General features: G+C 40.8%; 1 long non-coding RNA gene and 1 pseudogene across 1 annotated transcript; both read right to left on the reverse strand.

The window, feature by feature from the left end:
• Positions 1–24,130: 24,130 nt before the first annotated feature.
• On the reverse strand, positions 24,131–27,240 carry LOC141414996 (uncharacterized). The gene is made up of 3 exons (XR_012440015.1): positions 27,110–27,240; positions 26,949–27,004; positions 24,131–24,843 (listed from the first exon to the last, which is right to left on the reverse strand). It is a non-coding gene; the product is annotated as an uncharacterized lncRNA (long non-coding RNA).
• An 8,737-nt stretch (positions 27,241–35,977) lies between these two features.
• On the reverse strand, positions 35,978–36,323 carry LOC141414997 (small ribosomal subunit protein eS24-like; annotated as a pseudogene).
• Positions 36,324–72,089: the final 35,766 nt, after the last annotated feature.

Raw genomic sequence — 72,089 nt, forward strand, 5'->3', positions numbered from 1 at the left:
AATGACTTATTTTGGCTTATGGTTTCAGAGGTTTAAGCCTATGTTCTGCTAGCTCCAATGCTTTGAGACTAAAGAGAGGCTGGACATTATGGCAGCAGGAGCCTGTGGAGGAGGAGACAGTTCACCTCATGGCAGCCAGGAAGTAAGGAGGAGGAAGGACTGTTTACTAGATTAACCTGCAAAGGCAGACCCCAGTGACAAATTTCCTCCAACTAGGCCCTACCTCCAAACATGTCTACCACGTTTTAGAATAGAACCGCCAGCTGGGGACCAAGCCTGTGGGGGACATGTCCGATTCCAGCCATAACTATGGGTTCTAGAATTGTTCTTGCTCATTGTGTCTGTTATCTATTGCTGCTGTTTTGCAAGACAAATCATAACCATGAATCTGTTATAGGTGTAAGGCAACAGCACTCACTCAGCTCAGGTAGGCTGGAGGTAGGTGGAGCTATTTTTCTCAGCTGTGCTCAGCTGGGGTTCTCTTTACTCTGTAAGTCATGCGTCACCTGGGCAGCAACACTGAAGGGCCTGAGCTACTGGGCAGCTACTCAGGTCTCATATGGAGCAGTAATGTAGGGATGTACTAGCCAGAAAACCCAAGTTCAGCTTCATACTGGTGGTGGCTTTTCTGGATAGTGAGCATAAATGTGTGAGGTCTCTTGAAGTCAGACTCAGGGCTGGTAAAGTGTCACCTCTGTCACAAGGTCATAGTCAAAACAAGTTGGGAAAGAACACTGTAGGAGGAAAGAGGATAGATAATGCTTTGGAGAAAATGGCTGGTCTCAATTGTTTCTTGGCCCACAAGGAAGTCTGGGAGGCTGAAGGACTGAGAGAGAGGTGAGTAACCAAGGGCCAAACATCTCCTGGGTCTGTTACTTCATCTGGCCCATGTCTGGGCTTCATTTTCCACATGAGCATGTGGATGGGTGGTGAATATTTCATGGTCTATATTTCTAGGGGTAACCACTTAAACCCTTTGTAAGCATTACTATCTTATTTGATACCTCCCATTTTCATGTATGGCTGCAGCTGCATTTCACAGAACAAGAACAAATTCCTCTTCACAGTGGTGTATTAGGGAAGGTTATTAATCTATGCTGTGGTACAAACACCAAGTGTTAATGTGAGAATAGAAGTTTATTATTGCTCATATGAAGATCAAAGCAGCTGATCTCCCAGCCATGCCTCCATGGTTCTGACACAGAAGAACAGAAGAATGGAAAATGCACAAGATGAAGTAATACAAAAATAAAGGTGAGACAGACCAAGTCCTCAAATTCTTATATTCTATTATAAAAAGTTGCATTTTGAGGTCTGTGTTACTGAGAGACATGGAGTTCGGTGATAATCCATATGTAAAGTGGATACTTAAGAGAAGACAGAGACCTTGCCTGTAGCTTTTCTGTCTATAGCAATGCTCTTCCCGTGGCCAGCCTGGTGGAGCCGGACGGGGGAGAAGCAAGCCAGTTGATGACCCTCACTAGAAATCAGTCTCCATTTCTACTGCCTTCCTGCCCCCAGCCCTGTGAGGGCCTCTCAGCCCCAGGACCCATGCCAGTTTCACGGGTGTAAGGATACAATTGAGATGGAATACACGGAAACACTGGGATTCCAATGTCACCCATTCTTTCAAATTCTCTGTTTCTAGTCTTTACCATCAGCCAAGGCTCCATTGTTGGTTTGTGAGTGATCAAAGGAATGGACACTGAACACTAACACTGTCCCTCACCTGTGCCTTCCTTCCACCTGGTTGTCATTCTGGAAACATCACAAGAGGGGACAGTAGGTTGTTTATCTATCCCACTGATGGAGCGAGCCACCACATTTCTGTGCTGTACGTCCTGGAGCCAGCATGTATTATCATGCATGTGTGTGTTTGTTCTTGAAATCACACTCTGAGGCAGGCTCCTACTGGCCACTTCACAGGTGCAATAGGTAAGGTATAGAATTGTCCCAATCCTGGGATGCAAATGCTCATCCTCCGGGGCTGTGTCTTTAGTGTTAGAACACTGATTGAACAGCCACTTTCTTGTCACAATGACAACCAACAATGAAGTCCTAAACACTACACAAACAGAAACAGCAGCTTTTGGACCTGTTCTGTCCTCCAGATGGTGCGTCCTTGTGCAGGGTGTCCGTGACAGCCCATCGGCTGTGGGTCACCTAAGCAAGTGGGTAGCTCCCTGCATGTACAAATGAAGGTGGATGGAGCAACTGCTGACCTCAGTCTGAACTGACCCTATGTCTTCCCTTCTGTCCAGAGACAACTAATTTGCCAGAAGAGTCTCCTCTTAAGACTGCCCTCCCCACTTGATTATGGGAAACAGTGACTGGGTCTGAAATTAGTGCAGGCCAAGTGACTCATACCCGCAGTATTCATGACAGTGAGAATTGATGGGTGCAAGGCAAGAGCAAGATTCATGGATCTCCTTACTCATATGATTTACTGAAAGCCAGCTTTTATTACCTAAGAGCCAGCCGTGGACATGGGCACACTGCAGATAAATGCCTGGGGTGCAGCTCTGTGGGAGGCTGCCAGGAACAAGGAAGAAGGAAGGCGGGCAATAGAGAAATGATTTTACAGATGAGACGCTTGTCAAAAATGCAGGGGCTACATGCTCCAGGAACAGCTGGTGATGATGAGCTAAAAAAAAAGGCACCATTTGCAGGCAACGGACAGCTGGAGGCTCTGCCACGCTGAGTACTGAGTGGGCAAGACTGATTTATGAAGGGGCCACTAATGGCAAAGAAATAAAGATTGATTTGCTCTAGAGCACGTTTGGGGAGAAAAGAGGGAGGGAGGCTGTGGATCCTGACAAAAGCCTCCTTTGTGGCTTCACACACAGGACGAGATGGAAATAAGGAAACAGAAGGATGGGCTTATGTAAACCTCCATGGCGTGGCAGGGAATAGGGCCAGGAGCAATGATGCCCATACAGCAGACAGCCCCAGGCTAATCTGCTCTTCCGGCCTGGTTTCCTCATCAGTTCTCGCTTTCTGAGTTCCTTCTCTGTGCAGCTCTGTAACAGGTATACAGCGGCAGAGAGAAATCTCCATTTGGGCCATGTTCCTAGGGGATGGAAAGATGCCCAATGTGTGGGGAGAAGTAAGACAAGCAAAACTAAGATGCTCCTTCAGGGCATCCTGGGCCTTCTGCTCTCCCCATGCCACATGCTCGTATCCCTGAGAGCCAGTTCAGTCAGCTCCTCCCATGTGCAAATGTCTGAAAATCCTGCAAGGTCCCATCTCACCTCATACATGTCCATCATGTGTACAGCTTCTCAAAGAACACGATTGTTAACTCACAGAAGTCTCTTCGTGGTTTGTTTATAGCCTGCCATCCACATACACCCTGGAAACTCATTTAGGGCAAAGACTTTAAACCAATAGCTCCTTGCACATAGTAGGTGCTTAAGGAGTATTTTCTATTCATTCACTCACTGAAAAATAGTCACTGAAATGCTACCACCTGCTGCGTGCTAAAATGAAAATATATTTGATGATACGAATGGAAATGAAATAGAGCAAGGAAGATGAATGGAGTCCTGGGTGAGCTTTTTTTGTGAGGGACATTTTAGCTGAGATTGTGTAACAAGAAGAGCCAAATGTTGAAATATCAGAAGGAATGCTTCAGGCAGTGAGACACCCTCAAATATGAGAAAAGCAGAAAACACAGAGTGCAACTTGAGCCAAGTTCTTCCTCTTGTTCATTTGCTCGTTCATTCCTTCATGACTCATGCCCCCTGCTCGCTCTCTTGTTCAATAATACTAAGCCCTATATCGAGTGCTCAGAACTCAGACACATGCAAAATTAACCCTGTCCAAGTTGCTGGCAACTTCATGCTATGACTCACTGGGGTCAGAAAGAGCAGAGATGCTACAGGCAGAGAGGAAATGACAAGATGACTTTGAGACAAGGTTGAGAAGGCGTGGCAGACCCTGACTGAGTAGAAAAAGACAAACCAGACAATAATCCCTTCACATCCCTGAGCACATTCTGAGATCCCAACAGGCAAAGCTCTTTTCATAGCATGTTAATGCATTTGCCTTTTTGAGATATTGAGGTTTACACTGGTGGTTTCAAAGCAATAGTGACCACAGCTGTTGGTACTTCAGTATGAATCAAGGCATTTTCAAAAACTGTATTTGCCATTAAACAGCAACAGTACAAAGAAAACACCAAGTTCATTTAAGAATGTACTTGAAGAGCCTATAACATTCATTCTATTACATCTCAACCTTGATTTCCTGTGTTGTAAATATTCACCATGATGAAATAGGCAGTGCTCTGACTACACACCAAGAGATACAATGGTTTCCTCTAGGAAATCTCTCTAGGGACTGAGCTGCCAGATGAACTGGCTGTTTTGGCATGGAATGAAAGAAACTTCACGTGAAAGAACCTTTAATGGCAATCTCAGATCCATAGGCTTGAGTGGCAGGCTTTTCCCTACAAAGGAACAGAATCTACCTGCCACTTTGAGAAAACCAACTGGCAAATTTTGTTGCCAATCACAAATTTTAAGGTCTCAAGAGAAAATTAGAATTTTGGAAAACTCAAATCTCCCACTGTGATTCAAACAGCTTCCCAATAAATAAAGACTTCAGATTAATTGCTTGTTATACTAGCAAATGCATATTTACAATGTGCAATAAAATGGGCTAACTTTTGTAAGAGCTGTGTAACTCAGAAGAGCCAAGAATTTTTCACAAATGAATGTATGGTGTTCCAAGGCAGGGAAAAGACACACTCAGCATACAAGAATGACCAATGGATTTTAATCCACCATAATATAAATATTTGTATAGAATAAAATTTCCATAATTACCTGAAAAGATTGTTAAATTACTCTTCCCTTTTCTAACTACCTATCCACATGAAGCCACCCTTATTTATACACATTAAGGGACACAGTACTGGAGCAGATTGCAAAAGCAGATACAAGAGTCCCCCTCCCTTCTGTGAAGAATGACATTGAAGAAAACTGCAATACATAAGACAATGTCACTCTTGCTTACTTTGTCTTGAGAACTGTATTATTTTTTGTAACAAAATATCAATCATTATCATGTAATAGATGTATTCCTGTAATTATAAATGAATTAGTAAATGCATTTTGAATCTTTCAATTTTAATTACTAAGATGGTAAATATTGAGAAATGTAGTCCACATAAACAAAATGTAAAGAACTTCTAAGACTAAGTTATTTGAGATCCACCATTACAGGGCATATTGAGAGAAAAAAATTGCAAATGGAGAATGTGCAAAGCTTATGAATTTCCTAGTTGTTTAGGTTGTAGATGATGCTGCTGCTGAAAGTTGCTCCTACTGATATTAACATCCATTTAACATAATATTTGTATAAAGGTACTAAAAATCCTCATGAATTACAGCTAATGCAAAAAATGTTTCACCAGCTTAGAGGTCATTCTTTATTTTACCAGAAAACATATCTAGCATTTGTTGATGGCTTTACTAAGTGCCATACCTTGTCCTAAGTCACTTATATATAGTGATTTATACACATAATTCTCAATTCAACCCCATGTGGTATGTATCATCCTCCTTTTTGTAGATGAGGAAATAAAGCGAAAAAAGTAGAATCATTTTCCCAACTGCTAGTACCAGGCAAAGCAGAGCAGTGAGCTGTAGAGCCTGAACTCCACATAACACAGCCAGCAATCTACAAAATACAGTACCCACAAAGACGACACGCTATGCTGTCTATCTTTCCAAAAAGTATAATCTGTGCAGGCAGGTTACAGGCAAAGCAGCAGCCTGCTGATGCTGAAAGGATGCCTGACTTTGACCATGAACCTTCTCCTCTGCTATCAGCCTGCTGTTGGTTGTGTCTAAGCTGCAGCTCACGCACACTGGAAAGGAGAGAACTTTCCTCTTTTCCATTAAAGCATTAAATCCATCTATGTGTTACATATGGTTTATTAACTATTTCACTGTAAATGAACATAATTCTCTTCTCTAGGTAACATCAAAATTTTCCTTAGTCTCATTATGCTCATTCTGACTAACGAGCAGCTCAAGGATTTAACAGCGCAGCGCCGTGGCGCCTACAGAAGGCAGCACAGGAGCCTGCCAGGTCCCCAGCTCTGGCATCTGCCTCCTACAGTTACTCTTGTGTTTGAACTGTGGGCAATTACCCACGCTCCCTCTGCCCCTCGGACCAGGCACCTCCCATATGGCTTTGATTTGGAGGCACTCAATTTATCAACAGTTTGTTATGTTAAAAATCTATTTGATGTCAAAGAAGCCATATGACCCTTTTTCTGGACTAAGAAATCGATTTTCCCATTTTAAACAAAGGTGGGGCCTAAAGAGAGTTGAACCAGTACTACATTCATAAAGCTACAAGAAAAACTGTGTGTGGCATAACACATTGTCCCGTTGGTGGCCTCAGAGATGCTGAGGCCCATCTACTAAGGGCACTCCTCCACGGTGCACCTTGGTCCTCAGTGGGCCTCCGGTTCCCTGGGGGCCTGGCTGGAGAGGCAGCCGTCTGAGCTCCACCTTCTCAGAGTGTGACTCTGCGATGTCCTGGTTGAGGAGCAGGAACCTGGATTTTCCCCAGTGTGCCTGGTGATTATACTGCAAGTCGTTACCATGATTTAAGAACTCAGTTTTAGTCTTTTGGCATTCTCTCCTAAGAATAATGTTCACTTAATGCTTCAACAGGCTCTGTCCTCTAACTCCATACCTTTCATGTGTATTTTTGTACATCGCTCTGTATTCTGAGATACCCCACCTCTAAAATTTTATGCCAAATGCATCCTGACACTTCTCTAACACAGAACTCCAACTGGAGTTGTTCTCTCCTACCTTCACCCTTGGTTTCTGAAGATCCTGATTCTCCTGAGGGCTCTTGTCTGAGATTTGTGGCTTTCTCCTCCCCCAAGGTGTGGTAGCCACGTGGTTGGGGAATGACGAGCCCCAGCTGAGCCATGAGTGGTGAAATGTGGATGAGCTGATAATTGTCATCCTTCCCTGCCAGCTGGTGATTTCAGGACCATGACTACCCAGGGATGGGTGGCAATCTTCAAGTCATCAGGACTAAGACTAATTTCTGTCCTGGCAAGCCCACTGTAACAGCATGTGCCACCAGAAGTCACTGATGTCCCTTCCTCCAATGGACCTTCTGTCTGGGGTCTGGCACCAGAGCTGTGTGGTCACTCAGCAAGAGAGAAAGCTACACATGCTGAAGGGTGAACTAGAGGATGGTGGCAACAACCAGAGCCAGCTGCTGGCACTTATGGTTCTTCTCAACTTCCAGTTTTCTGTGGCAGTCAGTTTGCCTACTGTGTGCTGTTAAACTAGATTTCCAGCTAAAGTTAAATTTTCTGCAGCACTGGAAGCATCTGATGGAAACATAGTAGGTCTTCACACAAACAGTAGGTTACTATTTATGTGGGTTCCTTATTCTACAGACTAGAGACAATATAGAAAACACAAGCACCTACTATGTGCTGCATTCCATGACCAGCACATCCTCTATGTTACATAAAAATCCTCTTAAAGCTAGTGTTTGTTCTTATTCCTCTTAAGCTTTCCACACTTGTTATGGGCAAAATACTTGTGTCACCTAAATTCATGCCCGGAAAACCTTTAACTGTAACATAATAGTTTTAGAAGAAAGGCCTTTGGAAGGTGGTTAGGTCGGCAGGGGAGCACCCCCTGATGGGACTGTTGAAATCTATAAAAAAAAAAACAGTAGACAGCTTGCTTTCGCTCTGTCTTTGGCCACATGAGGGCCAACAAGAAGACGGCCCTCTAAAATTTACGAAGGTTGCTGTCACTGAATGCCTGGCTGTGCTGGCACCCTGACTTTGAACTTCCAGCCTCCAGTCTTTAGGACATAAATGTTGTTCATTAAGCTGCCCAGCTTACAGTGTTCTGTTGCAGACTGAATAGACGAGCTGGCCCCCTTTATCACTTGCAGTACAAGTTATTGTTAATCCCCACATCACAGAGCAGTGTCATCGACCTTGAAAGAGTATGCTTTCCTTTCTCTTCTTCTTTGTTATTCTTCCCTTCGTCATTCTACCATATCCAAGACAAGTGCGTGTGTCTTCCAGTTTCCATGGCACCATAGCATTTCAAGGATCCTCTTCCACAGGGCTAACGGGCTAAACTTTGCCTATCTACCAAGGATCAACACGTAGCTCTGTTTTGGATTCATTTGCTTACTGGTGACCTTATGCAGACACAAGCAAACTTCTTAGGACTTTATTTTCTTCCTCTGGATATTTTTATTCGTACATTTGATCCATTTCTATTAGGTATTCAGGACTCCACTGCAGATTTGAAGACATTCCTTTGGAACACTAGGTACAGTTTATTCAGTAAATGTAACTATAACAGGAAGTATTCTTTCCCAGTCAGTCAACTTAGTTTTAACTTTCATTGGACAAAGTCATTATGTTTTTAATGTGCTCATAACCATACATTGTTCCAAAAAATTACTATATTTGAAGTCTAGTGAAAGCAGTTCCTTTTAACACCAAAATGGTAAAAAAAAAATCTGCTCCATTTTCTTTTATTTGTTTTGTAATTTTATCATTCAATTTAAACACTTACTCTATTTGGAGTTTATTTTAATAAAAGATGCGAAGAAAGAGTACAACTTCATTTTCTCCATATGGTGAGCCAATTTCTTTCCCACCAGCTTACTAAATAACAGATTACTTTGCCAGTAATTTTTGATGTCACATACATCATCCTCAAATTTTTGGTATATTGTATTCTCTTGGTCTTTTTTATCACAAAATCACATGACTGACTATTTGTCCCTTTGCTCATTTGTATTGAACTGGGACTTTGTAGTTGTGTGATTCCTGAGAAAATCAGAGCATCAGCACCAAGTACCATGGCCCTTTCCTCTCCCAAGACCCTTGCCAAGTTAAGGGGACAGTGAAAGTAGGCTGAGACAGAACGTTGAGATTGGGGATATCTGGAGGACCACTGGCTCCCTCTCACCCATAATGTGAATGGAGACAAAACTAGTGTTATCTGGAAGAGAATCTGCTTCCTGCCCGCCAGGTAAGTTGGGTCCCCTTGGAATGTGGACCATACACAAAGCAAGCAAGCCATCAACATCACTGTCTAACTATTCAACCCTCTCTTTGCAGTAATCTGGTGTGGTAGAAAATAAGTGCTCTTCGTCCAGTGGCCCACTGGACCTTAGCAGATCAGTGGAGGTTGGGGCTGCTCAAACCTTTTGAGGAGCAGCAGGAAAGAGAGAGAAGTGCTACTGCCAGGGACTGTCTGCTCAACCTGTCCTTGTAGACTGCTGTGCTGTCCCTGTGAACTACATTCCTCTGTCAGGAACTCAGCATAAACTCTACACCTCACAAGCCATCTCTGATCATGTAACCTACCCTCACTGCGCTAGTGCAGCTAGGCTGTGCCCAAGACAGTGGGATTTCTTAATGTTTAGGAAAACAATTCCTCTACCTTCAGTTTAATTTTCAAGCTGCTTTCGTTCTTCCATTTACATTTTAGAACCAGACTACTAAATTCTTTATATCCTGTTGAGATGTTGAAAGAAATTACATTGTATTTAGATATTAATTTGGGAAGAATTTGTATTTTTATAATGTCATATAATTTTATACTTGAAAATAGTATTTCTCTGCTCCCTTTTTATCCTTTAATGTATTTGAATTTTTCTAATAAGGTCTTATAATTTGTTAAGTCTTGTATATTTTAGATATTTTTGCTACTCTTGCACAGAAATGGATGCTTGTTTTGGTCAATTATTTCAGTAAATAGGCAAGCTTTTACATTTCATATGCTGATCTTATATCAGACAAAACTACTGAACTCAGACAGGTTTTAAATACATTTCTATGAATTATATGTTTTCTAGATTTCATACACCAGGTTCCAAAGGAACTCCAGGGAGTAGATCTCTCAGAGTCATTACCTTCCCTCCGTCTGAGGCTACACTCAAAAGGATGGTGAGACAGAGATTGGGTAGAAAAGCTCTATCCCTGTATAGGTCCTGATGAGACCCTGCCTTCTTCTCTCTCACTCCACAATAAGTCTTGGCTTCAGGGTCGACAGATAGATCTACATTACTAAGAATAAAGTGGTCTGCTATTCTAGACTTTGGTACAGCCAAGGAGGAGCAAGAACCTGGAGTTCCTTGCTCAGAACTAGGGGAGCAGAACAAATGGTCACATTGTGTGTTTAGAAGAGGCAAATGATCCTAACAGCCTCAAAGAACAAAACAACCTATTGTTGAACTATAAATACACACAAAAAATAGACCTTCCCACAACAAACAGGGGTGTGGGGAATAAAGATGTACCCCTTCTTTGGAAAAAGCATGGATATGACAACCAGGGTTAGTACACTTAAATATCCCCCAAATGACCTGGAGAATTTTATCCCCAAAGGGTGGAGAAAAGGAAAGAACAGGACAGAACTGACTCACCTGAAGACAAACACCAGATGGAAACACGGGTAGCTCAATTAGATGGCAAGACAGAAGACCATTGGCCGAGGATAGCTCTCACACCACCATGCATGTCCTAAAGCAACTGGAAATTAGATTCTAATTCTGAAGAGTTTAAGTTTTCAATACTTTGCTGAATGCAACCATATAAACAAAATTAAAATAAGTTCTAGAAAAACAAATCTAAAACCCAAATTAAACCGTTATGCAAATAAATTTACATTCTATTACAGTTAATTTTGTAGACTAAGGACTGTCATTTACCACTACAGTCACTCTTCAAAGTGGCCCTCCGCAGATTCAACTATAATCCTCACTGTTTTACAGAGAGAAAACCAAAGTTTAGAAGGATTGGGTGATTTCCCTAAGATTTCACAGGTGAACATGGTAAAGGCAAGATTTGAACCCCGACTGTCTGACTCTAGAATTCACCCCATTTTAGCCAATGCTGCACACTATCCCCTCAGCCAGGCCTTCAGGTCAGCTCTTCTCTGCGAAATTTGCCCCCTAAGCACTTCTGGGTGTGCTGTACTTCTCTTCCACATACCCACATTGTTCTCAGGGGTTCATAATCCCTTTAGAAACAATTCCAACACGCACATACATTGCTCCTCTGGTTGTTTTGTTCACACTCCCTGCTGTGGTCTTGCTGTCTCGTACTGAGAGACGTGTAGTGGTAAGCATGGCATCATTTACATTAATCAATAACCCAGTAACTTAAATTTTCTGTTGTTTAATGACATGTTAGGTTCCAGTTGCTATGACTATTAGCAGTAGTGGTATCCAAGTTCCAGTAGTGACAAAGAGCAAACTTGGAATTGGTCAGGTCGATGCTGCTGTTTTCTCACTGGTTCAGTTGATTGATGAACTTTTTTACTTGTATTTTAATTGGTTCCATGAGCCTTACACAAATACCCGAAGTATGCATTTCAGTGACTTCTTCAAATAAAAATGTCCCCTAAAAGAGCTGGAGATTTTTATCATCCACATACACTTGTGAATAGATAGGATTCAGGATGTGTTAAGCCCAATTGATTCATCAAGACCATGGGCTGGAGTACTGAATGGAGATCATGATTGTCAGCTTGGGGGAACACCAGAGGCACCTGAGTGTTTCTTCGAAGGTGCAGCACCTCTACAGGTGAGTCACCTGTGCACCTGTGTTCAGGAATCACTATCCCCAGCTGAGCCTATCCATCTTAGGGCAGGGTCAGGCTCTGTTTCCAAGACAGGAGCAATGGAAAGGCCATTGTGAAGACCTGGCCATGGTTCTTTGTTCAGAATCCCAAAATTCAACTAGGACTTTTCATGATTCATTTGGCAGCAACACCTGCACTCAACTGACCTGAGACTTTGCATGGTCCTTAATTATCCCACTCTGGGTGAACATTCGTGTGTTTTCTGTAAAAATAAAAGTTGAAGGTTTAAAAGGTGTCTAAATAAAAGAAAATATGAATGCAGAGAGCCAGAACTGTCTGGGATAAGAGGATGTCGCAAGATTGTAGACGAGGAGCACTCATGACCATATGTGAGTGAAGCAGAGTGGCTCTCTAGGCTGCTGATGGCCATCTGCCTGAGAAAGTCACAGCAATCTTGAAATGACCAGCTAAAGCATCATGTCCAGGGGACTGCCATTTTCAAAGGAAATCTCAATAGATGCTAGGGTTTTTTAAAATTAGGGGCTTTATTTTATTTTGCTTACTAAAAACCAAGGGAATTCCAAATCCAGATTGTGTTTTAAATAGAGATTTTAGCCATGAAAGGTGTGACCAGGTGTGTACAGGAGGATTCAAACAAATATGGTTTGTGACCAAATGAAGAAAAAATTCATTTCTAACACATTAACAGATATGGAAGAAATGGAGAACAGAAAGAAATAGTCAGCTAACATTCTTGGTTTAGACATTCCCCCCCTCATAATGCATTTTCTTCAATAGCTACTTGAGTAAAATGTGTACATTTATGATCTGAAAACTAATTAAAACAGGTAAAATGACACAGACTTAGATGATCACCTGTTAAAAGTGCTGAGAGCTTCCAAGGCAGCTCCATTTTTAAAACAGCCTCTTAGAAATTCAAATGCAAATCCATTTTGTATAATGCACTTAAAATGCTCTCCTTTCCCCAGTGAAGGATGAGAATAGAAATAAACCCCAAGGGTGACATTGGAAAAGATACTGATACAAGTTTTATGACTTGAAAACCTAAATGAAAAGCAATTTGTTGAAGTTTCCTGGATATGCCATTTTACACACACACACACACACACACACACACACACACACACACACACACACATCATACATATACAGTGTATATATATTAATCTGCCTATCCTTTTGAATCTTCTACTGAACAGTAAGTAGAACTCAGAGAACCAGTCAATAGAGTACCAGGCAGAATTTAAATTCTTTTTTTGCTTGTATTTTTCAAATCAATAATAAAGCTCAATTTTGAGATACTTTCAAGAATTGACCAAGATTGTGACAAGTAAAATTAAAACAGTTTGTATGTAGAAGTGAAATGTTTCCCGTGGGAGATAGAAAATACATTAAAGAGCCTTCTGGTGTGCATGTTACAGCACCGCCCTGATGGGCAGATGGGAGCACTACCCTCCCCCACACAGTTCACCCTCCCACTTGCACCCCTGCTTTCCACCATCTTGCCCATGTGCAGAGGAGCACACCCCTCTGGGTTTGGCTACATGACCTCACCAGAACAACCCAGGACATCCCGAGGCAACCACACACCCCAACAAAATATAGATTATGGCAGAAGACATGCTGATGCCATAAATGAGCAAGCACCAAAATCCTATCATTTTCCATTTAAATTTAAATTTTACCTTTTGTAGCTTTCACCTTCCCTTCTTTTTATCCCTGCCCTCCTTTATCTTACCAACTAAAACCCTTTTTCTTACCCCAGCTGCAGAGCAAACCATGCAGGGAGCTTTAAAAACAGGCATGGGGCCAGCAGGCTGTGATTTCTAATGGACACTGGTAGGTCTGTTACAGACTGGGTGACAGGAGGAGACACGTGCCTCCATAAGGAAATCCCTGCCGGCAGGAAGAGGATGCCACTGGAGAGAAATCGCCACTTGGTTTACAGTTGCTAATGTTTCAACCTGTTCAAGAAAGTTAAAATAACCAAACTTTTAGAGGCCTGGACATAGATATACAGCTCACTTGGTTGAATTATGTTATTTCCTTACTGTTTTTTCCTACTTACTATCATCGCATTCCATAAAAATTAGAGATACTTCAAGGAATTCATGACTTTTAGAATAATTGATTGCTAAGATTAACAATCACACTTCTTACTGAAATGGAAAAAAATTTATAATACCAAGAAGGGAGAACACTTCTTCTCCAGCATGAAACAAGGAGAGCTCTAAACATAGGAAGTTTGGGGGGTTTTATTCTGTTTGAAAAACAAATGTATTATGTGCTAAGAGTTTTCATTTATTGAACTTACTGCTAGGCCAAAAATGAGGATAAGACTGTCATCCTGAATGATAATGTGTTCATATAGAAAAATAAACATTGGACTACATCAACTGTATTAGTTCTGATACACACATATATAGGTACATAAATATGTATACATATGCATATGTACATATGCACATAAACACAACATAGTATAATATGTTCTGTGTTATTGATGTTATGTTTCATTGGGTCTCTCAACCTGTTTTCCTGTCCATTCATGGGTATATCATTTGTGTAAGTCCCTCTATAGCTGTGCACCAGTGGCTCATACCTGTAATCTTAGCTACTCAGGAGGTAGAAATTTGGAGAATCATGGTTTGAGGCCAGCTAGGGCAAAAAGTCTATGAGACTCAAACTGAACTAATAACTGGACATGGTGATACTCACCTGTCATCCCTCTTACTGCAGGAAACAGTGGTCCACACAGGGCTGGGCAAAAAGTGAAACCGAACTCAAAAATAAATAACCAGAGCAGTAATGGCTGGAGGAGTGGCTCAAGCAGCAGAGCGCCTGCCTAGCAAACATGAGGCCCTGAGTTCAAATCCCAGTGCTGAAAAAAAAAGATGAAGAAAGGTCCCTCTATGGATCTGGAATTGATTTGTTCTGACTCCAGGAGAACACTAGAGAAAAGTGAAACAAACTAGCATTTATCTAATATCTAGAGAGTGCTAGACACATATTTAAATAAATATCTGGCTTAGTATTCACTACAGTGCCATACGAAAGCTTTATTATTTTCCCCTGTATGAAGACAACAAGCCTCAAAAGACATAGGTGTTTCCTTCAAAGGAGGATCCAGGACCAAACTGAAGGATGTCACTGGAAGGAAGATCTGCCTAGCTAGAGAGACTGGTCCCTGGAGTGACAATACACAGAGAGGTGTTCTGTAATCGAGGTTCTTGTAATCGAAGACAGCCAGGCAGGAAGACATCCCTCCTCCTCAGGAAGAGCCAGTCTTGTGTTTACTCCAGACCAATCCAGAGCTTGCTACTGAAAGTTTCAAGTTCTTTATTTTCCCAAATTAAGATAATAATCCCTCAAATTCTTATCAAAGAATATGGGTTTGTGTGGTTGGTTGTTTTGGGGGGGAGTTGGCAGTACTGAGGTTTGAACTCAGGGCCTCATGCTTGCTTGGCAGGAGTTCTACCACTTAAGCCATGCCTCCAGACCTCAAAGAATATAGTTTTAATACCCAAAACTCAAAAGGCTATAAAAGCAGAATAAAAGATATTTAAAACATGTGAATTTCAAAAACATACAATAGTGGTTATTTTAAGCCATAATCAGTTTATAGACCCCATTTTAATACCTTCCTATCTAAAGCCTGTGATTCTTTGCACAAGAACATTTTTCTCAATAAGCAAAATGCACATTCCTCCCATCAGCCCTCTCTGTGTCCACTTGTACATTTCCCTCCCTGGGAACTTCTCCCTACTCTTTTCATAATCCAGGGCTTCTCATTGCTTCTACAGGGATAATTCTTCCATCAAACCATATCACCTACCAAGCTCTTACCTACAAATAACTGCAAGCAAACTGAAAAGAGCTTACCACACAAGAAAAGGCATCCCATAAAATGTAGAAGTTGGAGGATGGGGAATTAGTGTTAATGCAATCCAGTAACTGGTTTTAGACTCTCTAAGTTGCTTCTCCCAGCATCTGGCAGGATTGTCTGTAGACAGCTGAAGGAGTCCTCATACTGAAGTTCACGTGATGCAACACTGTAAGAAGTGGAGATGGGTCACTTCTGAGAGTTCTGAAGCCATGAAGAACCTGCACAGAAGCAGCCAGAAGAACAGGTGATTGATATCAGTGGTTAAAAATGTATTTCCTGCTTACTCCTCTTACTAATGAGGGAACCAATCAGACTCACTCATGGAAATGAGAAACTCAGCTCATTTTCCCCAGGAAAGTATGGATGTTGGGGAAATAAGTAAATTCTAAAAATAAATCAAGGCTGTGTTTGGAAAGAAGAGGGAAGAAATTGCTGCACCAGAAGCCAATAATAGCCCCCAGGGCTGATGTCTGGTTCCCCAGCATACACATGTCTGCAGCTTTGCATCCATCCCTTCTGAAACGCTCAGCCTAGAAAAAAATACACTCAACTCTTTCCAGAAGAAAACAACCTAGAGGCTAACTTGACTTCTACAACCAGGTCCAAGTCTAAGGTATTTCAGTGATGGGATTTCTTGTCTGTTGGGTGAAAATGCCTGGCACCCCTGGTTAGTAGTAAGTTATGTCTCACCAAGACGTTCCACACACATCCTACTTAGGAAAAGGAAGTCTGGGAATGGACCCACTGCTGCTACCATGGCCCTGGATGGGTCTTTCCTTGCCATGAAAGAAGATGGTACTGCCTGTTTATTCTGCGTAGAGAGCTGGCAATCAGCTTCTTCTCTACTGCTGTGGCCATGTCTTTGATGGCAATGGAAAGGGGTCCCCTGGGACACTTTCCCCAATGCTGTAGTTATGGGGCCTAAAAGCTGCCTTAGAGTTGAACTATCATAGGCTTCTGGTGCTTCTGGTTTCCATGGCAGCAGATCTCCCATGAAGACTCAGTGGCCTTTAAGTCCATTGTAGTTTCTATCAATGCTGTACCCGATACACTGGCTTAGATGGCATTTGAGGGGTGTTGAATCTACGAGCAACAATGATCTGTGTGAAGCCCTTCCCTCGAGGCCTGAGTGGAATTCTTGCTAACCTTGTCTTGGCCTCATCCTCTGCCATTTTGGAAACCAACCTCAAAGGGGAGATGTGCTCCTTGCTCTCAGATTGTATTTCAGATGCACCTTGACAATGAGTCTGAACTTCAGAGTTGTCTTGTTTTTTGCTTTGTTGGTTTTGTTTTTGTTTTTTCACTTTTGTTTTTGATAAGGAACCTTGAAGTGGTAAGGACTGGAGACTGTAGTAAGAGGTAGAGATGGTAAAAGGTAGAGATGCAACAGACAGCCACTGTGTTAAGTCCCTAACACTCAAGCTTCAGTGGTCAGTACAGAACACGGCATGGTCAGCTGTTACTGCTTTGTCAGAAGGAAGACTTCCAACAGCCTGGCTTAGAAGATTTGATCCCTCCCTTCTCCTACCTCCTTCCCTTGGCATCTGCCCCCATTCTTGGACCTGTTACCTGCAGGAACTCATTGCCAGGAATCAAACAAAGAAAAAGAATATGGATACTGATTTCAACAAAGAGCCATCAAGTTCAGTGCAATAGGAAACATGCTTTGGAAACACTAAATACAGAGGAGTCAGGGCTATAGAGACTTCTTTAGAGATGGTATTAGGTTACAACACAGGACTCTATGTATTCTTGAGAAGTTACTAATGTACTCATGCCATTCATTAACAAAAAGATCTCCTTTTACAATGACTAAACTAGCTAAGTGTTTAAAATTGGGAGAATGGCTATTTTCTATCACAAGTATCTATTCTTAGCATGTACAGAGATTCAAATTAAGAGAGGGTAATCACTAGAAGTTTGTAGGATTTATCATTATTATTATTATTTAAACTCTGTCCCATTTCTCCTTTTTTGTTTCCAGAAGTTAGAATCTCAGTTTATTCATGTTTTTCTAAAACTGGCCTTATGATACATTTCCTATTTGGGTTGTTACAAAGTGATTATAGGATCAACTTACAGGTCTGATTTTAAAAATCCTGTGGATCTGATGATTTAGTCCTATGTGAACATTTTAGCTTTCAGTTAGCAAACCAGATGTATTTCATTTTAAATGCTATGAATGTCTTTCTTATCTTCCATCATCATTTTCACAAGTCTTCCAGCACAATACAGATATGATACACCTAGATTATTTAGAATCCCTGAATATCTCCAGAATGTGGGAGCCTGAGATGACTCTTAGAAAAATTCATGAATTTCTCCTGGAAATTTATCTCACAGATTCAATTCTGAGATGTTTGACTCATTTGGTTTGTTTTTTGCTTAAGACCCATTAGGGCTCTGAATGAATGTATTTATCTTAGTTTGTCTAAAAAAGCACACTGGGGTCAGCAGTTTGGACTTGATGACAGATTGATCATTGAAACTAGCTTTTATAAGTGACATTTCGGTTAAAAGTCATTTTAACAAAGAAAAACAGCTTCTAGAAAGTGTATACTCTATAAAATCCTAGAAGGTCCTGGCTAGATGTTGCTGAGCCCCACCTCGCCTGACATTCTCCAGCCTGGGTGGGAGCAAAGTGTCTTTTTGTAGTCAGAGGTCAGGCTTTCTCACAAATTCTCTTCCCTGGGTGCAAGGAAAGCAAATGGAAGGTTCCAATTTGAAGTACAGACAATTCCTGTGAAGATTGTCTCTCTTGAGCCATCTTCTTGTGTGAGCTGGGAAAACATGGTCCACAAGTGTCACAAGGATAAACACACCAAAGCTGGGCCACCAACTGATAAAGGTCTATGAGCTCAAGTCTGACAAGACCATCACACTGCAGAGAACGTCAGTTTTCAGAGCAAAGGCCATTTAGGAACACAGCCTCACTGTAGACTACCCTTAAGTATTTGAAGTATTCTCAAGAATTCTTTCCAAAAATATATCTTCAATTTTAATAACTTTGGGATTGCCTCTAATGTAATGAGTGCAAGTTTACTGAACTAGAATGAATGTCATTTTATAAAACACCTCATTGATACAGCTTCCTAGGCAAGCTTAGATACAGAATGGAAACCAAACCCAGCCTATCTGTTAAGATCAGAATATACTGACAGGGAGGCAGAGGCAGGAGGAAAATAAATTGGAAGACAGCCTGGGCTACATAGTAAAGACTTGTCTCCAAAAAGTAAAATTGGGCTATATGTACAATTTTTCAGGCAGAGATGAAGAAAGAGACTCAAATTTGGAGAAGAAAAGGAGAGAAAATAGAATGGAAATCGAATTTTAAAAGCACGAAAGGAGAGGAGATGGTAAGGATGAAACGCAAAGTAAGCTAGCTAGCTCCCAGTGGAGTTAATCACCTGACCAAGTCCATTTGAGCCCTCCCACAGAACTCTATTCCTCAACCTTCAGAAACTTTACGACCAGAATAACTAGAGCAGCCACAGGAAGAAAACTGTTTTCTGGGCTGAAACATCAGTGACCAGAAATATGAGCACTGGGAGACCAAGCCAAGCAAAGGCTGTACCTGGATCACAGGTCAGAAGTTCATCCCCTGTCCCCACTCTGCCCTAGGAAGAGGTCCTCTGGGCATGTAAGGGCAACGTTAGGCACCACTCGACCGGGAGGACCACCAATGAATAGAGTCCAAAAGAGCCTCCCTCTAAAACCGAGGCATGGCTTTTCTCTAGTGCATTTGTTTTTGGTGTTTAACAAGCTGACAGGAGCGATTACTCAAAGACCAACGGCCGTCTTACCGGTCACTCCAACACAAACAAATCGTCACCAGGCTGTCAGGACCCCACAGTGTCCATTCCACTAAAAACGCTTAGTGCATTCCCAGAATCTGCAATGGTGCAGAATGAGATCCTCTTTCCATTCCCACCCCCCAAACAATTATTGGCTGTGCTTTTATTAAAAGGTAGGAGGAAAGATTTGTCTCAAAGGTGAGGCGTGGGAAACACGGCAGCAAACAAAACAAGAGTGAGCACAGAATGCCAGGTCACCAGGCCATTTTCTGCTCTCTTTCCTTAACCGATAACCGGTATCACCGAACCACTGATGTTCCCAGCAAAACTGTCTGCAGAGATGCCTGCGTCCTCAGGCGTTCTGCACTTAGGAAAAGTCAATCCAATTGCAGTCCAGGTTTGGAAGAATTCTGGAACACATCACTGGATCAAACCGCAGCCCATCCCTGGAGGACCACAATTTTTAGAGTGTTGGCTGAAATACAAGGCCAGTTCAAGTTTCAGTTATTTATGGGAGTCCTTCCTTTAGAATCTGGAGTGGGATTGTTAGCAGCATTTGACACTAAGACAAAAGGGAAATCAGGCTGCTCTGCTTTTTCTGTTCACGAAAGTCTCTGAAGGGACATGTGTACCTTGTCATTTCTGACCGGGATGTGAGAGTCCCCCTTGTTCAGCTTTCTTAGGCTCCTGCCTTCCTGTGTCTCTGCCCCTTTGAGACTCCCAAGACCTTCCATGTGGGATGCAGCATTCTGCCTCGCAGCTGTCACCAAATGCTCAGGGGTCACGCAGTTTAGGACAGATTAGGGAAAGTCATTTTTGACTGGTATAGTCTCAAAGGCAGTTGTCACTAACACAGTAAATTAGGTGTATCCGAACCTGCATGGTACCCAGTGAGCCACCAATTCGATCTCTGTCCTCTGATTAATGAGTTGAAGTCACAATTAAAAGGACCTCACACGATGGGGACGCTGTACCCTTCAAGGCAATTTTGTCTTTGCTCAGAGGTAATGAGGAGTAAACATGAGGCTGAGATAAACCCAGCCCAACAAGAATCAAATGCCCTCCTCCATATCACCACAGTTTTTCATTCTGCAATTCTAAGAACCCAGCCCACCAAAGGAGCCAAATAACCTGCTGTGTACAAAGGGTGATTAATAATTGGGCACTTTTGACTCTGCAGAATGTCTTTGCATTTCTCCAGGTATCTGGAGAAGATAAGAATTAAATGACAGCTTAAAAGGTATTGCAAAGACACATCCACAAGCATGCCCCATCCTGTCTACCTTGGATGTCCTTCAGATTGGCAGGTGTCACACTGATGAAGGCAACAGATGATGTGGTTTACACGGCAAAAAATGTCCTGCAGCCACCTGGGTCTATTAAATTATTTCATTGAATTAGTGCCTGTGGCTCAAGTGAAAGAGAGAAAAATATAAATGCAAAATGTTAACCAAGGCTAGCAACCAGTAGGGGTGCTTTGTCTTTAATTTGTCATTCAATTAGAGATTAGCAGATTAAATTTTATCTCTCATAGTTAAGGTCAGACACCTCCCCCTTGTGGTCCGATGTGACTGGTTCAATCCTGCTGTAACCTATGTGTAGGTGTCTCTTGCTTTTCTAGCAGGTCTCTGGACAACAGAGAGGTTAGTGATGTTGGTGTCACTGTCCCCAGTCACCTTGTTCACAGCAAACATGATCTTGATAATGACAAAAATTAAGAATGGGAAGACAGTTATACTGTTAGACATATAGCTAATTTCTCTGGGAAAGATAAGTATTCCCACACATAATACCTTACCTAAACAGTTCTATATGTTATTATATATATGTATATCTGTATTTATCTATATATGTTATATGAATAACAAAACACTATGTTCTTGAACAATATATTTAATAGAAAGATAAAGTGATTTCAGTCAAGAATATATAAAGAGTGTCTACAGATCAATAATGAAAGGATTCACAAGCTAATAGGAAAATGAGCAAACAAACAAATAGGCAATACAGAGAGAAAAAATGTTATGGCCAATCAATTCATGGAAGGAGCTTAGCATCATTAGAAGTCAAGTATAAGTGAATTTTAAAAATCATTACAAAGGCATATTACTTCTCACCTAAAGTGACACTGGTCTCATACAACTTCCGTAAGAGTGGGAGCACTAATGGTCAGCCACCATAAAAATTTTAAATGATTTCATGTAGTAAGTTCATTTCTAGGGAACCATTTACGGAACATTGCTAAAAAGTTAAAGTTCTTCACTGCCACATTTATTAGAATGGCACGTAGTAATTACAGATGCCCACTGATGGGACAGTGATAAAAGCCAGTCACGGCTTAACTATAACATGGGATGGGTGCTGTCACTCAGCCACTGAACTTACGTGCTAACCCTGACCTGGAAATGCACACAGTATTAGGGGAAAAGCAAATTTTAGAGAAAGAAAGAATGTTTAATATGGTCTTGTTAGTGTTTTGGAACACCATGATTATAAGCATGTATATCAAATGCATAAAATAGAATAAAATATTTGTGATTTGAGATGCAAAGAAGGACAGAGAACATTCATAATTCACTCAATATATATATGCACAGATTCAATTTTGGTAGACTTTGTTAGATATTTCTTGTATAATAAAAACAAAACTAAGAAAGAGAAGAAGAAAAAAGTTGTTTTGTTAATGGGAATAGAATTACCAGTCATGTTCAGACATAGACCCTTCTACAAGTTCTGGAGCCATTTAGTGTTTTCTTCATCCCCCCTCCTTCTCTTTCTCTCTCTCTCTCTCTCCTCCCCCTTCCTCCCTCCCTCTCTGTTTCTTTTTATCCTTCCTCTTCCTCTCCTCCCTCTCTCCCCTCCTCCTCCTCCTCCTTCTTCATCTTCTTGTGCCTTCTCTCTCCTGTCCCTGTCTTTCACTGTATGAATGGTCACAGCACATCCATCCATTGCTGGGCATTATTAAAGGATAATGAAACATCATGCCTGCTTGTATGTTGCTTATAAATAACACTGAGAGGGATTTTTTAAATTTACAATTCACACATTCTATAAAATAGCCAAAGTTGCTTCAGGAACACAACCTACTTGGGAAGACCCCAAGCAGGATCTACTTGGATGATGACTGGATGCATTTCCAGAAAAAACGTTATCAGTTTCCTGGAGCTGTCAACAAATTAGCACAACTTTGTGGCTTAGAGGAAAAGAAATTTATTCTCCTACAGTTCTGGAAGCCAGAAGTCAGAAACCAAGGTGTTAGCAGGACAGAACCCCCTCTGAAGGTGGTGGAAGACACTCTAGCCTTGCCTCTTTCAGCTTCTGGAGGCTGGCTGCATCCTTCTAGCGGCAGCCCTCCATCCTCGGCCCCCACCTTCACATGTCCATCCCCTCCTGGTGTGTCTCTCACTTATAGGGAAGCTGTCACTTATAAGCAGACTTCTGTTGGTTTCAGAGCTCACCTGGATTAGCATAGAGGATCTCATCTTGAGATTCGTAGCCCATTTATGTTGGCAAAGACCTTTTTCTCAATTAAGTCCCACTCACATGTTCTGACGGCAAGGACAGGGATGTATCTCTTGGGGACATCATTCACCTCACTGCAGATGGTACTTCAATCATGAGTGACGTAAGTGTAAAGGAACACCTTGTGAAGCATGTGCACACATGACAAGCTGGAAACAGTGTTCCAAGTGGATGCAGAGGCTTCTAGGTGGCTGCTCCGTGGAGTAGAAGAGAGGAAGGGGGAGACCAGGCAGGAGGTTGTTGTAGTCCAGAGGTAAGAAGGCAGTCATACAGTGGGGGCTGTAGTAAAGATGATGATAAAAGGGAAAAGACAGTGGTAAGCATTGAGACATCATTTGGCAATCTACCTTTGTAAAGCTTAAAGATGGAGAAGAAGAAAGAAGATGAAGCAGAAAATGACCCTCCAGTTCCTGGTTTGAGCTGCTGACTTGCCAAATTCAAAAGTTCACTTTGAGCTCAGAGTGGTGGCAAACACCTCAATCCAACTACTTGGTAGGCTGAAGCAGGAGGATGCCAAGTTCAAGGCCAACCTGGACAACTTTAGGAGGTCCTGGGTTCAATCCTTAATACTGAAAAATAAACGTTCACTTTGAACATAAAAGTGTGAAGACTATCCTTAGCAAACTAGGGGGAAAATGAAATTACAACAAACACACAAGAAGATAAGTATCAAAAATGCTTAAAGATGCATTTAAAAATCTTGAAATGATTAATGAATAAAACTTATTAACAGATAACTCATAAAAGCAAAACACAAAAGACTGTGTTAATCAGACTTTCCATCGCTGTGACAAATACCTGAGAGAAACAATTTAAAAAGAGGATCAATCTCTTTGGGCTCACAGTTTCAGAGGTAACAGTCCATGGCAGGCTGGTCCCATCCCTTCTGGTTCTACAGTCAAGCAAAACAACATGGCAGAGAGGGCAGACTGGAACAGAGCTGCTCATCTCACAGCCACTGGGAAGCAGAGATAAAAGGCTAGAAAGTGGACAGGGATGGTATATCATTCCAGGGCAGGGGACACCTCCAGGGACCCACTTCTCTCAGCAAGTCCAATCTCCTGGTATCCCAACACCTTTCCGCAATGTTATAGTATTACAAATCCATCAAGAGACTAAACCTTCAATTGCATCAATGCCTTCAGGATCCAGTCACTTCCCAAAGGCCCAGACAAATTCCCAACAGCAACCAAGTCTTTAACACATGAGCTTTTGAACCATAACAGACGGAAAACACTGAATGTCAGCCATACAAATATCAATTGAAATAATATTTAATATTCTCTTACCCATCAGCAAAGATGTTTGGCACACACGTAATGATGATTGGAGTGATACAGAAAAAGCAAAAGCCTTCACAAGCTGCACTAACTGTAGCATTTAGCATATTTTTCTGAAGGTAATTTGCCCAATGCTTCTACCTTCCCAATCTTCTCTCCAGCAAATAGTCAAAAATGTAGCCAAGAATTTCTGAACTGTGATATTTCCTTGACATGATAAAAAATAAGTGAATTATAAAGTGGCAATCATTAACATTTTAAATCACATGGGAGCATTTTATAAGTTTTAGCAAAGCAAAGTAGAATATAAAGTTTTGTATGGAAAAAAATGCACAGATTTGAGAAGTGCTTTGCAAAGGATGGAATGGACACATCCATCCTATGATGGTGAAAATGGTTGCTCCAGTGCACTTCTGTGAACATCACTGTTTTTCTTCAATGAGACATTACGGACAAAAGTACGGGAAGGAGTGGGTTCTTCAACCTCTTTTAACAACCTGTGTGGGAATGATTTTTACTTTTTTATTTTTACCTTTTGGACTGGAGATAGACTTTTCACCATTGTGATGATTCTGGGATTTTTTGTTTGTTTTTTTTCTCAGATTTCTTTGACATTAAAATGCTTCTTAGCACTATATCTCCAATACGTGATAGCACCAGGGAGTCCAGCCTTCTGTCACCACCTCTTTCTTCAGCATTTAGTATAGACTATGAATCCTCCCCAGAACCTAATGGGAAAATAAATAATTTGATTTCATAATTGAATAAAAAATAACAACCTGAAAACTAAAGAAGGGTCCCCAGTTTATATCCCATCGTCCACAATGTACTCCACAAAATTTTATCTGGATATGAAGAGCAGCCTCTGTTGTGGAAAACTGCCTGTGAACAAAACAGGGGAGGGTCTGCCAACTGTCTGGGTGGCTGGGAAGGATTTGTCAGGGGAGAAGAAATAATTATCTCTTCCCAACACAGCCCTTCATGATTTTGGTAGAACAAAATTCTGCGATGAGATTACTATATGAGTGTACGTCAAGCTAAGTAGCACACACTACAGCTAGAATTACAGTTTCTTCCACCTGTGCCCTAGCTTGCCATGGAATTTACCTCTCATCTTCCTATTTGCTTACTGGCTTGGCATCTAAGTACTTTCTCATTGATTCCTCTCCAAATCTCTCTATACAGTATAAAGCTCTTACTTTATAGCAAGTAATTACTTTAAAGCAAGTAATTTGGATGTTCTTTGACTTTTTCTCCTCCCACTCCCATCTGGATGGGTCTCCAGTTAACCAGGCTTGGCCCTGGGCTCCCCTTCACCACTATACTAGAGATACCCTTTCTATCGCGTGGTCCTTTAATTCTAGGGACTCGTGTAATTCTTTTTCCCCAGTCTAACTGTTTATCTTAGAGATCTTATGTCACAGTAAATTGTTAACACTGTGCATACTTAAAATAGTCTTTACTCTGTGGCTACTTGATGGATGTTTACTCTGGGTGTTGAATATAAACCAGGGATCCATTTTTCTGAGAACTGTGAAAGCATCAGTCCATTTCCTTGTGTTTGCTATTACTGCTGCATAAAGTCTACTGATGTTCTAAAACCAAAGTCATCTTAGCAACTACTTTTCTCCTCTCAAGGAACTTTTAAGATCACTAAAATTCTCAGTTCCTAAAGTGTCCTGATAAAATGACTCTGCGTGGCTCTTTTTTCCTTTCAATTTCAAAACTCATGGCCCTCATTTCTGAGAAGTGTTCTTTGGGTATTTCTCTGAAGATCTATCCTTTTCCTTAATAGGCTGTCTGTAAAGCCTGTTATTTGGATGGTATATCTTATTAACTTTTCCATTATCTATCTCTCTATCTTTTTGTTCAAATCCTGGGAAATTTTCTCAAATATTGTTTTCTATTCCTTCTACTAAATTGCTAAGTTTTTGGTTCTAAAGAGCTCCCGTCAATTTTTCCTTGATGTCTCTGTGTATGGGAAAAGAGTGAGCAGTTAGTATGGGAGCATTTGTGTCATCTCTTTCTTCCATGAATCTCTTTTGTTGCTGATACAGAATACCTCAGACCCTTGTTCCAGGAGTTTTTAACTGCTAATTCCTGTGTCGAATGAGACCATTTGGGAACTGGCATATGATGTACACTGCTTCCTCAGATGTCTGCCTACTGATTTACACATGCAGAAAAATGCTAACTCCAAAGTGTGATTGAGTGCCAGGAATCAACCTGGTTCATCTCGCATTGTTGGACTTCAAGCATAGATTGGAAGAGCCACTTGTCACACATTGATCTAATTTCTTTGATGATACTCATGCTAAATACCTTGGCTAGATGAACCTTATTCAAACTCTTTAAGCACAGGGAAAGATCAAATATAGGCCATGTGGGATGTGGACTGACTTCTAGCGCTAGAAAACATGGCTGCCTATTACTGACCCCTACTAGCAAAAGTTGGGAAGAAGAAACTTTTAGCCATAAAAAGAAAAAAAAAAAATGTCTTCCAAAACCCCATAGTCGCTTAGCACTAGAGCAGCCAGCATTCATGGTCAGACCAGGAATAGGATGCCAGATAGTGACCTCTCCACTGACTTCTAACTCTCTGATTTCATACTGTGGTTCTGAGCACCTGAGTTCACCTGGTTGACCCCAGAAAATAAATCCAGCCAAACCCCCGAGCTATCTCGCTTCATTATCCAGATTATGTGGCCTTTCCTCTTCTATGTTCTTCATTTGGATCGTTGTCGGGAGTCCTTATAATGCACCTGACAGTAATAATAACAAAAGAGAGCAATTTGAGCACTTAAAACATAGCAGCAGAACTTAACTGACTTACCCTAGTCACATATATCCCATATTTCCTTGTTTCCACTCCCAAATCCTCCACTCTGTCTACAATTGAAAGAAAAAGAAATGGAAGGTTAATGAGAAACAATGCACTCAAAGTCCTGAAGAATTCCAAAGAAAACAAGAAGATTTTTCAAGATTACAATTTACCTATTTCCACTCTTGAGACTATTTCGCTGGATCTGCCTCTCATTTCATGTGGCTTTTGCTGGAGTAAAAAGCAGAGAATTGGCATTGCAGATTAGTCATGATGATAGCTCCCCGTAGACAAGAAAGTCTCCTTTATTGGAAGAAATAAAAGGAAAACGACCCAAAATCACAGCCCCAGAATTATAACCTTATTCAAAAGCTATAAAGCAGCACCAGTTATCTGTGAAATTCACGCATACTTAAAATTTCAATAATGACCGTGTTGTGAATACTAACTTCGAAAAAATGATCAGACTTCTGTATAAGGGGTACTTTTTTTTATATAAAGAGAAAAATGAATGACACTGTCTTGCAGTAGATTAAGAGTTTATTCCTATCTGGATTTTTCAGAATATTTGTGATTTAAAATAGTTTATCCTACTGCCAGGATATATGGCAATTTTTAGATTAAAATTTGTATATGTGTGACTTCTGTACCTTTAAAAACTGAAGATTTTTTATTGGTGTACACAGGCAACACTAGGAAGAAAGAAGGAAGCACTGTCAGCACCTTGGTTCTTATGTGAGAGACAGAAGGAAGATGAATTGTTCATTTTGGACCCTTGCCAGAAACAGGAGATGGCAATGGACTCAGACTTTTCTGCAGACCAGCCATGTCTTCTCCCCCAGTGACCACCCTCACAGAAAACGGAATGATGCCCCATAATGAAAGGTATTGGTTTGGGGTGGTGAAATTGATATGATTGCCCTAACCTCACAATGGGCATAAAAACAATCAAAAATACACTTGGGGACACATCTGTGATGGCATTCCTCACGCTGCTCCTTGCTTCTAGGGTGACATCCAGATTCAGAGTCAGCATGGGGTGAGGAGGAGCAGGGAGTGAGGTCATAACTGACAAGGCTCTGAAAAGCCAAAACACCCAGATCCTGAAGTTCCATTTTTACACAATAAAATAATTTGATAATAAAAGTGTACATCATAGAGCTAAAATTTGGTTTGAAAGGTGATTGCCTTTATTCCTGCATTAAAACCTTGATAAGGGAAGGGCTAATCCATAGAAACCTAGAACCTAAAAGGCCTGCACATCCCTGGTGCTTGATGAGAACTAGCAGAGATCCTCAGGGTGCTCCCCAGAGAGACCCATTCCCTGCTCAGGGCTGGCCTCCTTAGAGGAGGCCATTATCCTCATTATCTGGAAACTAAAGCAGATGCATAATGGAAATAGTAAGTGTCTGAATGTAGACAAGAATCTACAAGTTAAAAACGAATGAATTTGTCATTTGAAAATTTTAATAGCTGATAAATTATGGACTTATCTTTCATAAGATGAGCATTGGGAAAGACGAGCATGCAGAAGGTGGGTCATTACCCCTGCCTCTCTATGTACCTTGGGTCTATATTTCTCTTCCTCATAATATGAGGAAATGGTTTTAAAACTTATTTTTTTTTCAAATTACAAAAACATAAAACTGAAGATATTTACATTTGGAAACCTACCTTGCAAAAGGTCAGAAAATCCTTTTGAGTTGGGGATCTGAAAAACTGAAATCACTGTGCTATTTGGACAATTATAATACACAAATAGGATTTCCTGGAAGGAAACATTTGAAACCACAGGTCTGCAGGAAAACCAAGGCCTACCACAGGACAACATGAATTCAGAGTCTGTTCAATCTTTGCATTACATGGTGTTACCTATGTTGAAATTTAAAACAGAAGCTATTTCTACAAGCTAAAGTATGACATGGCAGAATCACTGGTAACTAGAAGCAGAGGCTTAATGTGCTCAAGAAGGAAGATGAAAACAGGCGACTTTCCTCTCTAAATCTTCAGTTCCCATCTCATCTCTGCTGGAGAAAATACATGGTTGCACCCGTACTGTTTTTCTTAAGAGATTGTGTGATTAAATACTGACAGGTGTTTGCCCCAGCCTGTAGGCTTTTTTTCTATGTCAAACAACATACAGGTTGTCTCCCGCCCTCTTGCCGCCCATCTTCCTTCCTCCATTCTCAGTGGTGCTTTATGTTCAAGGAAGAGTCTAGAATCTAAAAATGTAGCTCTCACACAAGCTGAGAGTAAACTGAAGTTACCTGAGACTGGGGAGAGTAAAGGAGGGAGGGATGGACAAAGGCTCATACCTGGGCACTGAGCTGCAGTTAGAAGTAAGAAGTTCTGGTACGCGTTTGCACAGTAGGGTGACTGTAGATAGCTATAAGGCTCGGCATATTTCAAAAAGCTAAACCAGAACAGTGAAACTTGTTGAAATTGTTCTAAGAAGGGGAGGTGGGGAGATGAGGGGAAATCTAACTAAGATATATTGTAAGCATAGGTAAATGTCACAATGTATCACCCCTCTGCAACTATTATATGCTAGTAAAACTGCGGGGGAGGGGCAGAGCTAAAAGAAAGGATTTGAAACCCTTTACCATGAAAGAAATGATAAATGTGTGGGAAGATAAGCATCTCTAACCCGATTTGAACATCGCACAACGTACACATGTATAAAAACGCATGCTATCCTGTTAATATGCATGTTTTTGTTTTTATGCATCAGCTACAAATTTAAATTTTAAAATAAAAGAAATATCAGACTCTCAAATTTTTAAGGAGACCTTAGTACTTTAGGGCATTCTTTACTATAACAAAAAGAAGGGAAGGAGAGAAATAGGAAGAGGGAGAGGGAGAGAGAGAAAAGGGGGGAGGAAGAGAGGGAGGGAGGAAGAGAGGGAGGGAGGAAGAGAGGAAGGGAGGAAGAGAGGGAGGGAGGGAGAGAGGGAGGGAGGAGGAGACAGGAAGGAGGAGGAGGAGGAGGGGGAAGGGAAGGAGAAGCAGAGAAAGACATACACAAACACAGGCACACAAAAAGACTTTGGAGGACCCAGAGACACAAGGTCAGACCGGGCGCCCTTTCACCACCATGCCAGCTCTTCCAGCCTGGTTCCCATTGCCCATGCCGGGAACATGCAAGCCTCAGCTCAGGCTGCAACCCACTTCCTGGCGGTGGATCTCAGCGCATTGTTTCGCACGGCCAGTCACTAACCCGTGCGTTTAGATGGGGAAGGCACTCGATGTGCACGGATTAGCGGTGGGCGGTGCAGCGATCCTCCCGCAGACGATGCTGCACGAGCGGCCTCCCTCTCCCGCCCGCCCAGCTGCAGCCGGCGGAGCCGCTCGGAGTCTCCAGTCGGGAGGTGGGGGGCGGGGCAAGGGCGGCTGCTAGCCTTTGCCAGGTCCCAGCAAGTCCTGCGACTTGTGACAAGCATGGAGCGAAGGTCGCATCCCCTGATCTGCGCATCCCTCCCGCCAGTAGAAAGCTGAAATCTCTCCAGTGTCCATGCGTAGTAAACCACTCCACAAACTGGGTTTTGCTGTTGAACTGGATTGAACCCGAAGTGGTCACCACGGGCTTCCTTGTGTCATGTATGCATTTTTCATGAACAAAAACGTTACTGAGAACCGTTTCCCATTTTTATTTATATCGATCTATTTTTCCCTCTTGTCACTAAAACAGTTAAATGCATTGATAAGTCTAAGGATCCATCTGAGAAATCATCATTTTTAAAGGAATATTAAACAAGAGACTTTTAAATAAAGTCAATTTTTCCTTGAAAAATTGTGGAGTTAAAAGGCTTTAAAAATGCAGCTAAAAATAGCAGCAGAATGTCTCTGCGGGACCGTGTAGGATCCATTATTGATGCAGCCTAGATTCTTGGAAGCAAAGATTAGCTTTTCCGCTCATCTGCACAGTCCGCCAATCAGGTCCTGTATTGGGGGACCCTGCCCCTCTCCACGTGCTGCACACTGCTACCAGAGCTTCACAAAGGGAACAGGGGCTCACTGAGCCTCCTCCCAGCTCGCACCTTCATGGGGTTTGTGAGGCTTTCTTCAAGAACACCTGCCCCAAAGCTCAGGGACCCTGTCCCCTGCACAGGAGCCCCTCCCCCACCTCATGCAGGTGGTCACTCCCCACTGCCACCCAGTGCTGTCTTTTATGACCAGAGAGTTTCTGGAATAACTAACTCCTTGTATGGGTCTCTTTCAAAATCTGGGCAACATAAAATGAATGAAGCTGAGTGCTGAACAGGAAGGCAGTAGTACAGAAGAGGTGAAAATAAAAATTTCTCATCTTAAGGTTTGCCACTAAGATCCTTGTTACCTGACCATTAAGAGTTACACTGCCCCACTCACATGCCCTACACACACACACACACACAGACACCCTACACACCACACTAACACATCAACCACACCACATAAACCATACACACACACACACACACCCTACACACCACACAAACACACACACACACACACACACACACTCCACACCACACACACATACTCCACACAAACACATCAACCACAGCACATAAGCCATACACACACACACATACACACACACACACAAAACACATCTCGCACACATGCACAATGTACACATCCCCAAGATTGCTTTCAGGGATAAAATATTAATGAAATATTTTATAACGTAAAAGAAATTTATCAAAACACTTTAAAAGAACACAAGTTTTGTTTCCAGCTTACATCCATTGTTCCATGAGGATGGGAGGATTTAGTGTGTGTGTGTGTGTGTGTGTGTATTCTTTTAATCATATATATATTTATAATTAAAAGGAAACTCAGCTCACAGATGCACTGTGTGGATTTTGTACAAGGGCTGCAGGAAACCTTTTATTAAATTAGGAGATTATACATGATCCACAATGGAATCTGAAAAAGGAGATTGTTTCATTTCTACTTAAAGGTAGATATTTGGCTTAATAAAGGCAAAATATATGTTCTACATTTATGTGCATTATACTGCATGCATAAATTAGCTTGCATAAGAACTGATTTTATTAAGAAAATGCTTACATTGTTTGCACATTAAAGTTTTAGCCTGTTTTTTGCCACAAGGAAAAAAGTAGTATAGTATATGGGACAAATTTGCTATACTTCTGAGACTGGCTCAATTCCAAATATGATTGTCAGTTCTTGATTGGCTGTAACCAGAGTCTTCAAATTTCTTTAAAGAGCCAGGAACTAACCTAGATTTTCTAGGTTGCAGATAGAATTGGAACATATGTTAGAGTAAGAATTGTTCCCTAACTGGGCACCCTTTGTCCTTTCCTCTCTTCCTCCCATCTTCCTTTCCTCCTTTCCTTCCTTTTTTCTTTCTTTCCTCAGGCCTTCCTTCTTCCTCAGTCCACATAAATAGAATCCACTCATTATGTCAGATGAGTGAATAAATCTTGCCACTAATTTATTGACTCATCCTATAGATACACAGATCACCACTTACTTTGAGCCGGATGCTCGCAGGCCTATTCCCAGCCTTCTGGAGACCCACATCCTGGCCCAGATCCGAGAAGCATGGCATGCTTACTCTGTTACCTACCTGAGGTAGATCATTTCCTGATATCCTTTTTTCTCCACAAAAATGTTATTTGTCAGTAATAATCAGTTACAATCACTATTTTCTAAATTTGTTCGTTAGATCTAATCCTAGCTGTAGGCATGTCTCAACTGGTAAAGTGCCTGCATAGCAAGCACAAGGCCCTGAGTTCAAATCCCAGTATTGCCAGAAAAAAATACTCTCCAATCCTATTAGATTTTTTAATTGACACACACTTAATTATACCTGTTTCTGAGGTACAGTGTGATATTTCAATGCATACATACAATGCATAATGAGAGTGATTTTCATACAAGGAAAACTTCCAATTTTAAAGATGTCATTCAAATTTAATGAGGTTATGTGATCAACTATTGACAGGCCCTGAAGTTTGCAGTACTTTGCTGTTTTAGACTTTACACACAAAGTAAACCCTTCTTGTGGTCACCTAGGTCAGCCAGAAGGGAAGCAAGTTCTATTTCTTCCTGGGTATACCACTGAGTTCTCATTGCCGGTCTAAGGCACCTTGCAGACCTGGGACTATGTGGGCCCTGGTGGGGGATGGGTGAGAGGAGGCATTGGAAAAGTGAGCTCCAACTACCTTGCCTGGCTTAGGATTTGCTCCCCAAACTTGCCTGTATGTCTGAGTCCCTCCCTGATGGTAGAATCAACCGTATAACTGTGGTTTCTCCAAACTAACTTCCATGGAGAATATAATGTTTACCAAAGAGAATGTTATAACTTGAAGTTGACAAGTGTGATTACAACTCAACAATAACCAGAGTAATTTTGTAGAACTTAGAGCAATAAAGCATTACTTTTCAGAAAGGCACATTTCCTGGTTGACACTGATTACGATGTTGAGAATAAAAAGCAGATGATTAGTTTTATCTTAGTTGCATCTGTTCTCTAGAACTCTGGTACTGCCTTTATGCCTGCGCTCAGTCCCCCAACCTTGCCATGTCACTCCAAACAGGAAATCCCAGAATCACAAAGTTACATTGCTCAGTGATGGACAAGCTCACTGTCCCCTGAGAGGGACAGACAGGAGTAGCACAAGGGTCTGAGGACAAGGACAAAAAAAGAGAAGCTTTTATGGATATGCCCCTGCAAAGGATAGCAAGGGGCTATGATGTGTTATCCTTCTCAACTAAGTCTTCCCAGCCTTTGTGGCTGGTCTGCCTGGGCTTTGAGATCACCCAGGGAGACGTGGGCAGTCTCGCTTGCATAGGTACCATGTGGATGGGTTCCAGGCAGTCACAGGGAGCTGCACCGTTCCATTTCCCACAACCAGATGGCCCACCTTGATCTCATTATGAAAACTCTTGAAGAGTTTGGTGACAGTTAGCCCTGAGTGATAGATGAAACAGGATGGACAGATGAGGAGACAGGGAAATTATATCATTTTAATAAATATTAAAAGAGCCAGACTCAGACATTAAAAATAAACACTAAAAAACCGGAGCGACTAGCCAACCCCTCCCAAGAACAGGGCTGTTTGTACTACAGGGCTGTCTGTTTCTCTCTTTGAGATGTTAACAAGCTTGGGTGAGTGGAGGGCCAAAAAGAATGAAAGACAAAAGTCTAATGAATGGAAGTCCTAAAGCACACCTTTTGTTCCTGTGATTTGAGTAGGTCTTCATGACACCTCCCTATTCTAGTAACCATCCTAGCTACCCAGATTTATGATCTTTACCACATGTATTTCCCCAGCTCTCGGAAAGTAAGAGACTAAGAGATGGAGGTCACCATTCTGAGTCCCTACTCAACTCCTGCACAGGGGCAGGAAATCTCTCCCGTTCTTTCTCCCATTTTCCTCACTTCTTTCTTGTCATGCTAAATTCCTTTCCTAATAAACTTTACTACCATTTTTACTTCATTTTCTCATCTTTCTCGAATTCTTCTCCTGCTGGATGAAAGGACTGAGGTATTTACCAGCACTAAACTTTCTGATAACAGAAGGAACTTTATTTTGTTCCATGCACCCAGTCAAGCTGAAGAAATGATGACACTGCTGTCCCCCATCACAATGACACCTCCTTTGACCAAGCCTCACAGTGGAGTAATCTTACTAGGGTTGCAGTGCACCTAGTTTCCCTTCCTGTGTTTTATCAATTTTATTAACATTTAATACTTAATAATCCTATGAAGGAGGCACTATTCAAAATCCCACTTACAGATGAGAAAATGGAAGTTCAAGGACTCCAAGTAACATATGCAGAATTAACAGTCTGTCAATGAGTGAGGCAGAATTCAAGCCTGGGAATCAGGCTTCTAGGTCTGAGCTCTGAGCCAGCCCACTCGGTCATCATGACATCTTCAGGTTCACTGAAATTAGAGTCAAATTTTGCTTGCTAGGACCATGTGGAGAAACCCAAAATAATGCACTTCTTCTTCAGGAAACAAAAATTGTGTTTGCTGCAAAGTTACTTGAGTTTTGGGTTGGTTTATTTTTAGTAGCTGGCATAAGATCCTCGTTAGCTATGTAAATGAGTTCTTCCAAAGAGATTTTCATTGGCAGGCGGAGAATCATTTTTGAGTGCCTACTACTAGCAAGTGCTAACTCAGGCATGCTTCTACATCATCACGTGCAATCAGAACAACAATCCTGCAGGACAGGTATTTTGAAACTCCCTGGTGTTTTTTACCATGTGGAAAATCTAAATGCAAAACAAGAAAAAGTTATTTGTATAAGGTTTCTATGGTTAGTTAAATTAAAAAAAATGGAAACTAAACTTGTCTTTCTGGCGAAAAATATCAGTTTCTCTTGTTATCTCTTACCCTGATGGTCAGACAACGTGGCTTAGAGCCCACCATTGCTCATGACCTTCAAGTTATTTGCAAAACTTAGATGCCCAAGCTGCTCCACCCATTGCCTCCAAATACAGGCAGTACCCTCAGGACAGCCTTTAAAATTTGACACCACTACAACTGAACCACAGTTGCAGGTCCAACCTTTGGGTGGTCCTGCAGACTCATGAGGTTTCCCATTCTGGAGGACCTGGTTCTTTTGTCTTACAGAATCAGCAAAGCCAATAGGACGGGAACATTCTATAATATGTGGTGGAGAACACAGAAGGATTCACTGATTGACAGCAAAAAACAGATGGTATGCCCAGGTCAGCAAGGAGAGATACTAGGAAAAGAGAAAATTCAGAAGAAGAAGAATCCCAGAATGCACAAAATCTGGAAGGTTTTAGATATCTGGGATGGGGTATTTAACCCACACAAAGGTAATTTTCACCCTATTCTATATACTTCTGGTTATTTCAAAAATTAGAAAATAATACGTTTATGGCAAATTAACATTTTTATGTCATGTACAATGTATTTACTTAATAATCATTGATAATTGCTTTTTAAATCATAATGGATTTTTGTTTGTTTTTGTTTTTTGAAGTTTTTACAATTTATTAATCCTCATGAAAAATCCACACAATTGCTGCAGATAAAAATCATTGCAGAATTCTTATTCCTTTGTCATTTTGCCAGCACCAACATTGGCTTTTGCTGCCCCCTGACTTTCTTCATCCTATTTTTGCATTCCTTTTGCTGTTTCCTTGCAGTATTTCTTTTCTCATGCAGGTCATGTCTTGCAAGTCTGTGTTGGGCTCATTTTCCTTTGCATAAACCAAAGAATCGTAAGTCATACCCAAACCAGGTGTCTTTCCACCACCAAAATGGGTCCTGAATCCAAATACAAAAATAGCATCTGGTGTGGTCTTGCGCATTTTGTCTTAGGTACTGTCACCTTCCCAGGGTGAAGGACATCAATGACCAGTTGCTTACTTCCTTTGAAGTAGTTGATTGGTCATGAACTCCTGGTCCACATAGTTTCTGTGCATTCTTGATGGTAGCTGATCCTCAGGCAGCCGGGGAGGAAAAGCCACAACACATTTCTAAAACAATCTTCTCTCCTTTGACATTAGTCATAGAATAATTTTTATACATTATCACAGCTTGAAGTTTGTGTGCCCAAATTGAGAAGCTGGGGCACAGTGTGATGATACAGCCCAGCTCTCAGGAGGCTGAGGCAGGAGGATCACAAGTTCAAGTTCAGCCTGAGAATTATAGTTAGATCCTGCCTCAGAAACAAAGGAAAAGAAAAGAAAAGGAGAGGAGACATAGGGGGGGAGAGGAGAAGAGAAGAGAAGGGAAGGGAAGAGGATGGGAGGAGAGGGGAGAGGAGGACTGCGAAGGGGAGGGGAGAAGAGAAAAGTATGGTGTTTGAACTATGGAAACTCCAATTCCAGTATCGTTTTTGCATAGTATCATCTCACGCCTGTGCAGATTACTGAAGAAAATACTTACATACTTTCTCAACTTGAATTCCTCATCTAAACAGAGAGGACCTTAGGCATCTCTGTTGAACACAGAGAACTTAAGAGCAAACACAGAAATATATGTAAAAGTGATTTACAAATGCTAAAATGTATTGATATGAAAGTTTGTTTACTCAAATGTAAAAACACAATTATGATTAGAGAGCATGAGATGGGGCAACGGTAATGGCCAGAGACTCAGGGCTTCCCTGATGAAGTAGAATTTGAGGTGAAATACATAGAACAGTTATCTAAGCAAAGAGGGTGGGAAAGGAATTCCAGGCATATGGGAAAATCCTGGGTAGGAGCGATATTCTGACATCAGCTGTGACTGGCTTACGAGAGCCAATGGCTAAATTTTTAGCAACTTTGCAAGCTAGTTGTCAAACCCAGCCATCAAAAAAATGACAATTAAATTAGAATATATTTAACATGTTCAATTGCAATTAAATAAATTATATTAAAACAAAGGTAATAAATACTCAACTCAATTCCCAATTACTGCTCTAAGTTTTACCGCTTATCTATGCCCGTAAGGCCATTTTTCTCTTTTGTATTTGCATGAGGAATACTATGTAATGTGCTGCTTGCTATATTTCACTTTCCAGTTCAGCATTCAGTGGTGTCAGGTTGGCAGCTTGAAAAAAGCTGTGGTGGGAATAGCTACACCATGAAAATCGGCAAATTTTACCAAAGAGACTCATGTTATACTTCTATGGATGGTCTGGACTTAAGAAAGTGATGGAGAAAAATCTTCACAATGTAGTACTTCGAAGTGTTTAAGTCTATTGTTGTGATATGAAGAGTAGCACAAAAAAGTCAATATTTTTTCCAGTAGATGAAGACAGGTTCAGCAAAGTCACTCATGTCCTGGACAAGTGAGTGGAATTCCAGAATACATGCTCACTATTTTGCTCTCGTCTTACTTTTTCACTTAACGAAGATGGCAACTGCATTACAATTGTGTTGTAAACACAGTCATTTGTAGCTGTTGTGACTCTTTTGCTGAATCTTGTAATAATCAGACATTTATCAATCACCTAATTTTGTCAAACCCTTTGATTGCAACTATAATTTGGTGACAGATTCAAAATTTAACAAAAATCAACGAAAGCATTCAGGAGAATCAATTGGCAAAATGGGTCTCACAAGAGTGCATTGCACATTTTTTTATTTTTGCAAATTCTAAATTTTAAAATATATTTATATACACACATGTGTGTATTTTTTCTAGGAGAAACCATGGGGTGATGGAGGAAAATATAGAACCTGGGAAAGAAATACAGAGAGAAAAAGGCTGACAGCAAAGATTCTGCAAAGAACCAGACCCTACAACAAGGGTTGACCTATGAATTTTGAAAAGCCAGTAACAGTTTTTAAGCAATGATATGCAATCTTCAAACTTTCATCTTCAAAATATCTCTAGATTCAATTGAAGACAGATTGGGGGAAAGGAAAAAACATCAGTTTTCAGGTACTCTCGTAGTTCAAATGATAGATTATGGCAGGTAGAATGAGATAACGAAGGAAATAAAGAATCCATGTCAACCAGAGTGTTCAATGGCCAGTGTTCAAATATTTGTTGGATTATTGAAATAGAGCCTCACTACTCGCTCACACCAGTGGAGTTAAGGGGTTTTTTACAGTTTCCGCACAGTGGCTCACAGGTGAGTTCCCCTTCTAGCTGACCATAGTCTGGAAGGAAAAGCAAGTACAAGAGAGAAAGAGTAGAGGTTAAACCAAAGTGGCTAGCATAGACCCACAGAGGCCTGGTAATGCTCCTCTCCTCTGCTTTGTGAGGAGTTCAGTGGTTTCCTTTGCTCATCATCACTCTGGGTAATTCTTTTTTCCTGACACTGCAGAGAACATCTGTGGGTTGAATGCATAGACCTGTATCCCTCGTTTCTCAAGTTCTTTATTTCAGCAAACCCTAGGTAAATAGGAAGACTGATCCCGATCCTAGGAAGAGTTTATAGAAGGCAACAAGAGTTTGATTTGAATTGGGCCCTGCTATGTAACCTCTAAGTGACCTTGAGTGAATCAACTTTTTTTCCACCTGTGGCCTCAGTCTCGAAGTTATAAAATGGAAAAATAAAAGAATAGCTTTCGTACTTTGGGGAGGTCAAATGAAACCAAGTAAGGACAGGTGAGGTACATATTGTGGTGACATGAGATTTCAAGAGAGCCTCAGAAGAGAACTCTAAACACATCAAGGGGAACAAGCACACAAGTCTAACAGTGGAAGGCCACCAGGAGCTTTGACTGGGAGCATGCATCTTGCTTTGCTGAAGTGGCAAGAAGCAAAGTTGTCCCCGAGCTGGCCTGGGAAGCAGGCACTGCAGAGGAGGTTCTGCTGAGCCCCGTGAGCATTCTGCCAGCTGCCTGGCTCTGGGCATGGTAGTTAGCTTCTTGATGCATGTGCCTAAAAGGATTATTCAGCTCCATAAGATCAGAAAATGCATGAGAAAATACTAGAATATTATTTCCTAGAGTATGTTCATAGATTCCTGGTGATGGATAGAGTAACCCTATTTACACAAATAAACAAAGAGGGCTTTATTTTTTCATTCTCCTAGGCAACCTAAAATTTAGGTGCCCACTAATTTTTACCCAATTGAAAAACACAACAAAGAAGTATTGGCTTAAAAAAAAGGCAGCAATGAATATATGAATAGAGAAATACTATTATATGTCTATGGAAAAGACAGCAAAGTTTTGAGTTTTCATGACCCCTCCCTATGGATGACAGTAGATACATACCCCTCTGAATCTTCTGCAGATCTGCCTCTCTCATCTACCTGGATGACTTGCATCACTTCTACTCTTTTGCCCGTCTATCTTTGCCTCAGACTCTAGTGGTCCACACAAAACCTTGATCTTATTACTTCTACCTTTCTAACAGTCTTTGTGTGTATTTGGACATCTTCAGGATACTAAAATTCTATTTATGGCATCTGTTGTGTGGTGGATATTTGTGTCTGCCCAAAATTCATCTGCTGAAATGTTAACTCCCACTAAGTTATGATAGTAGGAGGTGGGTCATTTGGGAAGTGATTAGGTCATTAGGGAGAAGCCTCCTGTACTGGATGACAGCCCTTATAAAAGAGATTCCAGAGGCTGGGCAAGGTGGCTCACACCTGTAACCTCTACTACATGGAAGACAGAGATACAATGATCATGGTTTGAAGACAGCCTTAGGAAAAAGTGAGTGAAACACCATCTCAACCAAGTTGGGTGTGATGGTACACGTGTATAATCCCAGTTAATCAGTAAGCAGATAAAGGAGTATTGAGGGCTGAGGCTGATCCAGATAAAAAGTGTGACTATCTGAAAAATAACTGAAACAAAAGGACTGGCAGTATGAATCAAGTGGTAGAGTGCATGGCTAGCAAGCACAAAGCACTGAGTTCATGCCTCGATATTGCCCAAAATAGAGAGTCTCCAGGTAAAAAGGGGCTGCAGGTGGCTGCACTGTCCCCTCCACCATGTGAGGGCACAAATAGAAGGTGTCATTTATAAGCCAAAAAGCAGGGTGTCACTAAGCACTGACTCTGCCTCCAGAAATGTGAGAAACACATTTCTGCTGTTTACAAACACCATTTTGTTATCCTGATGGACCAAGACAGCATACGAGGACCCTCTTCTGGTTGCAGACACTTCACTGAATCCTCACACAGTGGGAAGATGGCAAGAGGGCTCTCTCTGGTGCCTTTGATAATCACGCTAATGGACCTAGCCACCTCCCCAGGTCCCACCTCCTCACACAGTCACAGTGGGATAAGGACTTCAACTTAGACATATTGGGCGTTCAGAGACATTCAGACCATGTCAGCATCCAATGCCTGTCAAAGAGCAGACCAACATCTGTCCAGCACCACTTTCTACCCTTTCCTCTTCTTCCTTTATCTTCCAAATATAGGTGGCTCTACTGTTTGATTTAATGGGCCAGGCATGCTCACAGTCTTTGCTACCAAATGCATCTTTACTCTGATTGATGACATCATTCTTCTGCCTGATACTCAGCCAACCTGACTCACCAGCAAAGACTCAAGTTTCTGAAGACCTCCCAGGCTTCTCCACACAGAAAGATAACAAAAATCATATTCTCATAATCCCCCTTCACCTGCAGTACAAATGCAAACCCCCAGATGATAGTATCTGTGACACTATGAATTGCCAAGCACCATGGCAGCAGGAACCATGCATCTCTGTTTTATCCTTGGACCTACAATTTCTACCACAGGCCCAGCACACAGTAGGTGTCAAAGCAGGGAGAAAGAACCCTAAGATTAAAGATCTCATCTTTGATGTGTGGGCCACTCACCATTAAGCACCTCTGAAGTGGGCTTAGCAGATCTGGAATTCACCTGTAACCCAGGTGTCAGCTCCCCCACTACCCACCCCATTATCTGGTACCAGGTTAGGGACAGCAGCCTACTTTCATGCTGCACTAACCCAGGTATAGAACTCAGTTGGACTGACTTTTTTAAAAAGAATGTCAACTTTATCAAAGGCTCTAGAGCAGTGATAGAAGGAAAGGTATATGTATATTAAAGAGCTTTAGAGAATGATGGAGGAGGTGAATTCAACTATGACATATTGTAAAAGCTTTTGTAAATGTACCCCTAGTACAACAATAACAAAAAATGGGTTTCATTTTTTAAAAAAAATACCTTTAAACAACAAAAAACTTGCCCAGGCCAGCCATTCCCCATGGGAGCCCTCCTACTTGGAGAACCATGGAGGATGACCACCCTGGGCTTTGATTTCCACACACCTCTTCTACTTCTGTAGTGTCTCACCTCTCCCCATCATGCATACCATAAACCATCCTAAAGGCAACCCCTCCTCTGGGTTAGATCTGGGTGGTACTTGGGCACATGGTCAAACCCCACCACTGCAACACAGTTTGGACCTCACTCAGCACAGATCCCAACCTTCCCTTCAGTTGAAGAATTTGTCCTTTGCAGAATCAAGTTGAAGCACGTTTGCCACACAGGCATGCTATTGGGGTCCGAAATCCCAAGAACACAGTGAATGAATTTTCTCCCTCGGATTTCATCATTTATTCCTTGAGCACCTCTCTCACTTTCTGAAAATACTTGAAGTCCTCACGAATACATGGCACTAAAAAATACACGGGGAAAGCTTAGTGACTTGAAAGGATTTCTTTGCTCAGTCTAGAAGATCCACACTTGTGCAACCTCAGTTTTCTGAAGGAAGAGCTCTCTAGAAGTCTTCAGTCTTGCCACTAGCAAATGGCCAAGACTTTGATGCAAGGTGACACTAAAGAACTCTAGTTAAGCTTTAGATGTCCTCTTCAAGGTTTTCCTTCTCTTCATTCTTTCTTTCTTTCCTTTTCCTTCTCTTTCTCCTTCTTCCTCCCTTCCTTTCTTTCTCTTTCCTCTCTCCTTTCTCCCTCCTTCCTTCCTTCATTTTCCAAAACACTTATTTCATATAATAGACATATATTTTTTGATTATTATAACCACCTTCCTGGATGGTAATTATTATTCATTTCTAGGGAGGAAAACCAATTCTCCAGAAGGGAGGCACAGCTAATGCAGCTCCCAAGCCACAACCCATTTCCCGAGGGAAATAATTCTGTCCCCAACATCTACACACCCAGCCCTCAGAACTGACAACCCTGAGCTTGCAGCTGCCTGAAGGACAGCTTTGGAAAGAAAGAAAGGTAAGAAGGAGTAAGGGTGGAGATAAGTTTTACACAGCAGATTCTTGCTTTTTCTACTACACGCTGCTTCCCAGTTCCTGACTTTCTATTAAATGAAACCATACAGGCAGTGGGAAACTCATACAAAATCTTGCCTGGAGCCATCTTGGACCCACCCTCTGAGCTGTCTATGGAGGAGATAAGCTCAGGGATAAGAGATAATCTCCAGGGAGAATCATAACCAATTTTCACACCTAACCCCTAATCAAGAGTGCATGGTGCCCTGTGGCTGAAAAACAAGACTGGAGGAGGAGCGGTCCTTCTCCAGAGCATTCACCAGCTGAGATTACCTGCAGGTCCCTTCATGGGGATTCTGTGCAGCACAGCTCATGCGACAGTGAACCTGGGGACCACTATTTCTCACCAGCGCAAAGGCCAGAGGCACAGCCGGACAACATATTTGTGTTATTATTGGAATCCAGGAAACGCTAATTGTTACCACCATGGTAAAGAATTCACTAATTTTAAAAGTGAATTAAGGTAATTTCGAGGACTTTCTTTTGCATCCTGTAGTGGTTAGTTTTACATATCAACTCGGTTAGGTTATGATGTCCAGTTATTTGGTCCAATACTAGTCTACATGTTGCTCTAAAGGTGTTTTGGTTTTTTTGTTTTTAGATGCGATGGACATTTAAATCAATAGACTGAGTAAAGCAGATTGCCCTCTACTGGGGTATGAATGTGAACCCCAAAGTTTGTGTTGGAAACGGTCCTCAGTTGGGAAATGGGCTTCCAGGGAGGTGTGTACCTGGTGAGTGGATTACTGCACTCACTGGCTTCTGCATTTCTGCCATGTAGGAAAACAAAGTTTCTTGCCTCTTACTCTTTTCTGTCTTCACACATGTGAAGTCACAGTATGAAGGCCCTCATCAGATGCCAGCATTTTTATCCTGGACTTCCCAGTCTCCAGAACCGAAAAAAACAAATTCCCTTTCTTTATAAATTACCTAATCTGTGGTGTTTTGTGACAGCAGTGCAACAAAGACATCCTTCAGAACGTGGGTGGGTCTCATCCAATCAGCTGACAGGAGTTAAAGGTAAGAAATGGCATTTCTCAGGGACGAGGAAACTGCGTCATGCTGAGGCATCTGCTCTGCCTGACTTTCCAGCTGATGCTCAGTCTAGTGTCCAAATTTCACACCTCACAATCGGGTGGGGCAGGTCATTACAATGTGCGTGTGTGTGTGTGTGTGTGTGTGGCCTATACTAAGGGTACATCATTAAAATGATGTTTTTAGCCAGAGATGATTTTTTTATTAGTCTTTGCCTGAATTTATCAAAACCAACTTTTAGGGAACTTTAGATATTAAAGATGGAAAGACTGAGAAGCCACAGGTTCAGCCTCTGTTCCCCAAGCAGCATAATCAGATCATATTATTCCACCTCTGAGACTGCACCTTGCCAAGTCACACAACCCCAGAGAAGGTGGTAAGGTTCTGCGGTCCCAGGGTCTGGACACCAGTGCTGTAGTGCCAGAGGAGAAGCACAGGACGGCCCATGCGTTGTAGCTGTGGACAGAATTCACCTGGCCGCATTTGTGGGAAAGCCCTTCCTGGCAAATTGTCTGTTCAGCAGCAGGGAGCTCAGAATACCTCTGAGCCCTCGTCACAAAACCCATGGCTTCTGACTGTCAGTCCTCCTCAGTCTTCATCAGTCTTTCCTACAGGAGTCATTACAGGCCACCCTAGAGGCCAAGCTGAAGCCGTCTCCTTCCCAATCATCTCAACGGCAGCAGAGCAGATTCATGTAGCAAATTTCCCTGTCTGTCCATACCATAATAGTTCTGCATCTCATTATCCCTTTCTCCTCTAATTTTCCAAAACTCTCAGAGACTGTCAACATTGCCAACCCCTGAATGTGCAATGATAGCAACAAATTGAGGTGCAAATTGATTTTCTCTACTTAGTAAGCACCTTAACACATTCTATCGTGCTGCCTCCAAATGTCCTTCAGACAGAGTCCATGGTGAGACACACAGCACGTGCATGAGGTTCCCCCAGAGCAATCAGGAGACAGGCGCACTGCCTTAAGAATGACAAAATTCAAACCCTCACTCCACATGGGATTCTCCACCTGGACTATCTTCCTGAGCATGCCATTATCTGAAGTGAACTCTGAAGAAACATAGAGCCCGTGTCTGTCCAGGACTAAGTGCGTCGTCTTCTGACATCTGTAATTATGTTCCGAAGTTTTCACATCCTTTGCCAGTAAGGACATGTCACCTCCTCCAACTGTATCTGTCTATCAAACACATTACCGTCCAATGTGACAACCATGCAGTTGGTGCTGTGAGGGACTGTGAGTAAAATATTTCTGAAGAGCTGTAGCTGAGTGCTTTTGATGGAAACGAAACAGGCAGATGTTTGGTTCACCGTCCCTGATTTGTTTCCCCTCTCAGTCAATCTTGTGGATAGGTGCCATTTTCACCTTCAGATTCAGATCACTCGTGTTTCTCTGTTAGCAATTCTTAGTTCTTGTAAGTTTCTTGGTGGTTTTCTAGATATGATCTGTACCTGCTTCCCTGAGAAGTGTCAAATCCAGTGCTTAGTGACTCATGTGGAGATGCTGAGCAGGCAAAAAGCAAATCTGAAGTAAGTGAGTTGTGGTGCAGGCTGAGTGAGGCAATTCTGACCACAAGGAGGCCAGTGAAGGAGCAGCAGAGGCTCTGGCCAGCCTCCCACCACCGGTGTGGCCCTGACATGTCCAAGAGCAGGTTTGGGGACTAGGAAAGGGCTCTGTAACTAAGTCATGAAATATGGCTGGAAGACCTTTGAAATACAAAACATTAATAATCTCAGTTTTCTCATCTATAAAATAGAAATAATATCATCTTTGTAGGGTTGTCATGGGAGTCCACATAAAGCTTCTGGAACATGCTAAATACATTTGTGTATCTATGTACACTTACAATATAAAGCATATCTGTAATGACAGCTTACTTTTCTTACTGACAGAAGCACATTTGCAGTAACCTCCAGCATTTGCCACACGATGTGTCTTGTACTCCTCACACCCTTCCCCTTCTGTCCCCACTCTTTGTTCCCAATGGGACAGTCACAGAATTTCCCACACTGACATTTGCAGAAAGGAGTTCTTTCCCTGGTATAGTCAAACATAAGAACTTAGCTCACCTTTCCTCATCATCTCTCTGACTGTCTTTCTGAAGATTCTGTATATTTTAGTGCAGTTTCCCTGAGGATGTCAGGAAGTATGAGTGAAAAACCTGAAGTGCCTGATACCACCATTCTGTGATGATATGCTATAGAATGTGTGGACAGAGGAGAAGAAGCTGACCGAGTATTGAAATCTACCCAAAGAAAACACTGAGAATAAGCAAAATGGAGAAACCCAACGTCCTGACTATACCATAGTCTTGTTAGATAGAATGGGGAAAAAGCTTCATGCCATTAGCCTAAAGGCTTTGTTCCTGTTTCTTTTCCCTCCCTCCCCCTTACTTCTTTCCTCCCTCCCTCTATCTTTCCTTCCTTCCTCCTTCCTCCCTCCTTTCTCTCTCTGTTTCTTCCTTCTTCCTTTCTTTCTTCTTTCCTTCTTTCTGATCTGTAACTAATCAACATTAGTTTTCAAATCATTAAACATCATCCTGGATTTAAAATCCCAGGTGCATATAAAAAATGACAAAGTAGAAGAAATTCTTGAAATGAATAGCTCAGCTGATTGGCTTACCTGTGGTGACGGGAAGTGATGTTAAGTTTGGTGTGACAAGATCAGATGCTCCGTGGAGGGCTATTGTTGATGTTGTATAGGGGAGAGACCCATTCACAATAGCTCAGAGAAGATTATTCTCACAGGCAGGACATGAACCACTCACAGGGATAGAATAGGACCTGCCATAAAGCCATACTAGATAGAAATGGAAGACAGAGACTTGATCTGGAAGGAAAGTTGACCTTGGCACATTGTAGACAATCCCTCAGGATTAGGTAGGTGTTCACAGGGTTAACAAGTAAGACACAGAGAAAAGTGAGGCCATGATGAGCTGGAGAGCACCGGTCTTACCTGAAAGCACTGAAATTGAAAGCTTCAAGCAAACACAGAGCAGCTCAAATAGTATGAACCCACTCTGCACGGCTACCTGCTTTTTTCCTGGGCCAGGAAGATGTCTGCTTCTCTTTTTGATTATTTTTCATTCTTTTCCCAACACTCTGCTGACTCACACTTTCTGATCCTTCATAATTTTTGCCTGTGCACAGCCCGTTGGAGATTCCCTCCCATTGAATTTACATTTCCCAGCATACTTTTGTTTCTAGCACCACTAATCACTACATGCTTCTCTCAGTTCCCAAAAGAGAAATCTGACTCATCTAGCAGATATTTTGTGAACCGAGGCGCAGGCTGCTATCCTGTGGTGGCTTTCTGAGGGGGCCTTGTCTTGGCTTCTTCAACTTCAGCAAGAGGACTCGACCTTCCTCAAATATAGGGCTTTCACCCAAGAAGCAAAATGGTACAGATTTAATACCACCATAAATGACTACATGACGGTTGTCATTAGGAAACGTTGCAATATAAATGCCGAATATGACCTGGGCTGCAAAGTGCCTGGACAGATTCCTTCTCAGGCCGTGGGAACGGTGTATGTAGCGGTCATTTCCACTGATCATCACCTAACTCAGCTGGGATTTGAGTTTGGATCCATTTGAGAAAGAATTCCTAGCTCTGGATTGTGCTTTCTTCTGCACTGAAGTAATACCAAGAGGAAGAGGAGAATAGGTGTTTGCTAACAGCATTCCCAGTTGAATCATTGTGTGGCAGTGTGAGACTACCAGATCACGTTAGGCATGGAAATACAGATATGCAGATCATGCTAAAATACTCCAAGAGCAGAAAAATAGAGAAGTTGCAATATAAGGTTTATAATCCTTATAACAGGCATTAACACATTATAATAATAAATTGTCAGCCAGGTACAATAATGTACACCTGTAATCCCGGAACTCAACAGGTTGAAGCAGAAGGATCTCAAGTTTAAGGTCAGTTAGTGCTATATAGCAAATCTCTGTCAAAATAAATAAATAAATAACAAATCCAGGCATGGTGGCATATGTCTGTAATGTCAGCTACAGAGGAGTTGGGGTAGGAAAAACTAAAATAATAAAATAAGATAAAATAAAACAAAGTGCCAGCAAGGATGAACGCTATACAAGATTTCCCAAAATTGTGCAAACATAACCTATTGTTCCACAAAGTATGGATTACCCTCACAAACAATCATACAAATCAATGACACTCGACATGAAATGAGGACTCGGGTGTAACATGGCTTTGTAGTAAATTGCATCCAAAGTCTGCATTGTGATAATTAAAGAAATACCAACCCATGTTCTGTTAGAATTATCCTGTCGTATCATGGCTATCATTATAGCATTACCTTGTGGTTCTGGGGTTTGAAACCAGGTCCTTGTACTCTGCCACTTGAGCCACACCTCCAGTTTTTCTCTCTTTGCTCATTTTTCAGGTAGAGTCTTGCACTGCCCAGGCCAGGCTCAGATGACCATCTGCCTACCTTCACTTCAACTCATAGCTTGGATTGCAGGCATGAAATACCACGTCTGGCTTGTTCTTTAATATAGAGTCTTATTAACTGTTTGCCCAGGCTGGCTACAAATCATGATCTTCCCCATTCCTACCTCCTGAGTAGCTGGGTTTACAGGCATAAGCCACTACACCTGGCTGGAGATTATACTATTTTATGATACAATTATCACTCATTGTTGAATACTTTCTATGAGTACAGAATGGACCTTAATAAGTGAATGGACACAGTCGCTGGCCTGGACTCCTGAGCCTGGAGAGGCTAGCTGCAAATTGATTATCTTGTCTTCCTTTTTATCCTATAGGACCTATTGGTGGACCACCAAATATTTTTTGTGTAACTACTGTATACAAAATACTGTGTTGGTCAATCTACATATATATAAAGTAGGTATGGTATGATTCCATTGATGGAGAAACTTAAAACTAATTTGTTAAGATAAAACAAGTTCCTGAACACTTGAGAAACAATAGAAGTATCATCTCATACAGTTATAATACTGCAATGACCATAATCAAATTAATTACCAAAGAGACAGCAGGTGCAGACCATTTCATTCACATTTGACTTGAACTCAAGTAACCCACTAGCACATTTCTCTCTGCACGAGTTTCCAGATACCAATGCTCCATGTCCCCGTACTCTCCAGCCTCTCTTAAGATATGTTACAGATACCAAGAAATACCACTACACGAACATGCATCTGTCACCAGCACAAATATATATTTAAAATTCTAATACTGTAAATGGCATTTCACAAATTAATTCAAAAAGTCTGGAACTGTTTTCAATCAAGAGAAAATATACCTCTAACACTGAGAAAGCTTTTCTAAATTACCAATCAGAAAATAGATCCATGTTAATTTAAGATTAGTATTCAAATGAAAGATATAATCAGTAACAAGGCTAAATTCTATGTCAATCTGTATTAATCATGTTTTAAAAATTAGTTTGTTTGATGTGTACAGGTTATGTACTATGTCATGTCAACGATGACTAATTTTATTGAATTTGACAGGTGTAATCAGCAAATTTAATGTTAAATTTTTTAGAAGGAAACTAGTGTAATGAATGTCTAGTCCAAATCCAAGCAATCTTTAAGCTTAATAAGTTACTCATGAAACTATGGAGACAGTGTATCTCAAAATTTGTGTCATCAAATGGATTATAATTTTCCATTGTGGAATGTAGCATTTTGAACTTGCAACCACCAAATTTTATTATCAGACAACACTGCAATTAAATGAAAGGACAGTTAAAATTTAAAAGTAGCTTTTGTCTAGTATCCGTTATATACTAGGCATTAGTCTAGGTACTGGTTATATGATAGGGAAATTTTTCTATTCTCAGGAAGCATAGATTTAAATGAGGAGAGACAGACAATAAATAAATGCACATGTAATCTGTTAAGTGTGCTAAGAGCTATAAAGGAAACAAAGCAGGATGATGAAATGCAGAGTGATGTAGTATGGTTGCTATTTTTGAGATATGACATATTGGCATTCTTCTTAAAACAAAACTTGAGCTGAGACGTAAGGAGATGGGAGGAGGAGATAATGCCATTGAGACCTCAGTGAGAATGTTTCCTGAGTGATACAAAGAGAGCAGCTTCGTCTAATCTATGTGAGCAGAGCTGGAGCTGGATAACAAAATGAGTGTAGGGTGGGAGAGGGACAGGGAGAAGAAGAGCAGTTATACCAGTCTTGTAGGCTATTGGTCTGAGCCAGAAGGGCAGTCACAGGATTGCTGTGAGTGAAAGGGAGGGCTCATAGTATATTTTCTCTGGGAAGAAAATTCTAGAGGAAGGCAAGAGTGCAAGCTGGAACTAGGCAAACAGTTTGACAGCATGGTAGTCCATGACTTTGGAAAATGGTAAAGAGGTTGGGATGGGCTCATGATCTTAGAGAGTTCTGAAAGTGAACATTTTAACAGCATTTGTGGGTGTCCATGGGCTACCAACAAAAAGAATGAGGGGTATCTCCATGTTTCGAGGCCTGAGTGTGTGGAAGAATGGAGTTGTCATGTGCTAAGTTGAAGACTGGAGGACCGAGCTTGAGTTGGAAGTGCAGCACCAATGACTGGAGCGCGTTAAGTTTCATAAATCTAAAAAGGAGTGAAGGAGAATTGTCTAGTAGCCACATTTCATGTTCTCAGAGATGGAATAAGATGGCAGATAAAATTATGTATACTTTCATCACAACTAATAGTACTGAAATTCATGAGACTAGATAGTCAAATACCATACAGAATTGCTTTAAATTCTGAATGTTATTTTCCCAAATTCTATATTATGAACTGCATTCCTTTGTGAATAAATAATATTGGGCATACCAGCTATAAAACTGTAATATATATATGTATATATATATATATATATATATATATATATACACACATATATATGTGTGCATGTATATGTAACTTTTAAAACCATATTTTAATTTTTCTAACATTTTCTTGTGCAAATAACATTGTGATAGCCTTAACAGAAATTAATTTAAAAGCAAAGGAGAAAATCCAACATTAAAAGGCCAAAAAAAGTTCCTATTTATTTGAATTCCTTTCTGGTTATCCTCAGACAGACACTTCTTGAGTTGGAACCCTTATTTTGATGAAGTTATTTACTTTGCTGTTATTTCCACATTATCCACATTTATATCCTAAGCATTACCTGTAACTGTCTAAGACTGCTTCATGCTTACATTTGGACTTCATGTGTCACGAGGAGGCTATGTCATAATCTAATAAGCTTCATTTATCACCCACATTTTTATAGCTAAAATAGAATGTCCTTGATTCATCGGGGGAGGTGGCATTCCAGATGATCGCAGGCAAATGTGAGCAGTATACCTGTACCATGGTTAATTTGATGTGTCACCTTGACTGGGTCACAGTGTGCCCAGACATTTGGCTAATCATTACTTCTAATATGTCTGTAAGAGGGATTTCAAGATGAGATTAACACTTGAATCAGTGAATTCAGGAAAGACAGTCCTCCTCAATAAGTGGACCTGCCCCGTGCATCCAAGACCTGTATGGAACAGAAGGCAAATGGAAGGGGAATTTCACCTCTGCACGACCACTGAGCCTCTCCTGCCCCAGCACTGAGAGTTTCGCCATCAGCACCTCTTGTTCTTAGGCCTTCAAACTTAGACCAAAAGATACCACCAACTTTCCTGGGTCTGTAGATTTCAGAGGGAAGATCTGAAAGCTTGATCCATAATTGCTTAACCCAATTGCTCAGACCAAATATCTTTCTGCAGTTCTACACATTTCCTCTTGATTCTGTTTCTCGGAGAACTCTGACTAATACAGACCCTCACTGTGTAGAAACCCAGATGAAAGAAATGTGGTGAGTTGTGACTTGGGGATCCTGAGAAGTAAGTCACACTGGTTAGGATCAAGAACTATTTGCCACAGGACTTGCCCTCAGATTCTTTCTCTAGACCTGGGCATTAGCAGGTGCTTCCACATGGGGCCACCCGAAGGGTAGGTGTATGGCTTTGCTTAGGACATACTGTGAAGGGGGCAAAGAGAGGGCCATTTTTCTGTACAAAAAAAGTTTCTTTTCCACCAAAGAGACAGCTGTCTCTAAAGTTACGGTGGATCAGCACATAGCACCAGGCTGGCACGTTCAATGTCTGTGAGCCTAGTCTTCCTCACAAACGTGTTTGCTCATCAGTCATGTAGGCCTCAACTCTCCCAGCTGCAGGGCTTTAAAAACTGCAGTGTTTTAAAACTACCAAGGCCCTTAGAATCTGCTTCAAGCTGAGGAGGAAAGTGAGGGACAGCCAGGAGAATGTCACCCCAGGAAGCCTCCACACAGTGAGGCCACGACCAGCACCACATGGAAAGACCAACCTTACGTGCCTTCCAGTAGAGCAAAAAAAGTAACGAGACTCGATGTATTTCCCAGGAATCCCAATCAGAGGAGTTATCTTTTGTTAAGATAATATAATATGACATCAATTCTAACGAGTTTCTGAAAAATCACTCAGAAAATTACAGGAGAGGAGAGTTTATCTAATTGTTCATTAAATTGGAGTCCATTTTCTTTCTAGCCTTATTGTGATTGTTTTGGGTCCTTTTGATTTTTAGGACTGGCGTTCTTTTAGTTGATAAGCCGAATTGACTCTCTGTAAGTAGGTAGAGTAAAAAAATCGTAATTCAAAATCAATCCAAAATCTTCCCCACCTTTCTTTCAGCGATTACTTCTCATCTTCTCAATAGCTCTTCTTTAATCAGCTCCCAGCATCAGGAAATTTATTACCCTATTTGAAGAGGATTCACCTCTAAGGAAAGGTTGGAGACAGAGTGGGGGAAAAGGAGAATCCAAAATAAATGCACAATGAGTAATAATTACAGGAAAAATATATATCTATATATATTTCAAAACCTGTACTTGCAAAATTTCATTTTGGAAAGAAAAACCTATCAAAGCATGTCATTTTAATTATACTTCTATTACCAGGGGACTATGAAAGTGTATATTAAATTAATGAAATGGATTGCCTTGGTTCCACAGTGGTTATTAGCAGGAAGCACTCCCAGTTTTCATATTATGTACATCACTAACTTTAATTGCATTAGGCTGAGCTGGGAGAGCTATTTTTAGGAAATATTTCATCCACAAAACAATTTCTGTTGGCTGTCTGCCTACTACAGCTCCAAGACGGAGCTTTCTCTCATAAATGTTAACTTATTATTTCTGTTGGTCATGTGGAGGCACATACTTCCTTATTAAAACAACCCCAAATGGCTTTATTCTCAAGGCTATCAGCTACATTGCCCGGGAGAACATGGTGAAGTAGAACAGATGGGGCTTCCTCTGTGAACCCTGGCCAGCAAGTGACAAGAGCAGGCACAAACTAGGGACCAACACCAGCAGGTATTCCTGCAAATGGGGACTCCACCTGCACAATCCAGAAGTAGAAATCTTTTAAGATGAAAACTTCCAAGCACAGCTATCTGTGCCCAGCTCTTCTCTGAGGTCCTTAAACCTGGCCATAAATTGCAGTTGGACCCTGTGATGGGAGGTACCAGGTGTGTTATTAATGTGCTAATATTTTTGGTGCAAGGTTTCTGCCTGAATCTAGAAATCATAAAAATGAAAGGTGGTTTAGTAATCACATACGCCAAGATTTCCACGTGATAGGTAAGTCCTCCATGAACAATTGATGCCCCAGCCTTTAAGAAGTAAAATTTGTCAGTCTCTTGAACAGCTTCAACTTGGCACATTGTCTACCAGAACCATACCTGTGTGCTTTCCCACAATGAGGGCAAAGGTATGTACAGCACCATTTATCATTATGGAAACACAGAGACGACTTGAATACATAGTAATAGGGAATACTGAAGCAAACTGAAGTGCATTCATACTACAATACATCAAGAAATTCTTAAGTGAGGTGGATCACACATGTATTAAAAAGTATCCTATATATTAATTGAAGAAAACAATTAGCAGTACACCTTCCCTCATTTGACTCTGTATCTATAAAATTAACTATGCACTGTAATTTATAAAGTCTGTAATATGCAAATGTACATAGACTGCATGAATGAAATTTATATATCTACATATTTCACATATATTTATGTACACACGTACATTCATAACTTTTAAATTTTTAAGTAAGATTAAACAATAAGCTAGTGAATCTTAATAGAGATGAGAAGTGAGGGAAGAGGTAATGGGTATGGATATCCCACTTTTTAATCTATTCTTTTATATCTTTCATTTCTTCCATAATATCCACTTATTTACATATTACCTGCAGAGCTAAAACAATTTAACAAAATAAAAAAAAAAAACCACTGCAACAAATAAGAGAAATTCCTTGCCTACTCAAAACCACTCCACTGATTTGTGGGGAAACCAAAGTCAAACAAAGAAAGGACATGCTTTCTAAACAGAGGTCATCACTATCACATCTCCTAGAACTGAGAGGCCCCAGCAACCACCAGCCACCACAAGTCCAGTTCCCTGAGTTCCTGCCTGGACGTCTCAACACTGATAAAGAATTGACTACAACACCTAGAAGACAGGCCCACTCTCTGTGGCAGGCTAGGGCCCACCTTCTGTAACAGCAGCAAACACCGAAGGACCAATCACTCGGGCCAGCACCATATCCAGTATTATTTATGCAATAAAACACTGGAAATTTCCATTTTCCTGACCCTGATCCAGACCCCACACATCCCTCTCCCTACTCTCTGATTTGCCTTAAAAACCTCCACTCCCCTCACACAAATGCAGTGTGGGCTGGGCTTACTTTGAAGTCTCTTTTGCATTGCAACAGATTGAATAAAATCTGCTTCCATCACTGTCAACTCACACCAGGCATTATATATCTGACATTCTCCTCCATGCCCTACCCTCCTTTCCACTCCAGCCTTATGACTAAGCTAAAGTATTGTCTCTACTACACATACCTAGCTCATTTGATTCTTGCAAAAACCTCACCATGGGAGGAATACTATCCTTGTTTTTTCAAAGAAGGAGACATAAATAAAACTATAAATGACAATGCAGGTCCAGTGGTGCAAGCCCATGACCTCATTACACTGGGTGTGCTGCTGTTTGCCAGGCACCAGACAGCTGCATTCACATAGTCTTAAGGGAAGTCCACATTTACACATAAAAGTGCTTGGCTTTAAGTAGTAACTGAGAAGAAATATAAGAATCTAACAACCTCTTTCCTATTCCACCCAACTGATCCAAGAAAGCCACTGGTTTTGCAAAACATATCAGTTTAGCTTTTGTTCAGGTTCTTCCAAGGCAGAGGCTACCTTTCTTTACCCAATTCTTTTCTTTTTACTATTATAACAAGAATTTTTTTTCACATTTTTATTATCATATTATTGTTATACTGGAGATAATTTGTGATGTTTACAGAAGTTCTTATATCGTAGTTGAATTCACCCCCTCCATCATTCTTCTTTATTCCCCTTTCCCCTGTTCCTGGAATAGTTTCAACGGGTCTTATTTTTCTATTTTCATATGTGACTGCATTCATCCTCCTACACTCTTTGCTTTTATCCTTCCCCCTCCTACTGGTGCCATTCTTTTATGGAATGATTTTAATTCTCTCCAGAAGCTGGCCACTCTGTTAATGTAGCAAAGAGGCACAGAGTGACATTGTCTTTGGGTACCCCACAGCTCATGCATGCCCCCTCTACACACTCTGTGTAAACCAACTTGTCCTCTGATCACCTGGATTTGTTTGGAATCCGGAATGCTATATCTAAGCACATTTATGTTTGTGTGATCAGCAATATCTCGTATAATTTGTTTGCATGATCTGATATGACAAATCTGCCTTGTTCATTTCTGTAACTTGTTCTCTTGGTTTATGGCAGAAGTCTCAATGTCTAGTTCAGTTTAATGGTGTCATGTTTGGTTTATCTATTGTTCTGTGACAAATAACTTTTTGATCCTAATTCACTTATATTCTCTTAGATTACAGCTCAAAGATGGCTGGTTAAAAACCACATGGGGTTTTGCTCAGCTTGAGATTCTAAATGCATATTCTCTTTGTTTGTCTTTCTAGGAAGTCAAGTTTCCCATTTCTGTGCCATGGGAACATAACTGTCTTTTCACTTCACGCCCCATGGACAAAGAATGCTTTGCCCATGTCACAGAGAAACTATATGTTATGTAAAGAAAATGTAATTAAAATCAACAGAAATAATTATGAATGTATATCATTTTTCAGTCCAAAATTAGGATAACAAATACTTGCCACATTTCACTAAATTATTTCTCTAATTTGATAAGCATAGAAATAATTGATAATGTGGATAGGTGGCCTTCACTTACCTCCCTATGAGGATAAAAACTAAGGATTCTATCATTTGCAATACTTTGATATCACTTGGGCTAGTTAGTGGTAATGTAAAGATGTCAGAGGAGGAGCACACATGGCTCATGATGGTGAGTTAAATGCCTTCAGTTCACACCTCCAAATGAATCAAGGGGGAGGAAGATTAACTCTCTTGAAAAATACTCATTAAATTTAATGAAATCATAATGAATACTCCTATTAAAACTGAATTTTAAAACTCATATGCTACTTAGACACATTTAAATATAAGGGAATAGAAGTGCAGAAATCAAGGAAAGGTAAAAAGATAATCAAAAGAAAGCAAGTACTTCTGCCCTAGTTTAGTACCAAGTACACATTATAACAAAATACAGTCAGGAAGTGTAGCAGCTCTTCCAAAATGATAAATCAGATGATAGCAATTCTGAGTGAATGTGCACGAACTAACCCACCTTCGAGGTGTGTCACACGGGTGTTGATGCAACAGTAATGAAGGAACAGCAGACGGAGAACTCAGCAGACTTCTCTTTCTATGAAATGATACTTACAGTCATGCACAACAATGTAGATGAAACTCATGAATATCACATGGAACACGTGAAGCCAGACACAAATACGGACGTACTGTGGATTTTCTTTTTTACATAAACCTCAAGATAATCTGCATTGGCAGAAGTCAGAAGTGTGGCTGTCTTCATGGAGGAAGAATGTAGGGACTAGGAGGCAGCTCAGGAAAAGACCTGTGACTCTTGATTTTAAATGTATGCATCTGGCTCACTGCACGAACGTCCATCAAGCTATATTCTAATGATGTATGCACAGTCTGTACACAGGAGTTCCATAAACAAGGAACATTGTTGCACTAAACTCTGTAAACTTGCTTGGTAAACACTGAATAAATTGGAAGAGTTGGCTACTAACTACAGAGTCCACCCAGTACCTCTGGGTTCATCCAGGCCAGCTTTTCAAGCCTGATTGACTGAGCTGTGACCAAACTTCCCACCCACACCAAAGCTGGCCCCCTGTCCCCTCTTGGACATGCCATAGCATCTCCCATCTTAGGTTCTTGGTTTTCTTTTTCCTCTCTCAAGAAAGCTCTCCCTCAAACTCCTCCTTTGCGTTCTCATTTAGGGCACTAATGTCACACTATCAGAGAGGTCTTCCTTGATTGTAAGATGTAAGGTAGAACCCCTCTTTAATTCTTTACTGCCTTACCGTCTCTAACATTCTTCACAGAACTGATCACTATGTAGAATTATATTTCATGTCTTTTCATGTATTTCATCCCCTCACCTAGGAAAAGACCTACAGTTTTCACTGTTTTATTTTCAGAACTTGCAATAATATAAGATACTCAACTTCAAGCAATTGCTGAAGTGAAGTGAGCAAACATACCATCTTCCAAAGCTACAAGTTAATGGTTCACATCTAAATTAACATCACAAGCATATGATTTAGGTTCTACCAGAACTAAAACAATATATGGTAAAATGTGTCCGTTTTCTAAGGAGGAATGGGAATTGAGCAGACAAAACAGCAAATTTTTACTTGTTGCTACATAAACTTATATACTATTTATTATTGAATCTGCTATATTTATTATTTTTTTTGTTTTAAAACATGAAAAAAATGTAGGAAATAAAAAATGTAAGACGCTGGCTCTAAGTTCCATTATTTTTCACTAAATTGTCCTCTTCCTTTACCAACCTGTCATTCTTAGCTGAATGATTGTTTCTGCTACCCAGCACTGACATTGATGTATTTTTAATATTGAGCCATTTTTACAGCCACATTAACCCTTAATATTCTAGTGTGGTTGGTCTAAACTCGAGGTAAAATCTCCAGTATTCATGGTGGAATGTGCCTGGGCAGTCTGCTGGGATATAATGAATAAGTGGTATTTTTTAAGGTACATTGAAAAGGAACAAAGAATGCAATAAGACTCTCCAGTTCCTTAGGTCCACACACTGCTGTCTATCTACAGCTCAAACATTCATGAGAGAAGGCAGCCTGACCACTAACATACAAGAACACAAAAAAAAATCATACAAATATTCCCAAGCACAGAGGGTGGAGATGAGCTTTCTGTAAAGGAGTTTTAAGTCCAGGAGTTTTTAGGTGTGTTGATCTATCACCTAAGTATACTGTTATTTCCGACAACTCTTAATATCTGTTTGAGTACAAACCAGTCTAGTATAAGTATGTACATTTTGTCTGGTCTCATATCACACATGTCATGTATAAGGGTTTAATGAATTCCCTCTAATTTCCTTTACCTTTATGTCCCTGTGATGGGTTGCTTTATAATGTGTGACAAGACTTTGGAAATCATTAGGTCAAAGTTCAACAGGGGAGAAAACCAAATCAATAAAGATATTGCAGACTCATATTTCCTTAAAGGCACATGGATTGGGATTTCAATTTTTTTTTTTTTAGCAACCTCAATTTTCTCCAAGCGAAAACAATCCAATTGTTCTTTCAAGAAAATGAAACTGATTACAGCCACATGGTGTGTCCTTTATAAATGGAAATCAGGGGAGATGCTGCCTGCCTCATGCTGTGTGCTGTTTTGTGATCAAGCAAGGAAAGGAAAACAGGTTGTGTTTACTGTCAGGCCCTCCCCAGAAACCATTGCCATCCCTAGCCATTCACCGTGGAGCACTTGTTTCCATTGGAGCATCTTTCTCTCAGCTTTGACTGTGTCTGGGACCATCTTTTCATTTGTATATTTATTAAATGATCAAGTACCTTTCCCAAAGAGAGAAAAATTACCCATATAATACTGACAGACTACTGGCTTCTAAAATTATATGTTCATTTCCTCTCTATCCCACTATCACTTTTCATTTTCTTCTTAGCAATCACATTACTTGTCAGTATTTTCTTAGTACATTTCAATGTGTTTCTTTTCTCCTTACTGGACCCCTGAGGTAGAGATGATGTCAGTCTTTATTATCAGCAGGCATCCTTGCCTAAGCCAGGACCTCATGTACAAAGGGAAACAAGAAGTGTCCTGGGTGACTCAATGAAATATTATGCACTCATGTATGAAAATAGAAAAATGAGACCTGTTAAAACTGTTCTAAGAATGAGGAGAGGGAGGACAAAGGAGAATGATAGAGGGGATGAATTCAACTAAGATATATCGTGAACAATTTTGTAAATGTCACAATATACCCCCAGCACAATGATATGATAATAAAATTTTTAAAAATTAAAAAAAGTAAGTTTTTTAAAAGGAGGAGTTGGAATGGTAGACATATTGGTAGAAGCACTAAGCACTCAATAACCAGTTGATGAATGTGGAATGTTATTTCTTATTTTTAATTAACTACCCATTTGCAAAGTGCTTTCATATCATTTCATTCTATCAACAATCCAAGGTAACAGCCAAAAAGTGAGGCCCAGAAATGATCTGGCATCAGACCTAGGTTATCAGCTAAGAAATTCCAGAACCAGGACCCCAGGCCCTCCATCACCCGCCTTCACTGATGCATCCCATGGCTGCCTTTCCACAGGGAGCGTTTGCTGTTGTCTGTGTCAAAATTCCTCACAAGCCTGGTGGTTTACTTCATTTACCATAATAGCAATATTTGTACAAAACCATCTGAAAAATCTACTGAAACATTTGTTTTAGGGGTGATTCCCCTTTTCCTGTTATTATTGCTATACGTAATGTATTTTGCCAAAAACAGTTACATGGAATTAGCACTTTTTCCAATCAAGGAGCATGTTATATTTAAACATAAAAAAAGTTATTTCCCCTTGGATCAATTAGCAATAAAAGATAAAAATTTTAAATAGATGCATTATCATTTCTGAGCAGACTAGACATCCAATATTCATTACTGACCTGAGCAGTGACACTCAAATAAATCTGCCAGATGAATAAAATGATCTGGTACTGTCAATGCCTTTTGAGAGAAACAAACATAGCAGGTCACCTAATTCATCGTGAGCCTCATGTCCAATTCCACAGGGCAGTTTGGACTATGGAGACTGATGAGTGTGACAACGGTGAAAGGCTAAGGATCTAGTCTGGAATGATTCTCTAATGTGACATTTGGATTCCTAGAGAGCTGCTACATGACTTGAAAGAGGAATTGCCTTAGGACCAACCTGTGTAAATTAAGGGATCTTTCTTTATTTGCGACACACACAGAAACACACGCGTGTGCACACCACGCTCAGTCAGCATGATCTTGCATCTGACCCGAGGGACTGTAAGCCCCCACCCCCAGCTCCAGAGCATATTTTTCTAAATCTCCCTTCCCTTTCCAGAATTGTGAGACTTTGACAGCAAGTCACTTAACTCTGTCCAGCAGCAGCTGTGTGGGTTTTGCATAATTAATTATTTATACCAAGGCAGACACAGTAATTAACATCCAGATGAATATGATATTTTGATCAGAAATACTTTGCATTTCAGCCATCCCTCGAGCAAGTAACTGTCAAAACCGGACTGTTTGACAGAGTGGGGCCTGCCAAACCCCTTGTAGACATCTGTTCTGCAACAAAAAGAACAGATTCCCCAAGCAAAGTGTACATCTATTCACTGGTTTCAGTAGGCAAGGAATACTTGATTACCTTTTTGCAAATGCCGGTCAATTTTGTCTGGTTCCAAGAACATCACTCAGCATCTCACAGAAGGGCTGAATTTTAAATGAGGAGTCTGTGTGTGTGTGAATGCCAGCCCTGCACATGCAGTCAGATACAAGACCCTGTGCTGTTCTCTTCAGATGTGCGAATGGAAATGTCAGAACATTGCTTTCATCGTTCGTGGCCAGAAAGCCAATAGTGTCTTGAATTATTTCAAACACTTAGTAGTTACTTGACACATTATATTACCTCTTGTGTGGAAAATGGAAATACGTGAACTATATGGAAAGCCACAGATTCTTCTAGAAATAGTGGGGAAACATCACCAACCAGCAGCTAGATCAAGCTCTTGCAGATCAGTGCTGGGCTTCCAACATGGTGCACGCTGCTTCCTGGATACAGGAGCACTGGATGCTCTTCCAGTCACTTTTCAATTCAAAGCAGAGTGACCATTGCCAAGAAATATAACCACTGCTCAGGGCTGGTGATTGTAACTAAAATGACTACATGGATTGGATTATTTATAACCCAATTAATTATTTTGCTGTCAGACTGGAAATAGGGAATTATAATCAAAAGAACCAGATGCTAACTTTAGTTCTATTTGTTAGGGCTGATTTTATTTTGGGCCAGTGTCTTGACTTTGGTGAACATCAAATTTCCTCATCCACAGAAAGAAACAGTGAAGTTATTGGTAATGTTTACAATCCTGCTATCAATATTATGGAATCAAATAATAATGATAATACCAGACTGACATTAACAACTTTTTTTTGAGAGATACTGACACTTTTCTTTTTACCTCTTGTATGGGGGTCATTTTTAAGGTTATTGCATATAACAAATAAAAGTAGAGTATGCTCAATTAAATTAGAATCCCAGGTAAATGAATGAATAATTTTAGCATAATTATTTCTTATTTTAAGGTTATTAGGTAGCAAATAAAAATATGGTACATTGGATTTCAGGTAAATGAATGAATAATAATTACTTTCCATGTCAGAAAATATTTATACAGAATTTATTTGTTGCTTATGCAAAATTCAAAATTGCCCATTAGTATCTTACCTGTATCCATCCTGTATTCATTTACTTTTTAGCTTAAATAAAAGGTCAACTGGTATAGGAGACCTATAGAATTCACTTCCCTAACCAAATGTAAAGGGTGTCCTGTCTTTATACGACCACACTGTTAGAAATAACCAAGCCTTTCTTTACATTTCTCTTGTTTTTAACAACACACCTTGCTCTACCTGTGTTGTTTTAACCAGCACACATGGTGCTGGGGGTAATTATGACATCAAGATGGGAGAGGGAAAAAGTGGGGCAGGGGTGGACCAGTAGAGATGTTTTATGATTTACCAAAAGTAGATGCACCTGTTCTTTAAGTTGCATATGCTACTATTTCAGTAGTAATAATGCTTAATAAAGAAATGTCTATGCTTTGCATTGTATGTGATACCCCATGTCTCTCTTGGAAAAGTTGATCCCCACTGACCCCTCCTCTTATCCAAAGATCAGTTGAGAAGAATGGAAATGCAAAACGATGAGAAAAGAATTACAACTTTTTTCAATCAAGGTTCCATTGCCAACTAAAGGGATGAGATCTCTCTTTTTATTTTTTCAGAAAAGGATAGATGAATAGATATGAAGGAAAGAACATTTTATTTAAAATAATGGACATGAAGACATTTGCAAATATGTACGTAGAAGGCTGGAACAACAGAATAGTTCATTTGTTTAGAAAACAGACCTACTTTATATGACTATTTAGTATGTTAGTGGGAGAGAGATGAGAGATACATTTTGGGGACAGGAGACCATTGAGGAGAACCGTGCCCCTTAAAGAGATGACTCTGTTGACTTAGGCTCAGTTTTAATGACCTCATGTCAGAATGGTCAGGAGTCATACTCCAGAGAAAGGAACAACATAAACCACAGCACAAGGAAACGCTTCTCACTCTTGGGATGACAATGTTCTGGCTGATAGAAGGTCTTCTCAGAAGGACTTCACACAGGATTTGTTCTCATCAGTCCAGAGTCATACCAGGCAAGCCAGGACCATTCGCAAGAACCCATGCACACTTGTGATGATCTTTGCAGCAGGTGGTGGCAGAAAGAAGTCAGAAAGGTAGAAAGTCTTAATTCTAAGCCTGCCTCATCTATACACTCACTCATATTACTTCAGCTTTTTGAATTTCCATCTTCTTCTGCAAAATGAATATATTTATGATGGTTTTCATGGTTCTTTCCCATTGGAAGCTCCAAACTTCACATTCAAGCTATGGAATCCCCACTTGTAATTATCATCCTGCATTATGATCAAATTGTCAGTCTCAGGGAAGATGAATAAGGACACCTGCTAGAGGGCGCTACACCCTGGTCAGTGTGAACAAGGAATTGCTACTGTGAAAGGGATTGAAGGGAAGATAGATGAAATGTGGAGCAAGGCTTAGCTGGCCACCAGCTAGGACACCACAAAGGTTGTGCAGTCAATAGAATACTGGTCTGGTCACTTTGTATTCTCCTCCAAAGCTGAGACAAAGGCTGTCAAGTCTCTCTTTGGGTGGCATCTGCTGTCACGCTCTGAAACAAGTTTTTGTTTGTTTGTTTTTTGCTTTTTTTTGTATGGTCCTCTTGACCAAGTCCTTGCCCTAAATTGCAACTAATAATATTTTCTATGTAATCTTTGATTCTCGGTTTTTCAAATTTCTACTGTTGACCTCCCTGATGGTGAGAAGTGACTGTCATAGAAAGACTTCACGTCTGTCTGGCATCTTCCTCCCCTCCCCTTTGGAATGGACCTTTTTAGGGCGGTACCCTTGGTAGAGGGCAAGTCAGCACATCACAAAGTGGAGATGGAACACTGTGGAGACCTTAGTATGTCACTGGCCATCATTGTGACCTAATGATTACATCTTCTTCATATCCTGCCCCTCAGCAGCTATACTATGAATGTGTAGTCAAACTTTGATGCGAGAACGGACAAAGCCAACCCTCGCACTGAGTTTGCTTTCCACCTCTTCTCTCTTGCTCACCCTTATTCTCCAGTGCTCACATATTAAGACCCAGATATTGCTCTGTGTCTCACCACTGGTCCTGAGTCCATCTTGCACACCCAGACCAATTCTCTCTCTTTTTTTTCACATTAGCCCTGTGTCAAGGTTACTAAAACCTAGGCAAATAAGACCAAAGAATAAATTGTTTGAATATGTAAACTTAGCTCCTATGACCTTTCCATGTTTCTGATCCTGTGTATTTTATTCTCATGTGAATACAGCTCTGTAATATGGAGTTTCCAAAGCTTTGGTCCCAGGTGCAAATATGTCTGTAAACTCTTCAGTACTGCTGCCTCTTCCTTCAGAAACTGAGTCTGCCGCGTCAGTGAATCCAAAACCCAAACAAAATTTGGTTTCTGCTGAGTGAGGGGTGCTGCCCGTGCTAAGTGCTCACCTCCATTTCTTCATCAGCCATTAGTGAGTCCACTTTACTGTTGAAATTATATACTTGATTCCCCTTTTTTAAATAAATGCAATTTTTATTTTGCATTGCTGGGCTTGAACTCAGGGCCTACACCTTAAGCCACTCCACCAGTCCTTTTGTGTGATGAGTTTTTTCGAGACAGGGTCTCACAGATTATTTGCCCAGGCTGGCTTTGAACCGTGATTCTCCTGATCTCTACCTCCTGAGTAGCTAGGAGTATAGGAGTGATCCACTCATGCACAGCCTAAATAAATTCACTTTTTTGGACTGGAGAAATCCAGTTTATCATTTGCAGTGAAAAAAGTATAAAACAATGGATGTCAACCACTAAAAATACCACTCAGCGTTTTTCTTCATTGGCATGACATCCTCTTAAGTTCTTTTGAGAAGCATACCCGATATTTGGGAAGGAAAGAGTTATGAATTTCTGAACCACTCATCTGCTGTGTTCACAGAGCATTGCTTTCCATACTAATTTGAGGAATATGATCTACTGCGCACACTTCTGAGACTGAAACCTGTGATTTGGAGATGTGTGGTTAGCCCTCTCACATGCAAATAAACACGTGTGCAGCAATGGAACTGTGTCTCACAGCTCTGGAAGCCAGTCTGCGGATTGCCTGGAAGCCTCACACACTGATCCTGCCAGGTTCTTCCTGCTGGAAAGTCTCGCCATGTGCTATGTCTCAGATCTGGTCAGTGAGAATCATGGGCCAAACGCTCCGCTCCTACCTTTAATGAGAGAGCACATTGGCCTTCCTAGTGAATTGGTTAGGCAGCTCTTACTATTCCTATCCCCCCTGCTGAAGAAAGAACACATGCTTGCTAGGAATTATAAATGTGTGTGTTGGTTTGGACAGGACAACTATACAACTAAACACAAATTCAGAAAGAGCTAAAATTTTCAGTGATATTTCACCAAATTATACTCACTGAGGTCCACAGTTCATGTGTCTACTAGTTGGTAAGTATCTATGCACTCTTTCCCTTTACAAATTTGGGAACTTGGGGACCAACTTCCTTCTTTCCTAGCTCTGCATACCTAGGATGCACTCAGTGATGTTGGCAAACAGTAAGCCCTTAGGATGGGCTAAATCAACGAAGGATGAAAGGCCTTGCTTGTGGAATGCGGTACGATCTGTGACTGTCAGTGTGTTGTCTTCATGCTCATGATGAGATATTTCAAGTGCATTAGTATATCATTAATCTACATTTGGAATATATTATAAATGAACTGATTCAGAATAGAAAATCTGAACCTTAATATCTTTATCTGAAGTAGAGCCTGGCCTCTGTTTATCTATGAAAGACAAGGCTTTGATTTATTAAAAACAAGAGAAAGTGAGAGACAGATTAATCCCTGGTGATCAGGAGAGGGATTAGGGAAGAAATTCAAGTATATTGATCGCTAATTACTTTCACTAGGCAAATACAGTAACACAGTGCAAATGGTTTTATGAATACCACCCCATGAAATTTCCCCTCAGTTAGGAGAAGCGCTGAGGCTCAGAGGGGTTGAGTAGCTTGCTTGAGGTTGGGCTGTTAGTAAATCGGTCCTGGATTGGATTTATGCAGTGGTTTTCACTCTATTTGGTTTCCTGGCAGTTGAAGTGCATTTTTGTCTGTTGACTGGCCCTGGTTGAACAGAACCAGGTAGGAAAGGCATTTCAACACTTGTTAACTTATTCTCAGTCAAGTACCACTCAGTGCACCTAGACATGCAGAGCTGGCAAGAGTGAAATTTGGACTAAGATCCTGCACTTGGGAAAGAGATAAACTGCTCATACATTTTCCAGCTTATGGTACTGTGAGGTACTGTTACATACACTTCAACCCCCCTAGTGCTCAGATTACAGGTGTATACCACCATATCTAGTAAGAAAATACACTTTTAATAATAGCAGGTTTTTGTATTAATACTCATCTTTAAAACATAATAAACACCCACTTTGGATAACCTCAAAGAGCACATCATGTATAGATGCTATCACATGGTCACTGAGTGTCCACCGATGAGACAATGCCCAGAATGCAGGGCACTTACTTGAGGACAATAATGGCTTTGAAGATTTGAAGCATGTAAACTAATTTAGTCCTCACATTAATCCTAAGAAATTCAAACTGTTATTATCGTGTTGCACATTAGAAAGATGAAGATGTGGCAAACTGAGATATTAAGCCTGTTTATCTGACTCTGGGGTCGACACTCTTTAAGGAGTTTTGGTTTTGTTTTGTTTGTTTGAGATGGGGTCTGGTGAGGGAGCACCAGGGCCCACACGCTTGAATAAAGATCTGAGGCTCCTTAGAAAGGGAGAACAAGAGGGAGGAGACAGTGTCTTCAGACACATTGGTGCAAGCAAGCCTGAGTGGAGTAGACGCCCACAGTAGCTCATCATTTGAGCATCAATGAACATAACTCACACTGGCTAATTCAATGAGGGAAACTTCAATCGTTTCCATAGCTGCAGAACTACAAGTGGATGAAATTAAACGCCCATCTGTGTTCATTTCATATCTCAACAAATCGGTAATTTAATGTCACAAGGTGTATCTACCCTTTAGTATGAAAGGCATCATTGTTCTATGCTGAAATGTTAGGGTGATCGTGCTACCACCCGAGCTGGGGCTCTACCCCAATGCAGCAGGTCAGTCACTAGTAAGAGGTGAAATATTAAAAAGCAGCTATTCTTAAAGAGAAAACCAAAAAGACATTAAGGACAAATTGCTAAGTTTAATAAAATAATTTAGTAAGTTGATAATTATGGCTTCAATCTATGTCAATCAGAGTTCAATCAGGGAAAAGAAACTTCTCTGTGTAGTTAAAACATAAAAATGGTTCAATTCAGGAAATAAGAAACTCTATTAGTTTCAAATTTTGACAGAGCTGGTGGCTTAAAATCATCAAAAATTTATTATCTGGAATCTCTGGAGGCTTTAAATCCCACGTTTAGGGGTCCAGGGACCCAAGTTCTCTCTGAAGTTTCTGCAGAACCACCTCCCATGACACATGCAGCTTTCAGAGATGCCATCAGTCCTGGCCGTGGCTTGTTGGTGTGTCACTCTGACCTCTGCCCTGTCTTCATGTGGCCTTCTTCCCTGGTGTCTCTGCTCCTTTGCTTCTTCTTGTGAGATCTATATTGGCTCCCAACAACTTCCTAACTTGAGTCAGATCTCATCTTAGTTAAAGACCCTGAAAGCCTTACTTCCAAATAAGTTCCCATTCGTGGCTCCAGGAATTAGGATTTCAGCAAGTCTTTGGGATTATATTGTTTAACTGACCACAAAGGCAAAAGTAATGAATTAAAGCAATATGTAACAAAAATATTGAATCTTAAGAGTACTAATATTGAGTGAAAAACAACTTGTGTAATAGTACATACAACTTGCTACCATTTTTTAACTTTCAGAAACAAAGGAGCACAAGATGTTGAATACAAGATGTTTTTGAATAAAATATGAGTATGACAGGGTTTTTGCTGGTAACTGGTGTTTGAACTGAGGATCTTGGGCTTAACTAGGCAGGCACTTTACCACTTGAGGCATACCTCCAGGCCTCTTTTGCTTTAGTTAGTATTTAGCTAAAGTCTCATGCTTTTTACCAGAACCAGCCTTGGACTGTGACCCTGCTATCCACACCTCCTACACAGTTGGGGTTACAGGCCTGCACCACTACCCTTTGCTTGTTGTTTGAGATAGATAGAATCTCACTCACTTTCTTCCCTGGCCTAACTTCAGACTCCAATGTTATTATCTCCTCCACAGTAATGGGTAAAACAGACATGAACCACTATACTTGACTGAAATTATATCAACACAAAAATCAAGGCTGGTCAACATTTCCAGGAGAAAGTGGAGGAGGAGTACATGGGATCTCCTCTATGGCATTGGCTTTCGTCCATGTCTCTCAGCTTGGTTGCAAAGAGCAGGGGTTCCTATTTTTATTAATGTACATTATAAATAATATAGATATATACATATATGTTACACATATTCCTTAAAGCCATCAACTACTAAAAGGTATATACTTTATGAAATGGAAGAGTACATGAACTTGTGAAGAAAAATAAAAGTTGCGTTATTTTCCCCCACATAACAATGGGTCAAGTAAATGCCTACTTAAGAGACCATTTGACCCGTAGCTCAGATTGTAGACAAGGAAAGAAGAAATAAATTAATAATAAGTAGATCCAATGCAGTCGAAAAACCACATGAACAGAACAAACACCAAAGGATGATGCTGAAACAAGGCAAAACCAACAAAAGTGGTAGCGGTAGACAAATGACAGCATTATACGCTTGTGTTCATCCCCATAGCAATAATTAAACGCATGCTTCCTCTTAGAGGCAAGGCCTTTCCTCACTCATGTAGTCAGTACCATGAAGCAGACAGAGCCTGAGATCTCTGAACGTTTTTATTAAATGTGCAAATGGTAACAAAAGCTTGATTTTAATTACTGCTTAATTAAGTGCTTGTAAGTAAATAATAAGTGTCCTTGGTAGCACAGCATAGATTCGTTTACGTCTTTATCTTCTCAGCATTTATTGGTCACTGGCTCTGTACCAGGCATCGTGTTCAAGATGGGTTACACCAGGAAGAAACACAGTCTCAATCTTCACAAGTGTCTGTCAAGTGAATGCAAACACACAGTAATCCAGTGTGGCTTGTGGCAGAAGAGGGACAGAGACCTTGAAGAGATCATAGACATATTAAGGGTGGAAACTCTCTCTGAATCAGGGAAGGGAGGTGACAGCTCCAGAGGAAAGGACATGGAAGGACAGAATCTTTAAAGTAGGCTGTGCCTTTTTCAAGTAGAGAGAGGGGGAAAGAGTGACACCTCTTCCCAAAGTCAAGCAATTGCAGATGCCAATGTCTGTTAAAAATTTAAGAAATACTGAATATGCAGAAAATGTGGACCAATGAGAATATGCAACAGATGACTCTGGAAAGACAAAACAGGTATGACCTAAAAAGGATAGGTTCATTTTTTTGGGGGGGGGGGTGGGACTGGGGTTTGAACTCAAGGCTTTGCACCTGCTCAAGCCACACCTTCTATTCATTTTACTTTTGTTATTTTGGAGATGGGGGGTCTCATGAACTATCTGCCAAGGTTGGCCTGGAACTGTGATCCTCCTTATCTCAGCCTCCCAAGTAGCTAGAATTGTAGGCATTATCCACCAGTATTTCACGTGTAGATTCTTAATAGTATTTAAGTTAGTTGGTTTTTAGGATTTTATCAAAACCAATTGATGGAGACCACGAGGCATCCTGAACAGAGAAATATTAGCACCTGTATATGCTTACATGGAGATGACTACCTGTAATGGATAGATAGACTACAGAAATTGAGGCAGGGAAACCATTTATTACAGCAGTAACTGGGATGAAGATTTAATGAGGAGAAATGAGTGGAAGGAGGTCACGTGACAGAAAGAAAGGAATACTGTAGAACACGGCACAAGCTGGTACAGAAGAGGAACCCTCACCTGACTGCCCAAGGTGCAGCTGAGGGTCACAGTTCTGTTCCCAGGAAGCAAGCATGAGACAACTGTGTACATGCATGGAAGTTTACCATGGAGGCTTTTCTGATCCATACCGTGAATGGAGGGAAGAAAGGGAACAGGACTGGGTGGAGGGGAAGTTGACTTCCCAACAAAGTCCTACAGGGATCATGGCATTAGGATGGACCGCAGAGTGCCTTGCATGAGGATAAAGCCTCTAGACTCAGTCCTGCTGTAGTCATTCACTTGATGACAGCCACTCTGAGTGTGTACATATGGATACATACGTTTAGAGATATAAAGTTATTGTATCCATGAAAATTATCTGAAAGCTTTTTCTGCATCTCTCTGACAGTAAAAATGAGATGGAACAATGAAAAATTCAATAGAAAGATGAGATGATATCATTGGTGACATTTCCTAGGCAGTATGTGATATCAGCAATAGAAGAAAAATACAATAAAATTAAACTATCAGCTTAGTAGGCTCAAAGAATAAAGGTGCCAGGAAAATATAATAGATGAAGGAGAAGAAAGAAAAGAAAAAGAGTTTAAAAATGTTACCCAGAAATAAAGAACATAACTTGTCAGATTAATGACTCCCCCTTACTTTCCAGCATGTTAGAAGGAAAAGGGCCATACACCAGGAGGACCTTACATCATCCAATTTCAGAACACTAGAGAAAAAAACCAAAATACCTTGATGTCTCCCAGATTGAACAGTGAGAGATAGACAAGGAATTTGGAAAACAGATGGCTTCAGACTTCCACAATGCCAATACTGAGGGTTAGGCATTGCTTTAAGAAGTCTGAAAAATAATGTTTACAGCTTGCATTTTTATATGGATCCTATCCAGAATATTAGTTAAACATTAAAGTTAAAATAGAGACTTTTTCAGGTTCACAATCTCTCAAGAATTTCATGTGTTGTAATGAATAAAGATATGCTTCACCAAAATGAGAAAATAAAGCAAGTAATGAGTTACAGAAAACATAGATATAACCTAGAGATGAAAATGGAACCCAAGAGTGAGTGTGTGGAACCCATGACAATAGGTTTTCAGCACATGTATGAAGTGCTGGGCGGAATTAAGACTGGTCACTCATTTAATATATTTGTGCATAGAAAGGGGAGAATTATATTTCTAGCCTTGAATTTGTAGGCAAATTCAATAATTACTTATAAAAAAACTAAGGAAAAAAATCTAACTATATAAATAAGGCAGTTATTGAAACTGTTCCAGGAATGGAGGAAGGGAGAGATAAAGGAGAATGGTAGAGGGGGTGAATTCAAGTATGATATATTTGATATATTGTAAGGACTTTTGTAAATGCCACACTGTACCCCTAACCAGAACACAATAAAAAAAATAATTGTTGATTTCCTGGAAGGAAAAATTCTTTGTACAAGAAGGGAAAGAATATTTGAGTATACCAGTAGTCTAAGCTGTCGATAGTATTTATGTGGCTAATGTAGCTTGAGTATTATTGATTACTTTAAAAAAAACCTTCTGGTATATTAGGTTAAGGCACGAAGAAATGGGGCAAGAATACAAAAACCCCAACTACTCTGACAAGAAGTCACCCTGGTTTGAGTCTTGAATGTTCCGCAAAGACCCATGTGTCTACAGACTTGGGTGCTATTACTGGAAGATGGTGGAACAGTTAGGATGCAGGAATTCCTGGGCAGTCATTAGGCCATTTGGGGCACATCCTTGAAGAGGATTGTGGGGCTCCAGCCTCCTCCTCACTCCTGTTTTGTTGCGGGGACTTAGGTGAGTGGTCTCTCTCCATAACCTGCTCCCAGCATGATCTCTTGCTTCACCACACACCCCAGTAAATGGGGTGGCCTCTCAGGGATGGGAACTTCCAAAACTGTGAACCACAAGGAACCACTTCTCTTAGAAGTTCACTAAGTCGGTTATTTTTTTACAGTCACAGAAAGCTGACCAACACACAAATCAATAAATAAATGTAGAAATTTGCCCTATTGAGAAACAAGGGTGACCAAAGGCTGGCCAGAGACCTTTTTCTCTCAATATAAACCTGTATGTGACTATGTGTATCCATATGAAAAAGAATGGTTATAAACTCGGATGAGCTATGTTAACATTATAAAGTGGAGAATTGTCAAGATATAGGGAACAATCTGTGGTTGTTGGTGTAAAAAATGGAGTGATTAAACAGAGTAGGAAAAGCTGGGCTTGGTGCTCATACCTGTAATCCCAGCTGCTCTAGAGGTGGAAATCAAGAGAATCACAGTTTTAAGTCAGCCCAGGGAAAAACAAATGAGTGATACATGTCTACAACTCCAGCTATGTAGGAGGACTACAATCCAAGGCCACCCCCAGGCAAAAATGTGAGAGACCATCCGAAAAATAATTAAAGGATAACAGGGCTGGAAGAGAGAGGGACTAGGGGATGGTAGCCCAAATAATGCACACACATGTAAGTAGATGTAAAAATGACATAATAAAATTTAAAGAAAGAACAAGAATCAAGAAATATTAACACGAATAACATAGTTCTACACAAAAAACCAAGCATGGTTCTCTGTAGCAAATCAAATAG

This window comes from Castor canadensis, chromosome 12 (assembly GCF_047511655.1).
Source record: "Castor canadensis chromosome 12, mCasCan1.hap1v2, whole genome shotgun sequence".
Taxonomy (NCBI): Eukaryota; Metazoa; Chordata; class Mammalia; order Rodentia; family Castoridae; genus Castor; species Castor canadensis.